Here is a 72,089-nt window from a genome sequence, read left to right as displayed (position 1 = left end):
TTGTGAATTTGCCTTTCTGACATGCTTCAAAGAGAGCGTCTGAAGCGAACTTCAGATTGGGTAAGCCCCTGACAAGGTTTAGCTTGCTCAGCTGAGAAATCTTTCTCATACTGGCATGCCCTAACCGTCTATGCCATACCCATTGCTCTTCATTAACAGACAGAAGGCACTTCACATTCTGAGCCTCCAACTCAGATAATCTGATCTTATAAATGTTGTTCTTCCTCTTGCTGTTAAACAGAACAGAGCCATCGATTTGACTTACAGCCCGGCAGGACTTTTGATTGAATATAACATCATAACCCTTGTCAGCTAATTGACTTATAGACAATAAGTTATGTGTTAAGCCGTCTACCAATAACACATTATCAATGCATGGACTACTATCTACACAAATAGTACCAGTACCAACAATTTTACCCTTTTCATTTCCTCCAAAGCCAACTTCGCCTCCAGGCTTAAGTTTCAGCTCTCGGAACATACGCCTTTCTCCCGTCATGTGACGCGAGCATCCACTGTCCAGATACCATGATTGGTGTTTCAGTGGAGCTATCAAGGATATCTGCAACATAGATAATCTTGTCCTTAGGTACCCACTTTCTGGGTCCTCTCTTGTTAGTTACCCCAGAGGTTCTGATCACCTTGGGCGTCACAACATGATATTTTAAAGGAATATTTGCATGATATTTAGTCATAGAGAAGGATCCCTTTTTAAGAGGGTTTTTAGCAACTTTAGCAGGTAAAGGATCAGGCAATATGGTACCAGAGGGAACAAAGCATTCATACAAGGATTTAGCTTTAGACACAGAGGGCTCATTTCTAATTGGTTTAGAATAGCCAATGCCATGCATTCCATTTCTGCTTACGCCATAGATCATTGAAGCCATTAAGCTTCTATCCACGCTTTTAGCTAGGAATCTTTGAAAAGACTTTTCATACTTAGACTCATTTCTACAATCAGAGGCATCACAGGCAACAATTTCTTCTAACTTAGCAATCTGGTTCTTAAGCACAGAGTTAGAATTGATCAAAGCATGATTATCATTTTTCAAATCAGAAATAATTTTCTCATGTTCAGAAGGAGTCTTGGAAATAGCAGATAAGTCCTTTTTCAGCTTCTTATGCTTAGACAATAAGGAGTTATATTTATCCATGATATCAGACAATGCATGTTTCAGTTCAGAGGTAGAGAAAGAAGCGAATACCTCATTTTCATCGTCTGAGTTAGGATCTCCTTCTGATTCTGAGTCAGAGTCAACAGCTCCCTTTGACTCTGCTTCCTTGTCTTTGACAATAGCCATGAGTCCTTGGACTTCACCATCAGAGTCAACATCCTCTGACTCTGATTCATCAAATGTCACCATCAGACTCTTCTTTGTCTTGAAGTGCTTCTTTGGCTTCTTGTCCTTCTTCAACTTTGGACAGTCACTTTTGTAGTGCCCTGATTCTTTGCACTCAAAGCATGTGACTTCCTTAAGTGAGGACTTCTTCTGACCTGAGGATTCAGACTTTCCTTCTGCCTTTCCAGAGCCTTTGTATTTGCTCTGCCTGTGCTTCCAGATGCGATTGAGTCTCTTGGAGATCAGTGTCAGCTCATCTTCATCAGAATCTTCTGATGCTTCTTCAGATTCCTCTTCTTCAGCTTGAAGAGCTTTTGACTTCTCAGCCTTAGCCTTTTCAGATTTAGATTTCAAGGCTATGGACTTTTTCCTCAGATCTTGCATCTCTGAGCGCTTCAGCTCATGGCATTTCAAAATGCTGATGAGTTCTTCTAAACTCATATTCTCAACATCTCTCGTGAGCTCTATTGAAGTCACTAAAGGCATCCAACTTTCAGGAAGACACCTGATGACCCTTATGACATGATCTTTTGTTGTGTAGCTCTTGTTGAGAGGTCGTATGCCAGCTACAAGCAACTGAAATCTGGAGAACATTTCTTCAATGGACTCATTTGGCTCCATGATGAAGGATTCATACTTTTGGATCAAAGACAATGCCTTTGATTCTTTGACTTTCTTGTTTCCTTCATGAGACATCTTCAGAGATTCGAAAATGTCTTTCGCAAACTCACGATCTGTAATCTTCTGGTACTCTTCATAGGAAATAGCACTTAGAAGAATTGCTCTTGCTTTGTGATGTTGTGAGTACAGCTTCTTTTGATCTGCAGTCATCTCTGACCTTGGGATCTTCTTGCCATCTGCATCAACTGGACGCTCGTAGCCATCCACAATAATATCCCAGAGATCTGCATCGAAACCCAGAAAGAAACTTTCCAGTCTATCTTTCCAATATTCGAACCTTTGACCGTCGAACATAGGAGGCTTTGCATTGTAACCATCTCTTTGAGTTTCACTGGTGGTGGCAGCCATTGTTTTTCACACCGGCCTGGATCACTGAACACCGTTAGGTGTGGTAATCAGAACTTGCGCTCTGATACCAATTGAAGGTATGAAAAACGGTAGAAAGGGGGGGGGGGTTTGAATAACGTTTTCAGTATAAAGCTTCCACCTTAAAGATTTTGACAAATCTTTCGAGAACTTAAGTGCTAAAGATATGAGATAGAAAAGCACACAAGGATTTTATCCTGGTTCACTTGATAAATCACTCAAGCTACTCCAGTCCACCCGTTAAGGTGATTTCTTCCTTCTTAGAATGAAGGCAATCCACTAATCAGGTAAGAGTTACAACTGCACTTGAAACCTACAAGTGACTAACAATTACACTGACTTAGCTCACACTAAGATTCACTCTCTTAGTCTTCTCTAGGATCCGATCAACCTTGATCTCCTAAAGGAACTAAACAAACTGTTTATCAAAGAATTGTTTACAAGAGATTTGCTTCTAAAAAGCTAATAGTAAACTCAATGAATTTCAGATGAAAGAAAGCTTAGAAGAATTTGAAATTGTCTTGCGCGTATATGAATGCTTCTAGCCGCTTCTTTCAATCTTCAGCCTCTTTATATACTCCAAGGATTAGGGTTGAGCGTTGCATGGAAAATGCTACCGTTGGAGGGCAGTTCTGGAAAATCCAGCTTCTGCTATGTCTGAGACTGTTAGGTAGGTCGTCAGGGAGGTACAGTTGCTTTTGTACTTGGATAGCGACTTGACCTTTAAACCTAGGAGACTTCTGATCAGGGGAATGCTTCATATTGGAACTTGTGAAGCCGGTTGATCAGAGTCAGAGGGAAAGCCCAGATCCTCTGACCATTGTTTCTTCTGATTCTGAACTCAGAGGGAAGTACATGGTCTTCAGAGTATCTTGCTTCTGGACATCAGAATTTCACTAATCAGCTTCTGGATCTTCAGAGTCTTCTACACCATCAGAATATCTGAGCCTTCAGTGTTTCTTGGTTATCAGACTTTCTGGATCTTCAGAACTTCTAGTGACTGAGTCCACATCAGAGTTTGTATAACTTCAGAACTTCTGAAGCTTTTCCACTGTTCATACTGAACATGGTGAATGCGAAAGCGTTGCTTGGGTCGCTCTTTATACACAGTGCTTCTGATTTGTGTGAGATTGAGTTGAGGTCAGAGCATGTAAATAGCACACTCAGAAAAACACGTTAGAGTACCACAATTGTTCATATCAAAAGGTTAACTTGTAATCATCAAAACATAGAGTTGTACTACTAGATCAAAACTTGATCTTACAATTGGGAGGGGGTGAGGGAGTGGTGGTGCGAGTGAGGAGAAGTTATTCTCTTTCTTCTTACTGAATTTAAGGGTTTGAGAGTTGGAGGATTTGGGGTTTCAGAGGATGAGAGAAGAAAAAGGAGATGAGTTTGGATTTTGATCAAGATGATTTCAGGGGAGGAAAGGAGTATTTTTTTTTTTGGGTCCCAAGCATGAAACAGAACGACGCGGAGATGATTTCAAATGTTGGGTTGTAATGACACAATGAAAATTATGCAGAGAAGGCGAATTTTGATCAATAATACTTCCTTTGATTGGCCTATTTTTCAAAAGAAAGAATGAAACCCAAACGAATGTACAACTTCGGGGACGAAAGTGAGGATTAACCCTTAAATGTTTTTTTTTACCACAATTTCAAATTTTGAAAAACAAAAATTACATAGACTCTTTCAATTAGGAATCAAATAATTCTCCTCTTGTAACTACAAATATTTAGGTATCTAAACAACATTTAAACATGATATCCACTATTTCAGTTAGATATATATAATAAAAGAACACACATTTTATGTGATAGTCATATGAAGTGGATGTCTTATTCATAGTCATGAGAATTTGCAAATAGAACAAACTTGATATATACGTGTTTTATTGATGCCATTTTGAAAATAAAGTGACTTAATTAATTTAAAAAAAAAACACGTAAAACAAATTAAATGATGCGTCCGGAACTAGAGGGATCAAAGACACTCAAACCTATTTTTGATATTTTTGGTTACAAACCTAATTTTAGTGTTATTTATATTTGTTTCAAGTTATAAAAAAAAGACTATGTTGCTAATTGATCTAATTTTTATTAATTTTTTTAATCTATATTAGTTTATTACTTAGTATAATATTTAAAAATGGGTATGTCAACCTAAGTACCCAATGATCACCGGTTCAATATATATACACCCTCTAGTCACTATTATAAAAAAAAAATAAGTTTTTAAATTTATTTAATATATCTAGCCTATAATAATGATTAGATATACTCTCTCCGTTCCATAAAGTTTGTAGTTTAAGGTTGTGACACAAAAAGTAAGAAATCAATTATTGATAGTGTAATTTGACTAGATTGCCCTTATTTAATTTTACTAGTATGTTGTGCAACTATTAAATTATACTTAGATAGAGAAGAATGTAATTAATAGAGAAAAGTTGAGGTTGTTTATATGAAAGGTGATAATTGAGAGAAAATGTATTAAATGAGGATATAGGTGGAAGAAAAAGGGGAAAAATGCACTGACATCCTAAAACAATAATCTATTTGGGATATTGAAATCATACCCAAAACTACAAACTTTTTGGAACGGAGAGAGTATCATTTATTCGATGAATCTAAAATGTTATTTTTTGTTTATAATAGTGATCGAAGGGTGAACATTCCAATAAAAGCATCATATCTCAATGTCCTGAATAAGATTTAGTTATAAAAGCATGATTAATTAGAGCTTTTATGTGAAACTAGCTTGTTGTATTGACAAAAAAAAAAAAGTCGTTGTACAAAGATTCATAGATATGTCTGAATGGCTCAAAATAAATGGTCTCATCATCTTCTAACAATACATAGGTTGTTAACTTGAGACTACTGAGCATTCGTTTATAGTTTGTTTTCTGTGCTTCTCACTAATAGGCCATACTATTACTATGTACCATTGTTATTTTATAATAGTATCTCACAAAAAGACAAAAGCTAGGTTGGTGGAGTGTTCATTTTCAGTTTTTGTAGCATGCTTCACACCCACCTTTGCTTGGTGGGCTCGCGAATTACAATTGATGGATGGTTGAGATAATTTTGTGAGTCCCATCAGTAGCTAAATTAAAGGAGGTCTTACCTAAATTTGGAGTGAGTTCATGGTTTAGTACATAATGAGAGTTGTGATTGATGAAAATTAAATGTGGTAAATAAAAAATGTAATATTAAATAAGGGTTTAGAAAGAAAAAAAGTGAGAAAAAATATATTGAAACACAAAACAACTTATATTACGGAAGGAAGAGTAATACGGACAATTTTGCTTTGTTTGAATCCCATGAAAACAACAGGAAGGGAAACTGATGAGTGATGATGACGAGAGTGGAAATGACATCAAAGCCCTATACGGCTATACTCCGATCCCTTGTTTGCTTCACCGTGGAAAACTTATAAAATAGAAAATTGATACCAAGAACTTTTCATCATAAGCAAGATATAGAAAACTAACACAAAACGTCAAAACTAACAAATAAATGAATTGGAATCCTCTCCAACTTACAGCAAGTGCAGCAGCCACGCAATCATTATTATGAATTAACTTAATTGTTTAAGTTATTTATCTATCTCAAATGATTCAAAAATTTGAAAATAAAAAACAATTATTAGAATTTAACTGCACACGGAGTTAGATGAAAGAAATGTTAGAGAAGAGCCAAATTCCTATCAAATTGCATGAACTTTTTTCCTCTTCCAAAACCTTGCACATTTGTTAGCTAAAACCTTAGATTTCTCTCACTTTTTTTTTTCTCTCAACTAAAAAACCAGTTTAGATATATTTTCTATTAGTTTTCTTTCCACGGTAATAAAATACATATACATACATGCTCAATACAAAGTCCGCTCAATATTCATACATGAAAGTCAGTTCAACTAAGGAGAAAAATCCACAAGTAAAATCTAGAAGAAGCAGATGACGTGGCATGAATTTGCATCTTCAATGGCATGTTTGTTTCTTTTGTAGAAGTGCTGCTATCTTCAGTTTAAGTTTTGAATTTAAATATATCTTATTAATAGGAGTTTTTTTGAGAATTTGAAATACAATTTACAAGTTCTAAATTTCTATATTCACCCTCGCTTTTTCTTCCAATATCTTAATTAGTTTCCCCCAATAATTTAATAAAATGACTACAGAGGATTCTGCTGATGATGTTATATACTTATATACACTAGTGTTTTTTACCCGTGCGTTGCACGGAGAATTTATTTATTGTATTTGAAACATCAATCGATATTTTAAATTATAAAAAAATTAAGATACTAATAATGTAAGATAAATCATAATAAAGATGTAGATATTTAAAGATCATAAATTCAGACACTCAATTCTAGTGCTTTGTAAGCATATACTGAATTAACTAATATAAAATGGTCTAAAAGATAAATTATCATTAAGACTTATTTTGGCTTCCAAATGTTGCATATAAATTATATCAAAATTTATTTCTCTATGCTCGTTTCCCTCGTATGAAGTTTTATTTCTTTAAACATAAATAAATATAAATTATATATGTACTAATATTTTCTAATCTCCGCACAAAAAACATTATCATCAAATTGAGAGTAGCCCAAAAATAAAAACATGATATTGTGTTGTATAGTATAGAAATTATATCAAAACTTATTTCTCTATTAAATTTTTCATACATGTTCCCCTTGTATGAACTTTTAATTCTTTAAACATAAATAAATATAAATTATATCTGTACTAATATTTTATAATCTCCGCACAAATATTTTTATCATCAAATTATCAAACAGTTAATTATATTTACATCTAAAGTTGGTTTTAAAAACTAAAAAAAGTACTGAAATGATATTAAAATTAATTTTTATGTTAGTTTTAACATGAAATTATTTGTATGCGAATATATTAATAGTTCTCTAGTCGTCGTACGACACATAATTTTAAATGTTACATTGAGATTAGTTTATGGAGCATAAGCCATAAATTACATACATGGAAGTGAAGAGAGATTTTCCATGATATAATTCACTTTCAAGCAGTGGCGGAGGCACAGGGGTGACTTGTCCATGCTTAGTCACTTGTGAATTTTAGAAATGTCTCAAGAAAAAAAATTGAAGCAGTGTGAGACTTGAGAAGGAGAGGAGGGAGGGGAAGGTTGAGCTTAGAGGAAGGGGTGAACTCTATGTTGTTTGCGTTTCTCTTTCAGATTCAATAGACATTCTTTTGAACCTCTGTGTTATCCACTAACAATTGAAACTGTGTTATCCACTAACAATTGAAATTAAAAATAGATATTAGGATTTTGTTACGTATGGGCATTTTTTATTAGACGTGAAAGCTACTAGGCTGCACTTTTTTTGACATTAAAGTTGCACTTCCAACATAGTAATAAAAAATATAAAAGAATAGTTTTAACTTATACGAAGCATTTGATAGCATTTTTTTGTGTTAATTTTTTTAAACAATCTTCTAAACTATTTGAAATCAATTTGAATCTGTGATATTTAAGGTAAATATAAATTTAATTTCTCAGTTAAAATTTGGTAATTATTTAATATCAATTTTTGTAATCTACTATATAATTTTTTTAAATGATATATTTAATTTATAGCGGCTATACCGGTCAGACCACAATTCAACTAACTACGATTGATCTAATGAACGGTGAACCAATTCCCTCACCGATTTGACCAACGGTCCAGTTTTAATAACCTTGTTAATCGGTCTGATTATATGAGATTAAATTTGTGGTTCTTGTGTTTTGCTTGTAAAAAAAAGTTATAAAAATTATGCACAACAACTGTTTGTAAAATGTCCCCTTTAAGTTTTGGCCTTCAACAAAGGAGTTTTTTCTTAGGTTGGGCTACTACTTCATTCTTGTTTTGTTTATGTTTTTTTTTTCACATTATTTAGTTGATAAAAATTGAAATTTTCTTACAAATTATGTTCCTTTATATCTTAATCCCCTTTCTGAAATTCATGCCTCTCGCCCCTGCTTTCAAGTCAAATAATATACACCATTAAGCTACCATTTAATAGTTAGATTGTCATAATATTATGATGCATCACCGACTAATAAACTTGGAAGAAAAGAGCAAAGTTATTCTAACACAAAAACACAGTTCACTGAAAATTTGTCTTTTAATCAAAAAACATGGATTAAATATAAAATATGATACAAAACCTTCTATATTCTACAACTAAAAGAAATTACTCACTACAAATACCATAACAACTTTTCTTTGGACTTTGAGATGGGATCAATCCCCCATACTCCCAAAACTTTCTTTCACCAGAAAAATAAAGTTCGCAGACCAAAGATCCAACCCAAGGACAATGATTATCTTACATTGCATTTAAAAATTATCACAATACTTGACCAGACTCAACTTCCTTAATGCAAAACAACCGCAATTGAGGAGACAGGCTCATAGAATGAAGCATAATTATCTCATAACAATGAAGAAAAACCTGATACACAAATGAAAAGAAAAACTTATAAGAAAATAAGCATAAACAATGACAGTTAAGTTCAACCTGTCAATGAAATTGAAATCTAGTGAAGAAAGGATTTGAATTTCATCATTTAAGCGTTCTCATCTTATCTCGACTAACAAATTAACTAAAAAGAGAAGGAACATCAATTAATTAACCTTCATGCATCAAAACCAACTTGAAAAGAAATATAATGAATGATTAAACATAAAAGAGATTTTTGATACCAAATATCTGAGTTGAAGCCCTAGGGAAAATCAACAAGCAGCTCCGAGCACCTGTAACTTGGGGTCTCCACAATCTAGCATGAATCTCACCAATGAAGTAATCACAATCTAGAGGGGGAAAAGCTTATAAAACATTCTCACATCGAACCTGAATCAGAAACTCACCACTCACGCGAACTTAGATTCTTCTTTCTTCTCTTGTCAATTATTGGGTTCATATAGTTTCTTCTCGTTAGGATTCTCTTCCTCCTACTCAGAAAAGAACAAAGAAATAAAATGAAAACAGAAAATAAGAACCCAAATAAATATTGATAATCCAAAGCAAGAAGAGAAACAGTAGAGAACTGAATACCTTGAAACGCGAGATGGGGATTTGACTCATACAGGAAGACACCGCAAGTTCCTTTTTTTCGAAAAAAAAAACCCAGGGCAGAAGATGAATTAATTTCAATTGCAAAATTCAAATAAGAGACATTGGAACAAATATATCAAAAGAGGATGAGGAAAATAATCTAATTACTCAACAACATTTATGTCAAACACTTACACAATTATTACATTACACAATTATCAGCACCACATGAAGCAAGTTGCATACTCGAGTGATCTTCCTAATTAACGTGAGAATGACACGTCACTAAATCAGTCTGATAGAAGTTCTTCTTTTCTAATATATATTGATATGCATAAGGACTGAGGTTATATATGTGACAAAAGATAATTGTAAGAATCAATGATTGAATATGTATATCTAGCAGCAAAAACTGTGAATCAAAGAACACAAATGGTTTAGCGCTCAACTATTGATAATTGATGATCTCTTGCCAAATTCAACGTTACAAGTCTTAAATCTGAAATTCTACGTTGTCGTGCCATCTATCATTTAATTACATTAAATAACTTTTTTTTTTTCAAAAAATAAAATTTTCTCTCTTCAATTATTTTTTGTTATTAAATAATTAAATATTTCATATTTTTAATTAATATAAATATATAAATTAGATTATATATGTTTTTGAAATAAGATTTAAATTAGATTAGATTTAGATTTAGTTTAGATTTAGATTAGATTAGATTTAGATTTATAGGTATTGTTATAAGTATTGTATTTTTTTATTTTGTTTTGGATAGGAAGTATTGAATATTGATAGGTTAGCTCTGCTACAGCTAGGGTCGAATGGCTGGTTTGGGAAAGATTGAAGAGGATGATGATGCTCGAAGGATACGGCTGAAAGAGGAGTGGCTTCTTCGAAGGGAACAAGAAGAATCGGAGGAAGAGGAATTTGAGGAGGTGGAGGAGGAGGAAGAGGAATTTGAGGAAGAAGAATCTCCGGTGGTGAAGGCTCCGGCTCCGGTGGCTGTGTTTGTTCCCAAGTCAGAGAGACATACCATTGCTGAGCGTGAGCGTCTTGAGGCAGAACAACGGGCCCTTGAGGAAGTAAGGATAAGGAGATTGGAAGAAAGGAGACTTGAGACAAAGCAGATGATTCTTGTTCAAGAAATCCACATTATTACTACTACGACGGATAATACTGATGAAGAAGAAGAAGAAGATGATGATGATGATGTCAATGAGGCAGAGGAGTATGAAGCCTGGAAAGTGCGAGAGATTGGTAGGATCAGGAGGGTTAGGGAGGATAGGGAGGCAATCTTGAAGGAGAAACAAGAGACTCAGAGGTTAAGGAACATGTCTGAGGAAGAGAGAATCAGAGAATGGCAAATTAGGAACAAGAATCCAAAGCAGAAGAAGAAGAACAACAACAAGTGGAGATTTATGCAGAGATACTACCATTCTGGTGCTTTCTTCCAGGACCAACTTGACACTATTATGTTGCACGATTTTTCTGCTCCAACTGGGCAAGATAAGATGGACAAGACTATATTACCTAGTGTTATGCAAGTCAAACGCTTCGGCCTTAGGGGAAGAAGTAAGTGGACTCATCTCATCAATGAGGACACTACTACTACTCATCACCCCACCTGGACTTGCAATCATCAAAGTATACCAAAACGCAGAAAATTGATGTCTGCCTATTCATACAAACCCCACCTTGATGCGCAATGAGAGACAAATCAGACGGTAAGCAAAACTTTTACTATCTGGAGTCCCTAGTATCTTCATGAATTGCAATGTTTATTAGGTTTATTAGTTTTCTCTTATTGTTGCACAGTCAAATATCTAATGCATTGTTACTGTGAACTAGTTTTGTTCTGTGGATTTTTGATACTGCGTTGGTTATATAAGGCTTCTATGAGTTTTTTTTTTGTTTTCCTTCTTAGAGTCTGCATATGAATTCCTCTTTTCTCCACCTAATGACTAATGAGACCTCCTCCTTCCATCAGTTTTGTAACTTACTCAATGATGAATCTGATACTAAGCCTATTGCAAGTTAATCAAAAAATTAAAAAGCATGATGCGAGTAAAATCTATTCTCATTGCATACTAATCCTTTATGATATTTTTATAGGACTACAAAAGCTGTATGTGTTTTTGTAGCAAGAAAGAAGCATGGTGAGGATTGCCAACAGTGATTTTTAGAAATTGGTAATTTTCTATTTCGGACTATATAGCTCTTTGTTTTATAAGGTACGTGCAGGGAAGTAAAGAGCCAAAGATCTTTAGTATGTCAGTGAAGACCCCTCTTTCTCTTTTACACTGTGACAATGTCTGATGTATTCCCTTTTAGCACCAAGTAGTCAAACTGATGGAGAGCAATTAAAGCTACAGTATCTCCAAAAGTTGAAGCACGTAAAGAAATCTCACTGATTGACTTCAGTTTTACTTTTATTTATTTTAATTTCATATCTTAGAGCTATTTTGATTTCATTAATTTCAAATCTCAGGGTTATTTTGGATTTTAGGATTTACTATTTAATTAGGATTTAGGATTTACTATTTAATTAGGATTTGCTATTTAAATTTAGGATTTACTATTTAAACGGTTGTTGTTTTGTTTTATGAGACAGTTTGAAGTTTTAGAATTTTTTGGAATTAATAGAAAAAATTTCTCTTTGTCTGTCATCCACCTTCGGTATTTTCTGGTATTCTCCGTGAAAATCAACGAATCTTGATCTCCAACCTTCGGTATTTTCCGGTATTCTCCGTGAAAATCAACGAATCTTGACCTTTGAATTCTCGGTATACTGCGGGTATCAACGAGAGTTTGAATTTATCCTTCTACCCCTACCCCACGCACGCTGCATCAGAGTGGTATCAGAGCGTGCTTGAGGTAGGAAGGATAAATTCAAACTCTCGTTGATACCCGCAGTATACCGAGAATTCAAAGGCCAAAATTCGTTGATTTTCACGGAGAATACCGGAAAATACTTTTCACGGAGAATAACAGACAAAGAGAAAACTTCTCTATTAATTCCAAAAATTCTAAAACTTCAAACTGTCTCATAAAAAAAAACAACAACGATTTAAAATAGTAAATTCTAATTAAATAGTAAATCCTAAATTTAAATAGAAAATCCTAATTAAATAGTAAATCCTAATTAAATCGTAAATCCTAAAATCCAAAATAGCCCTAAGATTTGAAATTAATAAAATCAAAATAGCTCTAAAATATGAAATTAAAATAAATAAACGTAAAACTGAAGTCAATTAGCAAGATTTCTTTGCGTGCTCCAACTGTTTGAGATACTGTAGCTCTAATTGATCTGCATCACAAACTGAATTAGGAAATGAGATAAAACTTTTTTTTTGTTATTTACATGATATAGTATCTCATGTCTTTCCAATATATTGAAGGTGCGAAAAACACTAGAAAGGGGGGTTTGAATAGAGTTTTTCTATCTCGGGTATACCTTTTAGCTTTTTCAAAACTCAAAGATAAAAACTAAGTGCTGAATAATAGGAAGTAAAGCACACGAGTATTTTATCCTGGTTCACTTGAGATAAAAGCTCAAGCTAATCCAGTCCACCTGTGAGGGTGATTTCTTCCTTCTTCTGATGAAGGCAATCCACTAAAATCAATGAGTGTTATAACTGCACTTTGCAACCTGCTAAGTGACTAACAGTACACTGATTTACTCACTAGTATCCTCTTAAGAAGCTGATCTACCGATCCTCTTAAGACTAGCTAAATACCGAATCAGTCTTGATTCAGTCCTCTCAAGATCCGACCAACCTTGGTCTCTTGATGAACTTTACAATATGATGTAAAAGGTTTCGGGTTTACAATGAGTGCTTCTAACAAGCGAATAGTAAACTCAGATGTTTAAGAACAGTGAAGAAATGATGCTAAGAGAATGGTTCGTTTGTGTTGAATATTTTCAGCAAAGTTTCTTCGCCTCTTTCTTCTTTCTTCAGCCTTTATATACTCCAAGACTTGTGATGTAGCCGTTGCTAGGGTTTTATCCGTTGGAGTGGCAATTCTGTAATATCAGACTGCTAGGCTGTACAAGGTAGGTGGCGGACAGACTGAGACTTGTACGACGTTGTACTGTGATAGCGACCTGTCCTTTCACCAGTTGACTTGTTATGAGGGAGCTTCAGATGAACGTTGATGAAGCTTCTGATCATCGTCAGATTGAAGCTTGGATTCTTCTGACCATGCAACTTCTGCTACTGAACGAGTTCCTCACAACTTCTGATCGTTAGAGCTAGAATAGCTTGGGTCTTCAGAACCAACTTCTTGTAAGTCCTCAGAACTTGAGTCTTCTGCTTCTGGACCGTTCCACTGGAACATCTGGTCTTCAGAACTTCTGACTTGAGTTCTTCAGAACTTCTTGAGAGCTTCCATCTTCAGAGCTTCTGAAGTATTTGCCACTGTTCAGAACGAACATGATAGATTAAATAGCTCTCTTTTTAGTAACCCTTGGTTCTTCTTCTTCTGAACGAATAGGCTTGGGTCAGATTCAGAACCTGTTTGTCACAACTCAAAAAGACAAACGTTAGGGTACCACAATTGTTCATCATCACAAACCTTAATTGTAATCATCAAAACATAGAGATGTAACCACTGATCAAACCTTGATCTTACAATCTCCCCCTTTTTGATGATGACAAAACAAGTATTTTGATGAACAATTTTTTCACAATAAACTGAATACACAAGAGAGAAAGGATCAGAGATTAAACTTATCCTTGTGTAACGGTTTGCAATGCTCTTTCTGAATCTGGGTTAAAACCTGATTCTGAGCAAGGGTCTCCCCCTGACTCCCCCTGAATCTATGACTAGATGAATTTGTGAAGATTCTAGATTCGGAGTCTGGTTATGTGATCAGAATTTACGCTTGAAGAGATGTATACTCATCAGAAGTGATGGTTTCAGAACTTAGCGTATCTCACATAATAACATAGAGTCTTGTCCAGATATAATTGGAATAAAGCGTTACAAGCAAGATTAGTTCAAAATGTATTCCTTATCTGAGACGCTTGACAATATCTATGTGCTATAAGTATTGATACTTATTCTCCTCTACTGGTTTTATGTAATATAAAAATTTATCATATCAAAACCAATTTAAGCCAACAGGTCAGAAGATGCTCAATCTTCTCAAGAGCTTGAGAGATCTGAGAGGAAGAAAGATTAACACTCCATGGAAAGACTTGGTCAAATACCAAAGTCTTGAGTTCAGAAATTAATTCGACAGAAGTCATTCTTGAACTAGGGAGAATGGAACAGAATGATAAGGAAGTGAATTGCGTTGTGATGGAGAAGAAGGATTGCGGAGATTATAAGGAGAAAAGGTAACAGAAAATCATGCATAAAACTTATCAAATCATAAAGGCATGTGAGTTACTAAATGGACGGTGCATTGAATCAGATAAGAATAATTAAGCATAGTCAGCATAAAATAAATGCAGTCATAACAATTAAATGTATGCATGATAGAGAGGAGGAATTCAAGGCTTGGAAGAGGAGGGAAGGTTGTCCATGAGGTACTTCATGATTGCTTCCATTTTGCCTGAGGACTCTTGAATTTGCTTGCTTTGCTCATTCTGAATACGTCCTTGTTCCTCAACCATCTGAAATAACCTCTGCTGATCATTCTGAATTCTGTCAATTCGGGCAGCAAGAACTTCAACTTCTGGAGCTGGAGCTGGATCAGATGTAGGAACTTCTGGAGCTTGAACATGAGGAGCAGCTTCAGCCTCTGATGACATTGCAATATCAACTTGAATTGGCCCTTGTTTCTGAACTTCATCAGCATCTGCATCTTCCAGAATGACTATGCCGTCAGAGCTTTCTTCTGCAGCCTCTTCTGAAGGCATCTCAACATCCTCTGAGGTTCATTCAGAGACAACACATGGTCTTTCAGCCATAGCTCTTCTCAAGGGTTCACAAACCTTGTGCAGCACTCTCTGCCTCTGCTCATAGGCCCTCTCAGATGCATCATGAACTCTTAGTCTTTTCTCCCTGCTAAGCTGCTTCTGAAGTTCATGACCTTTGCCTTCTGACCAACTCTCAAATGCAGACCATAGACTATCAACAAGAGAAGCATCAAACTGATTATCAGTTACCTGATACAGCCAATTCAGCCTTCTAATGGCCTCTGCAGAAAACTCCTGAATGAGTTGAGGAAGACTCTGAGGAAGGAAAGAGGTGGCCAGGGTTAGAACAGGATGAGGAGTTCTGGCAGCATTGGAGCTCGAAGCATTTGATTCTTCCATGTGCTCAGAAGGAGTGAAATCAATCTCATGGTCCTTCTCGAAGCCTGAGTGATCTGATTCAGCCATGTGCTCAGCTTCAGAGATAGTATCTGGCCTTGAATTGACAGTCTTCTCAGGTGAAGTGAAGCTCAGATCCTGTGAGTTGACTGCTGAATAATTGGACAAGGATACATAAGAGGTCTCAGCAGCATCTGGAATCCGATCTTCAAAATTGGAAGCAATTTGTTGAAGGGGCTTCACATTGAAAGGCGGCTCAAGGATCTGGACATCATCATCTTCCTTTTCTTTCTCAGCAGGGATCTCACCAGTCTGGGTTATGAGAAAGGTGTGTGGAATGGATGCAGGCTTGGGAGTGAATTGCTGAACTAAGGTTTTCAGAGTTGCCTCACTTTGAATAATGCCTTGAATGAAGGAATTGAAAGGAGGTACTGGTTCAGTTGGGATGGATGTGGAAGAGGTGTAAATTGGAGTGGAAGAGATGGCTGTGGTAGCTGTTTGGATGGAGGATGTAGGAGCTTGAGGTGCAGCTTGTGTTTGAGGTTGTGTTTCAGGGTGAGGTTCAGGTTGAAGAGGTTTGGTTTGGTTTGTGGTAGGCAGAAAGGTAGATATAGGCAGAGGTTGCTCAGGTATAACTACTAAAGCAGAATCAGAGTTAATGCTTTCAGTAATTACCTTACTGGGGCTTCTGATGGGTAAGGTTCTGCTGAGACTTGCAGCCCTTGCTAGATCAGAAGTGCGTTTAGATCTTCTTTCCCTCTGTACTTCTGAAGTTGGTTCAGATGCTTGTTCTGCCGCTGTTCCCTTCTGCTGAAGTGGTCCCCTCAGAGGAAGCTTCCTTCTCTTCACTAGGGGAATAGCATCAGAATCAGTGGATTCTTCAGCATCTGAAGCTTCCCTTATATCCTGAATCACATTCTGGATGATCTCATGGTCATCCTGCTCATCTTCCTCTTCCTCAAGAATAATTTTGCGTCTCTTAGCCAGAGGCATGTCTTCATCTTCAGTCTCCTCACTTGAGGAGTCTTCCCATGTGTCTTCTGAGCTTTCAGAATCAGACATTTGTTGTTGTTGAGTTGAGGTTCTCTTCAGAGGCCTTTCAGGAGATGGTTCCCTGATGATCACAGTCTTGGAAGCAGCCTTCTTCTTTGCAGGTTCCTCTATCAGAATCCCTTTGCCCTTAGGATCTGAGGGCTTGCTGCTTGTTGCTCTCCTGGATTTCCTGGTAGCCAGCTTAGGAGGACTTTCAGGAAGAGTGTTAACAAATTCTGTAAGGGTGATTGGATCACCTTGACTCCTGAGCATCCTGACATATTCCAGAATGCATGCTGGATTGTCCTTCTTGGACCAAATAGGAAAGTCATTAATGGGATAATCCTTCTGACGAACTTCATCAGAAGTGTCTTCTTTGGGAGCAACTTGAATTTTCTCAATGATCTGCATCTTCTTCAACTTTGTGCCATTGAGAGCATCACCAACTGTCATGGCCAGATCTTCGTGGAGTCCAAGATCTGATAGAGTCTTGACAAGTTTGTTTTGGACAAAGATGTCTGACAGCAGCCTTCCATACAGAATGTAGTAGATGAACCTCTTGTTCTCAGAACCAGTTGTGGTCCTTGATTTCTCAACACACTCCTTCAGATAATTGAAAAGTAGGAATGGCAGACATATAAGCTCACCAGTTGAAATGTAGTACATGATTACCTTCTGAGTTGCATTCAGGTAATCAGTTCCTCCAGTTCGGGGGTGAATGCAGTGCATGAAGATCTTCTGCCAAATCTTCATCTCAGACTTCAAGTGCTTAATGCTGTACTTGGTTTTCTCGTAGGACCAGTTATCATAGAGCGCCTTGTTGACCACGGTCCTCATCCCAGCAACATTTGCTTCAACATTTTTAATCCTTTTTCCCTCCTGGAACTTCATACCCAGCAGCTTTGCAATAGATTCTTCAGAGATCACAATTTTCTTGTCCAGTACATGGGAGACGACGTAGTAGTCGTTGCAGACTGCGTTCTTCCAGAACTCGACAACCAACTTGTGATAGATCGGACCACAGAGCCTGTTGAAGTACCCGGACCATCCTTGCAAATTGACTTGGTCCCTAATATCAAACCCATGTTTAGCAAGATTATCAAAATCAACTCTTGCTTCGCAGCACACACTCAGTTCTTCCACTTTCTTTGCACAGGTGACTACATTTGGTGCATTCAGAATCTTCTGTGCTTCCTCGAATCTTTGCTTCTCTTGATCTTTGGCAGTTTGTGTGGTAGAAGTAGAAACATTCGCCTTAGGTTTCCTCGATTTGCCCATGATTTTCAGAGAATGAGGTTTAGGGTTCAGAGAGAAAGGGGAAATGTTGGAGGGAGAAGTATGAATGAATGCAATGCACACAAATAGTTTTAAAACCGTAAGTGTAAGTGAGTGGGAGATCGTGTGACAGTGCATATAGTGGGTTTAATGGTAACCGTTGACAGTTTTTCTAAGACAGTAAAGGCAAAATCAACGGTTATAAAATATATAGTCTGAAAATAGCATAGTAGAGGAGAGTAGACATCATCATTATAGCAGATATACCACGCGACTCAAGGAACTATGTCACAAATGAAGTGACACGTGTATTATTGTCTACCACAGAAGTTTAACCGGTGGGTTAAGTGCTTCTGATCGAGTAGCTTCTGAAGGGGGTAACATCTGATGACTTCAGAGGTACCATGGTCAGAAGTTCTGAAGAAAACCTTACTCTGGACAAAAGTCCATGTTCAGGTTTTCAAGGATAAATAAAAACCTATCTTCTGCTAAGGGCTTAGTAAAAATATCTGCCCACTGATGGTCAGTATCAACATACTCTAATGATAGAGTGCCCTTCTGAACATGATCACGAATATAATGATACTTTACCTCTATATGCTTTGCTCTTGAGTGTAGAATGGGGTTCTTGCTGAGTGAGATAGCAGCTGTGTTGTCACAATAAATAGGAACCTTCTTCAGAGACAACCCATAATCTTCTAGATGATTCTTCATCCATATGGTTTGTGTACAGCATGTGGCAGCTGAGACATATTCTGCTTCAGCAGTTGATAGAGCAATTGTGTTCTGTCTTTTGCTTGACCACGTGACAAGATTAGATCCAAGGAAATGGCAGCTTCCAGAAGTGCTTTTCCTTTCCACTCTATCTCCAGCAAAGTCAGCATCACAAAAACCTGAAAGTGTATACTCTGATGTTTTTCTATACATCAAGCCAAGGTTAGTGGTTCCTTTCAGATATTTGAGGATCCTCTTAACAGCAGTTAAGTGAGTCTCTCTAGGATCTGATTGGAATCTAGCACAGAGATGCACACAAAACAATATATCAGGTCTAGAGGCAGTTAAGTAAAGAAGAGAGCCTATCATTCCACGATAGAGCTTCTGACAAACCTTAGAGGAAACTTCCTCTTTCTCAAGAATGCATGTTGGATGCATTGGAGTCTTTGAAATGTTGCAGTCACTTATGTTGAACTTCTTTAGAAGTTCCAAGGTGTATTTCTTCTGATGGATATAGGTGACTCCTGGTCGTTGATCTATTTGAATTCCCAGGAAGTATTTAAGTTCTCCCATCATGCTCATTTCAAATTCAGCCTGCATTAACTTAGAGAATTCCTTGCACAAGGAGGGATTAGCAGAACCAAAAATGATATCATCAACATAAATCTGAACTATAAGAATGTCATTCTTATAGGTTCTGCAGAAAAGAGTATTGTCACCTTTACCCCTTACAAACTCATTCTGTAGAAGAAAGGAGCTGAGCCTTTCATACCACGCTCTGGGAGCTTGTCTCAATCCATAGAGTGACTTCTTGAGCTTGTAGACATGCTCTGGATGTTCGTTGTCTTCAAAACCTGGAGGTTGCTTGACATACACTTCTTCTGAAATGTAGCCATTGAGGAAGGCACTTTTGACGTCCATCTGATGGAGAATGATGTTGTGATTTACTGAGAAGGAAATCAATAGCCTTATAGCTTCAAGCCTTGCTACTGGAGCAAAGGTCTCAGTGTAATCAATTCCCTCTTGTTGACTGTAGCCTTGAGCCACCAGTCTTGCCTTGTTTTTTGTTACTTCTCCTCTTTCATTTAGCTTGTTTCTGAACACCCACTTGGTTCCTATGACATGGAAACCTTTGGGTTTAGGCATTAAGGTCCATACATCATTCTTGGTGAACTGATCGAGCTCTTCTTGCATTGCTTGAGTCCAGCCTTTGTCTTCAAGAGCTTCATCAACTGATTTCGGCTCAATGAGAGACACAAATCCCTTCAGACTCAGAAGAGTCTCTTCCGAAGGTTTGAGCATAGACCTGGTTCTGACGGGAGCATCTTTGTTGACAATGATCAGTTCTTCTGGATGAGAAGCAACTATTCTTTTCTTCTTCTGAAGTTGATCAGAAGTTGTTGGAACATCTTCAGATGCTTCTGCCTCTGAAGCAACATCCTCTGGGCTTTTCATTGGTTGATTTGCTTCTGAACAATCAATGCTTAAATCTGCAAATCTTTCAAACAGCTTTGACTTTTCTGAGCCAAGCTTATCATCAAATCTAATTTGAATAGATTCCTCAACAGTTTGATGAATAATATTATAAATTCTAAAACCTTTAGATCTTTCAGAATAACCAAGAAAATAACATTTTAAAGCTTTAGAATCGAATTTACCCAAATGCTCCTTGGTGTTGAGCATGTAGCAACAGCTTCCAAAAGGATGGAAATAAGAGATATCAGGTTGTCTTCCTTTGCATAGCTCATAAGGCGTTTTCTCCAAGATTGGTCTAATGGAAATTCTGTTCTGGATGTAGCATGCAGTGTTGATTACTTCTGCCCAGAAGTGCTTGGCCATACTTGATTCTTGCATCATGGTTCGAGCCATCTCCTGAAGAGTTCTATTCTTTCTTTCAACTACTCCATTTTGTTGAGGAGTGCGAGGACAGGAGAAGTTGTGAGAGATTCCTTGAGAGTTGAATAATTCTTCAAAAGCTTTGTTCTCAAATTCTCCACCATGGTTACTTCTGACAGTAATCACAGAAGACTGAAACTCCTTCTGAACTTGGGTAATGAAGTTGGTAAACACAGTATGTGTTTCATCTTTGTGCTTTAGGAACTTTACCCATGTCCACCTGCTATAGTCATCTACAATAACTAACCCATACTTCTTTCCTCCAATGGATTCAGTTTTCACTGGTCCAAAAAGATCAATGTGAAGTAGCTCAAGGGGTCTTGCTGTAGATACCACATTCTTTGCTTTAAAAGGCTTCTTGGTGAATTTTCCCTTCTGACAAGCTTCACACAGAGCCTCTGATGAGTACTTCAGATGAGGCAATCCTCTGACGAGATTTAGCTTGCTAAGTTGAGAGATTTTTCTGAGACTTGCATGTCCTAGACGTCTGTGCCAGATCCATTGCTCATCATTAACTGACATGAGACACTTGACCTTCTGAGATAGCCGTTCAGAGGATCTGATTTTGTAAATATCATTTTTTCTCTTCCCAGAAAATAAAATGTAAGACCTGGATTTTCAGAACAAGTTAAGTTTCCGACTCACGCGTTGAATCAGTGTAAGCGTGACAGGAGTTTGGTATTTGAGAAAGATTAATGAAGAAGAAAGTTCAGGAATTGCTTGAGGAATGTTGCGTAGTTGTTTTCGGAGTTAGTGCGAGTCGTCTGCACACTTGCCTTAGGGCGAGCGTGTCCAGAATAGACTATTTCGCTCTTAAAGCAACGTTTTGAGTGAGATTTCAAACTCTCGGAAAATTTAAAGTTTCTCTTTATTTTTCCATCGACCAGCGTTTCATTTCGGAACTCTGGACTGTACGCACGATAGGTTTCACTTTTCGGATGTCCGCCGACGCTAATTTCTTTGCTTCGAAACCCTATTTTCGAGCAATGGATGAAGACTTTTTCTATTCGGGACTTCTAACGAAGATTCCGTTCGCGTTGCCAGATTTGTTTCGACGTTTCCAATCTTTCTTCAGAAGGAAGTTTTGTCGTCCGGCGATCACAGCAAAAAGTAGTTTTTCGGGACAGATTTAATTGACACCGCTTTTGAGATTTTCGATATCGTTTTTCCCATATCATAGATATTTGTTTTGAGTTCTGGAATTCTGACGCTAGAATCTCTCTTAGAATTCCTCGGTGAACGTGCTGCAAAAATCGGAATCGCGAAATTTTCATTTTCCCGCGATTTCGCCCGCCTATAAATAGGCGAAAAAGCAAAATATCTTCCATTTTTCCTCCATTTGTGGCTGATTTCGTGGAGAGCAAGGGGGGAGGGGATTTCCGCGAAAACTTGACCAATCTTCGTGCAGTTCGTCCCTACTTCTAGGTATCGAGGTAACTATCATGAATCCTGCCTCTGATTTCTGTTTCTGCGGAGTTTCTGAAGTCGTTTCTGTGCTCTAAGTTTTGAGCTTTTTCTAAAATTGTCCGATTTCTCTGATTTCTCGCTTGGGTTATGTTCCTTATGTTCCCCTGAGTCTAAAACCTCTGTCAGTAAACTCTGATTGCGATTCAGTTGTCCAGGATCTGAAAAATTGACTCAAAACTCTTTTTGTCTCACATTTCGAAACTTTATTGTCAAAAAGACTTAATCTGACTTCGTGCCTTTAGGATTTGTTGTCACGGATGTCATGAGGATCATTGCTGTCAAATTTGTTTTCAGAACTGATAACTTTGAAATTTTGAGCCTTTATTTTGGACCAAAATGCCCCTGCGTAGTCGTATTTCGGCCCGATTGTCCGAAAATTGTTCTGACAGTTTCTTTGCATTAGTTTTACCCTAAAACTACCTTGTGAATTGATTTGATCAAAGAAAAAGAGCCGAAGCCCTTTTTCCTTTGAGGCCGTGGACTATTTCCTTTAGGGGGGAGTTTTTCGGTTTCGAAAACTTGTCTTTTCGTACCTGATTGTCCTATTCTGAAGCTTTAATGCTTTGTCTATCGTTTATGTATTGTTTTGCGATCGAACTAATCGATTTTGTTTGGTTTCTGCTTTGTTTTTCTCCGAGGTTCAGTTGATGGAACTTTGGAAGACTCAGAGCAATTGTTTGAGGAGAACTTTGTTTGCGAAGCTGGAACAGCTCGAGGTTAGGGCAATTTGCTATATTTAGCTATGATTGCATGATAGGCGTCGATAAATTCGACTTATGCTTTATCTGATGTTGTTTATGATGATGATTTGTTGTTATGATTGTTTTCATAACTTATGATATTGATGATGTGTTGAATTGAGCGTTTCGACGCAACTTCGGAGTGGAGGTTCATTGATCTGGTGATCTTTGACATTTCGGGTTGGATGAACAACCCTAGGCAAGTCCGAATGTGGGGTTTGAGACTTAGCCATTTGTTGGGATTCGTTGGAATTCCTAGACTTTCCCCGGGAAATGTATTTTGGGTGGTTGATTTTTTGGAAACTTAGAATGATAGAGCTTTCGAAAAATAAAGACTTGGGAAACTTAGACTTTGAGAAATAAACTCATAATTTGACTAATTTGAATTGAAATCATTTTTATTAACGTTTAAGCATAGGAGAACTGAAGGGGAAAAATATCTATGAAAGGCGGGGAAAAGTCGACTTATGTTGTGGGTTTGGAGAGTTTGGAGTTGGGAAAGCCATCAAGGTGGGCTATGGTGATGATTGAAAGTCACCGAGTACTCTAGTACTCCTGGTAGTGTTGTTCGAATCGTGTTGTATTGACCGGCACAGACTCTGGGTTTTGTTTGGGCTGTGTTGTATTGACCGACACTAGACCCTCGTGTATTCTTGTTGGTGGAGTTGTGTTGTATTGACCGACACTAACTCTTGGGTTGTTTTGAGTTTGGGTCGGAGCAGTTTTTGACCATCGAGATTTGATGAGTCAGATGACTCAAGAAGTCATCAAGGGTGATCGCACTCCTTTCATAATTAATTATCTTTTGTCGCCGAATCGACATATACCTTCGGGTACAGTATATCTATATACCTTCGGGTACAGTATATACCTTCGGGTACAGTATATCTATATACCTTCGGGTACAGTATATCTATATACCTTCGGGTACAGTATATACCTTCGGAGCTTCACTGAAGCGTGAGACTTCGTGAAAGTGAGTAAGCTTCACTGAGGCGTGAGACTTCGTGAAAGCAGAAACTTCACTGAGGCGGGAGACCTCGTGGAGACGGGAACCTTCGCTGAAGCGGGAGACTTTGCGGAGGCGTGCAACTTCACTGAAGCGTGAGACTTCGTGAAGGCGCGAAACTTCACTGAAGCGTGAGACTTCGTGAATGTGTGAGATTTCACTGAAGCGTGAGACTTCGTGAAAGCGTAAGACCCCATTGAAGCGTGAGACTTCATGGAAGCGTGAGATTTCATCGTCGTTTACCCTAGGACAACGACAGGGAACATTGGTTTAGTTGGATACGTGTGTGTTGGGAGGACGATACATTGTTTGACTAACCTTATCACCTAACTTCATATGTTGAGATTATGATGATTTGATGTTGATGAACATCGTTAGGTATTAATGATTGAACTGTGTAGGAGATTCGAGAACATGCTATGTATATACCTTAGAGTAGGCAATACATAACTTATATGTATATATATACAACATATATATACAACATATGTATATATCCCCTTTATCACAAGTTGATTGTATATCTATTGTATTCTGTAAGTTGACCCTAGCGCCTTGGCTTTGTTTGTATGTTTGTGTTTGGGCGGTCGGCCTGCTGCCAGGCGTCTGTCAGCCGGTTCGTGATGATTCGTTGTGCGGGAAAGACCCGGAGCGGAACGACTATTACTGACGCTTTCGACGAGGACCCGGACTTCATGCCTGATCGAGGGAGGGTCGATGATAGTAGTGTGGGGTTTGGGTGGTTAGAGTCTTTTGGAGTTGGTTGTTACTGTAATAGCTCTGATTCGTTTTTCTTTTGGGACAGGGTAGGTTCCCGATGCATGGCTTTTGTGTGATTCTCTTACGGAGGGATCACAGTGAGTCAGTCGGACCATAGGGGTCTTTGCTTAGGCCATTTTGAGGCCGACTTTCTCCTAGTGGTTTGTAATTATAATTTTCTCACTTACACTTCTGGGTCTGTATATATTCGCCTACGAGCATGTTACCTTGGAGTCACTGCGTGTGCGCGTGACGGGATAGTGCAGCAGAGGCTGTACCTTTGTATATGTTGTATATCGGTTAGTTTAGTAGTCGGGTTTTGTCTTTACTTCCTTATCGTTTTGATTTAAAGGAAAGAAAACGAAAAAAAAATTACCTGTTTTCCGCGTAAAGATTATTTTTGGTTACTAAAGTGACACCTGGAAATCGGGGTGTTACATTGTGGTATCAGAGCTTAGTCGAGTCTTTTGGGAGTCTTTGGGGAATAGGTCTTCTGTGCTAGGTTGTGTGACTCTGCAAAGAGTGAAAATTGATTGTCTGCAGAGCGATTTTCGCTCTAATTGCTTGCGTTACTACTCAATCGGATTGAGTGGTTTGTCTAGTGCTACCGTATGGTTAGTACTAATCGGACGTTCGATGGGATAGAGGATGGTGGATCTTAACCGGATGGCGGAGGCTACACGTGAGCATCATCAACGACTGATGGCGACAGCAATGTATCAACAAAGAGGAATGAACCGAACTGGAGCTGGGGGACCAATGAGGTCAGGTTCCCAAGGCTACAACGGAAGGAAGAGCTACCATAAGTGGGGACCATATCAGCGTTCCGAGGGAAGAAATCTTATCTCAAGAGAGTACAAACCGACGACTGCTGATACTGGGGGGGAAGCCAGTTGGTGACAAAGGAGTGACATGTTTTCGTTGCAGAAAGTTTGGGCATTTTGCTAACAAATGCTCAGTGATTGGACGGAGATGCTTCAAGTGTAACCGAGAGGGGCATCTAGTTGTGAACTGCAAGACCAAAGAAAGTCTATGCTTCAATTGCAACCAGCCGGGACATTTCTCCCAAGATTGCAAGGCACTCAGGGGCGAATCATCAGGGAATGTTGGGAAAGGAAAACAACTTGCTCCAGAGGAAAGGATTCATGCCAAGGAGGGCAAGAGCTGAGGAGTTGAACGAGGAAGAACGTGGGAACGATGTAGGACCTTATTCGAAGTTGCTCGTGTTTTAACTATAGAAGTTACACGAGGTTGGGAATAGCACACTAAGTCTAGAAAGTAGTCTTCCACCGATGCGATTATGAGGAAGCTAGTAGTTGAAGAACGAATCTTAGGGAGATTCCGTATGGGTAGTATACGTGTCATGTTGAGGGTGTGTAGTTCCGTAGCGGGATCATTAAAGGATTTAGTATCAGGATATTTGTGACTACTGGAGGATAGGAACTCATTGACTGTTCCAGTGGGTTTTTCTAAATTTCCACCTTCGATGTATTAGGCCTGATCAACCTAATATTGAGGGGGTGATATTCGGAATCACAGCTGGTTATGGACTTTGATAGAAGGACGGGTAAGATGAATTTGAATTGAATGAGGATTAGTCGGATTTGGGAGGAAAGTTCGTGTTAAGCATTTGATTGTAAAAGATTAAGCTGTGGAAGTCGATGAGTGTCGTATAGACATTGGTTGGTTAGTTCGTGTGATTACTCCAAGTAGAGGTAGACCAAGTCAAGAGATTTAGTGCTGGAAAAGTATTAAGTAGTTTCTCGGAAGTTATGAAGTCATAGGTTATGTGATTGCTGAGGGGAGTTGTTAGAGACTAAATAAGTTGGATTTAATCATGTTTTAGATGATACCTTGATGGTAGCGAGATTGAGAAGAATTAGCTCTGAACTAGATTGTTATAGTCGAGTTCGAGCAATAAGTTTCGCTAAGCGTTTGATTAATATGTGGAGACATTATAGTCTTAAGAGATGAATTTTCATTTGAAAAGTGTTGAATTAATGATTAAGTTGGAGAAAGAAAGTTTTAGCATAAGTTGAATACTTGAGGTTGGTGATATGGATTCCAAGGAAATATGCTAAGATTACTAAGTGAGATTTACTAAGTTGGATTGAAATCTTAGGGTTAAGATTGAATCTTGAGAGTTGAGAATCACATACGAGTAGGAGATCTTATGGTTGTAGGTGTGACAATAGGAGTTGAATCTTAGAAGATGAAGACCTGAAGATGAGTTTCGGGTTAAGACCATTGAGGTATAATATAAGAGAGATCTTGAAGTAAAGGAATTCTGGGTTGTGTGGAGTGTTAAGGTTGGTGATCGATTGATGTTGATTATGAGGTTGCGGACATAATGACCATGTGATAAGATTTGAATGATGTTGGCATAATAAGTTGTGAATGTGAAAGCATGACGACACTGGTCAGGTCGTTTGGGTAAGTGAAGGAGTTATAGTTTTTAAGAAACAGATATTCATTTAAGAAGTATTGAAGGATTAAAGGTCACTAGAGGACCAAACTTGGTGAAGGTTTAGGTTTTAAATCTATGAATGTCTGTCTAAGGTGTGTAAGACTCGAAGGTTGTCAGAATTTGATTGAGAGATTAAGAAGTTGATTGACGAGATGGTGATTGAGTCACAAAAAGGAAGGTGTTAGTATTAAGATGAATACCTGAGGTTGTTATATTTTGACGAGTTTCGTAGAGTATAAGAGTCAATGGGACTTTGTTATGGATTTTGATGATGCATATTACGGGTAACAAGTGAATTTTACTAAAGTTGAATGAGAATCCTAGGGCTAAGGTTGACCTAGTGAGCTGAGATTCATGTACACATAAGAGATTTAGTGGTGTTAGCGGCTACGATAACAGTTAAATCTCAGAATGTTGAAGGATCGGATGATAAAATGGCTAGTTAAGTCCCTTGAGGTATAGTTATGATTTAATCTTCTAGAGGATAAGTCTCGATTTGTGCGAAGTGTTAGGAATTTCAGTAAGTGTAAATAGGTTTGAGTGAGGGAAGTTTTGAGGAAGAAGACGATAATAATGGATTGTTAGATATTAAGAGGAGGATTATCTTATAAGTTGTTGATAGATTGATGTTGAAGGGGGATAAGATTAGTGAAGGACAAGGAATAAGGACATAAGTCGAGTTTTAATTCGAATAGTGACTAAGTAGAAGTTTGATTACTTGGTGTTTGTAAAGATAGTTACGAAGTTGGAGGTGTTTTAATGGACTATTAGATTCCAACGCAATATTTCGTCTAGAAGTTATCGAACGAACAAGTGGAGTTTTGGACTGTAGATGAAGATCACGAGGACAAGTTGAGTATTTACCTTAAGATGACAGAGAGGCACCGAGTTTAAGAGGAATTTCGGACGACCGAAAGTAAAGAAGTAAGTGGCTAAGATTGAGCGACTGCACGGAGTGCCAACCGATATCATTTCAAGCAGAGATCCGACGCAAGTAATCGAGTCAGACGACATGAGGTTGAATGATGTTTTGTCTTTTGAGACGCCGACAGTTAGCAGTGGGGATAGAAGAGTGAAACAATTAAGGGGAGAACATATTGCTTAAGTAAAGGTTATGAGGAACAATGACACAGGCAATACTACATGGGAATTGGAAGATAAGATCAAGGAACTATACTCCGGACTTTTTGCTGAACTCTGAGTTTCGAGGACGAAACTTTCTTTTTGGAGGGGAGTATTGTAAGACCTGGATTTTCAGAACAAGTTAAGTTTCCGACTCACGCGTTGAATCAGTGTAAGCGTGACAGGAGTTTGGTATTTGAGAAAGATTAATGAAGAAGAAAGTTCAGGAATTGCTTGAGGAATGTTGCGTAGTTGTTTTCGGAGTTAGTGCGAGTCGTCTGCACACTTGCCTTAGGGCGAGCGTGTCCAGAATAGACTATTTCGCTCTTAAAGCAACGTTTTGAGTGAGATTTCAAACTCTCGGAAAATTTAAAGTTTCTCTTTATTTTTCCATCGACCAGCGTTTCATTTCGGAACTCTGGACTGTACGCACGATAGGTTTCACTTTTCGGATGTCCGCCGACGCTAATTTCTTTGCTTCGAAACCCTATTTTCGAGCAATGGATGAAGACTTTTTCTATTCGGGACTTCTAACGAAGATTCCGTTCGCGTTGCCAGATTTGTTTCGACGTTTCCAATCTTTTTTCAGAAGGAAGTTTTGTCGTCCGGCGATCACAGCAAAAAGTAGTTTTTCGGGACAGATTTAATTGACACCGCTTTTGAGATTTTCGATATCGTTTTTCCCATATCATAGATATTTGTTTTGAGTTCTGGAATTCTGACGCTAGAATCTCTCTTAGAATTCCTCGGTGAACGTGCTGCAAAAATCGGAATCGCGAAATTTTCATTTTCCCGCGATTTCGCCCGCCTATAAATAGGCGAAAAAGCAAAATATCTTCCATTTTTCCTCCATTTGTGGCTGATTTCGTGGAGAGCAAGGGGGGAGGGGATTTCCGCGAAAACTTGACCAATCTTCGTGCAGTTCGTCCCTACTTCTAGGTATCGAGGTAACTATCATGAATCCTGCCTCTGATTTCTGTTTCTGCGGAGTTTCTGAAGTCGTTTCTGTGCTCTAAGTTTTGAGCTTTTTCTAAAATTGTCCGATTTCTCTGATTTCTCGCTTGGGTTATGTTCCTTATGTTCCCCTGAGTCTAAAACCTCTGTCAGTAAACTCTGATTGCGATTCAGTTGTCCAGGATCTGAAAAATTGACTCAAAACTCTTTTTGTCTCACATTTCGAAACTTTATTGTCAAAAAGACTTAATCTGACTTCGTGCCTTTAGGATTTGTTGTCACGGATGTCATGAGGATCATTGCTGTCAAATTTGTTTTCAGAACTGATAACTTTGAAATTTTGAGCCTTTATTTTGGACCAAAATGCCCCTGCGTAGTCGTATTTCGGCCCGATTGTCCGAAAATTGTTCTGACAGTTTCTTTGCATTAGTTTTACCCTAAAACTACCTTGTGAATTGATTTGATCAAAGAAAAAGAGCCGAAGCCCTTTTTCCTTTGAGGCCGTGGACTATTTCCTTTAGGGGGGAGTTTTTCGGTTTCGAAAACTTGTCTTTTCGTACCTGATTGTCCTATTCTGAAGCTTTAATGCTTTGTCTATCGTTTATGTATTGTTTTGCGATCGAACTAATCGATTTTGTTTGGTTTCTGCTTTGTTTTTCTCCGAGGTTCAGTTGATGGAACTTTGGAAGACTCAGAGCAATTGTTTGAGGAGAACTTTGTTTGCGAAGCTGGAACAGCTCGAGGTTAGGGCAATTTGCTATATTTAGCTATGATTGCATGATAGGCGTCGATAAATTCGACTTATGCTTTATCTGATGTTGTTTATGATGATGATTTGTTGTTATGATTGTTTTCATAACTTATGATATTGATGATGTGTTGAATTGAGCGTTTCGACGCAACTTCGGAGTGGAGGTTCATTGATCTGGTGATCTTTGACATTTCGGGTTGGATGAACAACCCTAGGCAAGTCCGAATGTGGGGTTTGAGACTTAGCCATTTGTTGGGATTCGTTGGAATTCCTAGACTTTCCCCGGGAAATGTATTTTGGGTGGTTGATTTTTTGGAAACTTAGAATGATAGAGCTTTCGAAAAATAAAGACTTGGGAAACTTAGACTTTGAGAAATAAACTCATAATTTGACTAATTTGAATTGAAATCATTTTTATTAACGTTTAAGCATAGGAGAACTGAAGGGGAAAAATATCTATGAAAGGCGGGGAAAAGTCGACTTATGTTGTGGGTTTGGAGAGTTTGGAGTTGGGAAAGCCATCAAGGTGGGCTATGGTGATGATTGAAAGTCACCGAGTACTCTAGTACTCCTGGTAGTGTTGTTCGAATCGTGTTGTATTGACCGGCACAGACTCTGGGTTTTGTTTGGGCTGTGTTGTATTGACCGACACTAGACCCTCGTGTATTCTTGTTGGTGGAGTTGTGTTGTATTGACCGACACTAACTCTTGGGTTGTTTTGAGTTTGGGTCGGAGCAGTTTTTGACCATCGAGATTTGATGAGTCAGATGACTCAAGAAGTCATCAAGGGTGATCGCACTCCTTTCATAATTAATTATCTTTTGTCGCCGAATCGACATATACCTTCGGGTACAGTATATCTATATACCTTCGGGTACAGTATATACCTTCGGGTACAGTATATCTATATACCTTCGGGTACAGTATATCTATATACCTTCGGGTACAGTATATACCTTCGGAGCTTCACTGAAGCGTGAGACTTCGTGAAAGTGAGTAAGCTTCACTGAGGCGTGAGACTTCGTGAAAGCAGAAACTTCACTGAGGCGGGAGACCTCGTGGAGACGGGAACCTTCGCTGAAGCGGGAGACTTTGCGGAGGCGTGCAACTTCACTGAAGCGTGAGACTTCGTGAAGGCGCGAAACTTCACTGAAGCGTGAGACTTCGTGAATGTGTGAGATTTCACTGAAGCGTGAGACTTCGTGAAAGCGTAAGACCCCATTGAAGCGTGAGACTTCATGGAAGCGTGAGATTTCATCGTCGTTTACCCTAGGACAACGACAGGGAACATTGGTTTAGTTGGATACGTGTGTGTTGGGAGGACGATACATTGTTTGACTAACCTTATCACCTAACTTCATATGTTGAGATTATGATGATTTGATGTTGATGAACATCGTTAGGTATTAATGATTGAACTGTGTAGGAGATTCGAGAACATGCTATGTATATACCTTAGAGTAGGCAATACATAACTTATATGTATATATATACAACATATATATACAACATATGTATATATCCCCTTTATCACAAGTTGATTGTATATCTATTGTATTCTGTAAGTTGACCCTAGCGCCTTGGCTTTGTTTGTATGTTTGTGTTTGGGCGGTCGGCCTGCTGCCAGGCGTCTGTCAGCCGGTTCGTGATGATTCGTTGTGCGGGAAAGACCCGGAGCGGAACGACTATTACTGACGCTTTCGACGAGGACCCGGACTTCATGCCTGATCGAGGGAGGGTCGATGATAGTAGTGTGGGGTTTGGGTGGTTAGAGTCTTTTGGAGTTGGTTGTTACTGTAATAGCTCTGATTCGTTTTTCTTTTGGGACAGGGTAGGTTCCCGATGCATGGCTTTTGTGTGATTCTCTTACGGAGGGATCACAGTGAGTCAGTCGGACCATAGGGGTCTTTGCTTAGGCCATTTTGAGGCCGACTTTCTCCTAGTGGTTTGTAATTATAATTTTCTCACTTACACTTCTGGGTCTGTATATATTCGCCTACGAGCATGTTACCTTGGAGTCACTGCGTGTGCGCGTGACGGGATAGTGCAGCAGAGGCTGTACCTTTGTATATGTTGTATATCGGTTAGTTTAGTAGTCGGGTTTTGTCTTTACTTCCTTATCGTTTTGATTTAAAGGAAAGAAAACGAAAAAAAAATTACCTGTTTTCCGCGTAAAGATTATTTTTGGTTACTAAAGTGACACCTGGAAATCGGGGTGTTACATAAAACAGATCCATCTGTTTGACTAACAGCTTTGCATCCGGTTTGATTGAAGATCACATCATAACCTTTGTCAGCAATTTGGCTTATGGAGAGCAAGTTGTGAAATAATCCTTCCACCAGAAGTACATCATTGATAACTGGAATTTTTCCATCTCCTATGGAACCTTTTCCAATAATTTTTCCCTTCTGGTTTCCTCCAAAGTCAACGTCTCCTCCTGACTTAAGCGGTGTCAGTTCTTGGAATATAGACCTTGTGCCCGTCATGTGTCGCGAGCATCCACTGTCCAGGTACCATGACAGGTGTCTTAACTGAGCTGCATAAGATGTCTGCAACAGGAATAATTTTTGTTTTAGGTACCCATATCTTGGGTCCTTTCTTGTTAGTTTTCCTAGAAGTTCTTGGAACTTTGGGTGCAACAGGAGGATAATGCATAGGAACCTGAGTATAGTATCTAGACATGTCAAGTTTGAACTTTCCCTTTGGTTTCACCACCTTTGGTTTAACCTTCTCTGGAATGATCGTGCCAGTGGGAACGAAATGCTTATGCAATGGTTCGCGTTTGGGCTCAGATGACTTATCTTTCATGGATTGAAAGTAGTCAAGGCCACTGTTCCCATTTCTGCTCATGCCATAGATCATTGAAGCCATAAGACTTCTGTCTATGCCCTTTGCAAGGAACTTTTGAAACGCTTTCTCATATTTTGTCTCATACTTAACATCAGATGATGCAAGTTGATCTTCTAGCACATCATTTTTAGCACGAAGAACAACATTGTCATTAACAAGAATATAGTTTTCATCCATGAGTTCAGAGACTGACTTCTCATGAACTTCTATAGAACTGGTTTTAGCAGCATATTTCTTTTTGAGCTCTTTATGCTTATTTAGCAGAATATCATGTTTCTTCATTATTTCAGATAAAGCAGTTCTTAGCTCAGATAGAGAAAAGTTAGAGAATACCTCATCATCATTCTCAGAGTCTAAATCATCTTCTGAAGCTCCAGCACCTCTGCTAGTGGTAGCCATTAGAGCCTCCACAGCTTCATCTTCTTCTGACTCAGCTTCATCAGAATCAGTTGCATCAAAGGTTATGAGAGCTTTCTTCTTGAAGACTTTTCTTGGTCTCTTATCCTTCTTAAGCTTGGGACAGTCACTCTTGTAATGCCCAGATTCCTTGCACTCGAAGCAAGTGACTTCCTTTCCAGATGACTTCTTCTGACCAGATGAAGATTCATATCTTCCTGAACTTTTCTTTGGTCCTTTGCCTTTGCTATGTCTGTTCTTCCAGAGTTTGCTTAACCTCTTTGTGAAATGAGACAGCTCTTCATCATCAGACGCATCTGATAGCTCTTCAGATGAATTTTCTTCTTCTGCCTGATAGGCTTTTGCTTTGTCAGACTTTGACTTGAGAGCAATAGACTTGTCTTTCTTCTGAGGCTTGTCTCCTTTGAGTTCAATCTCATGGCTTCTGAGATGACTCACGAGCTCTTCTAACTTCAAAGAGTTCAAATTTCTGGAGAGTTTCAGGGCAGTGACAAAAGCTCTCCACTCCTTAGGCAAACTTCTGATAATCTTCTTGACATGATCACCAGTAGAGTAGCCCTTGTTTAGCACTCTGATTCCAGCAATCAGAGTTTGAAACCTTGAGTACATCTCCTCAATGGTTTCACCAGATTCCATCTTAAACTGCTCATATTGTTGTATGAGAGCAAGAGCCTTGGTTTCCTTGACCTCTTCATTTCCTTCATGCGTCATGACCAAGGAGTCAAAGATGGATTTAGCAGTTTCTTTGTCAGAGATCTTCTCATACTCAATGTATGATATTGAGCTGAATAGCATGGACTTCGCCTTGTGATGATCCTTGAAACGCTTCTTCTGAGCGTCAGTCATTTCAGAACGAGGGATCTTCACTCCTGAAGCATCTACTGGATCAGTATAGCCTTCAATGACCATATCCCAGAGATCTGGGTCAGTGCCAAGGAAATAACATTCTATTCTATCTTTCCAGTACTCAAACTTTTCACCATCAAAGATTGATGCTCTGAGTTGATTGTTGTCAGCGGAAGTATTGGCTTGGGCCATTGTTTGTTTTTCACACAAGGTTCTGGATCACTGAACACTGTTAGGTGTTGAAATCAGAACTGGAGCTCTGATACCAATTGAAGGTGCGAAAAACACTAGAAAGGGGGGTTTGAATAGAGTTTTTCTATCTCGGATATACTTTTTAGCTTTTTCAAAACTCAAAGATAAAAACTAAGTGCTGAATAATATGAAGTAAAGCACACGAGTATTTTATCCTGGTTCACTTGAGATAAAAGCTCAAGCTAATCCAGTCCACCTGTGAGGGTGATTTCTTCCTTCTTCTGATGAAGGCAATCCACTAAAATCAATGAGTGTTACAACTGCACTTTGCAACCTGCTAAGTGACTAACAGTACACTGATTTACTCACTAGTATCCTCTTAAGAAGCTGATCTACCGATCCTCTTAAGACTAGCTAAATACTGAATCAGCCTTGATTCAGTCCTCTCAAGATCCGACCAACCTTGGTCTCTTGATGAACTTTACAATATGATGTAAAAGGTTTCGGGTTTACAATGAGTGCTTCTAACAAGCGAATAGTAAACTCGGATGTTTAAGAACAGTGAAGAAATGATGCTAAGAGAATGGTTCGTTTGTGTTGAATATTTTCAGCAAAGTTTCTTCGCCTCTTTCTTCTTTCTTCAGCCTTTATATACTTTAAGACTTGTGATGTAGCCGTTGCTAGGGTTTTATTCGTTGGAGTGGCAATTCTGTAATATCAGACTGCTAGGCTGTACAAGGTAGGTGGCGGACAGACTGAGACTTGTACGACGTTGTACTGTGATAGCGACCTGTCCTTTCACCAGTTGACTTGTGATGAGGGAGCTTCAGATGAACGTTGATGAAGCTTCTGATTATCGTCAGATTGAAGCTTGGATTCTTCTGACCATGCAACTTCTGCTACTGAACTAGTTCCTCACAACTTCTGATCGTTAGAGCTAGAATAGCTTGGGTCTTCAGAACCAACTTCTTGTAAGTCCTCAGAACTTGAGTCTTCTGCTTCTGGACCGTTCCACTGGAACATCTGGTCTTCAGAACTTCTGACTTGAGTTCTTCAGAACTTCTTGAGAGCTTCCATCTTCAGAGCTTCTGAAGTATTTGCCACTGTTCAGAACGAACATGATAGATTAAATAGCTCTCTTTTTAGTAACCCTTGGTTCTTCTTCTTCTGAACGAATAGGCTTGGGTCAGATTCAGAACCTGTTTGTCACAACTCAAAAGGACAAACGTTAGGGTACCACAATTGTTCATCATCACAAACCTTAATTGTAATCATCAAAACATAGAGATGCAACCACTGATCAAACCTTGATCTTACATATATCTTTCCATGATATTTGTTATTTATTTCTCATTTAGCTCATTTGAAACTTAATTTCTATCATTGTAAGGCTTTTGAAGTTGTTCGGTGCAGGAAATTCATACCCACACACACAAAGAAAATGAAAATGGGGTGGAGTTTACTTATAAGATCTTCATATATTTTGATGATGATTGAAGTTGATAATTTGATTTTAAAATGTTCTATTGGTAACTGAAAGGTGTTATGATTTTTATTTTCCCCCTTGCAGCATGCTTTTATAGCTAGGTACTCTTTTTTTTTTTTTTGTAAATCTTTCTCATCAAAGATCATATACTCTTCGATGGTTTCAGTCATTCCAGCCTATTTGCTTTGAAGGATTTCTCACCATCATGCTTGAATGCATTTACATTTATCTGGAGGTTAGGTGTGATGCATTTAAACCTCTGCTTGCCTGTCCGCTTTACATGCTTTGAGATGCAAATGTCCATGGTATATCTTCCTGTGTAGTTGCATAAATTTGAATGTGTTGGTTTGCTCTAAACAAATCTACTGAGTTTGAATCTGCTTTAAATTTTCAAATGAGTTTATGTTTATTTGTTTCCTTTATTGAAAATCCAGTTATTGGGAAAAGAAAATAATAGTTAGCTATGCTCAAAACGTCCAACTGTTATGGGATAGGCTGAATTGAAAAGAAAAAAGAAAAGGTATGTAGAAGATGGTTTGGATGCAGCTTGTGCTGTGGAAACAGTTTTTTATGCTCACCATTTTTGCAGTTCTATACCCTTTATAAGTTTCTGTTTCTCTCTTTTGAGTTCGACAAGTCCATCATGCATTTTTTATTGACAATTAGTATCAGTTCTTCCGAACTAAGAATCCATTGCCTCTCAGATGCTAGTGTCAAAACCACTGGACAAAGCTTTTTTGTATGATAGAATTTTTGTGCCTTCTTATTTCTTATACTCTTGCAACCAAAATGTTAGCAAAATCTATAGCAAAATCGCAAAATCCTAAGATTTTACGATTTTGCAGCACTGTTTCGATTCAAAACGCATGCAAAATCTTTTTTTGGTGGAACCCCGTAGAATCTTAGATTTTAATCGTAAAATCCTATTGAATCTTACGATTCTAGTATTTTTTTAATTTTTGAAGCTGATTCCTAAAATTGGGGAAACTAGAGAGTTTTTTGACTTTGTGAAAAAAACAACCCACCGCCCAGCATTTAGGGGATTTCGAAATTGAAGCTCTAATTGATTGTAGTTGTCAAATTTGAATGGTTAATTTATAAGAATTAATAACTGATCGTATATTTCGAAAAATCAACCCATGTGACCCAACCTTCATGCCTCTAATTGCCTATTTAATTCACTCATAGTAGAGTGAATTGAATTACGCATTCATACTCTGTTTTCTGTAGTCTCTATCTAGGTCTCTTCCTCTTATGTTTTCTCTTCATTCTTCAACATCTTTGTTTTCCTTCATTCTTCAACGTCTCTGTTTCATCTTTTAATTTCATGTTCTAGTACTCTTATGAGTTTGGATTGAGATTATGACTTATATGGATGTTAATCTGATGAATTTTTATTCCAATTTTTGTTAAATGATGTGACTTACAAGATATCAATGCTATTTTTTTGTTTTTCTATTTATGGTAGAATCTTACGATTCAATTTACGATTATACGATTTTGAACCTCCTCTCCGATTCTACGTAGAATCTAGCTTTTCACAACATTGCCTGCAACTCATGATCCTATCTTTGAAAAATTGGTTGCATTGTTCATGATCTCATAATTTTAGGTCAAACTCTTCTTGTATCACATAGCCTACCAATATAGTGATATACCAAGACACTGTAATACTTGCAGTTATATGAGTCATTGGTTTACATATCTCAATTCTCACAGTCCATTCCCTTGCATCACAGATAAAAGATTTGTAAACTAGTCTCTCCAAGTTGCTAGTTCTCATGTGCAGAAAGCAGCATTGCCTTTCATCGAGTCTGTTGAGGTGATATCACATGCTGAATCTCTTTCTGCCTTTTTTTATTATTTTACATCTATATTTCTATTTAGCTAGACTGAATTTCTTATTTACCAACATGTTTGGATTCCTTGCTCATTCCACTACTTATTTATGAACTTTATGTGGAATGGGATAGGAACAAGAAGATATAGAATATGGATTTGGGATTATTAGGTATATGGAATAAATAACATGTTGGAAATTCACTTCAGAAATTTATTATTATTTTGGGGTTTGTTAAGAGATGTAAATTGTTCTTGTGTTTTCACCCAGCAGTTTAAGCTTTTGTAAAAGTTCATTTTTTATATGGCATCAGAGTCTCGATCAAATCGTCAGAGTCTGATCCTTATCGCCCCCATTCTTCCAAATAAGAGATTGATTTAAGCAAATGTTTATGGTCCATGCTTAAAGCTCAAATGAAATTTGCATGAGGAAACATGTTTAGAAATGTAATAGATACATTTATGTAACTTCAGTGAATTGCTTAAGCTTTTGGGAAATGGGATTCTTTATAAGGTTATTAGATATTTTAATTTAATTAGGGTTATTGGGGGGGGGGGGGTAATTTTTTACTGTTTGACGTACTGAGTTCAACTTGAAATTGGTTTAGAAATCAAAATGCTACTAAACTTCTGTTTTCCCCTTCTCCATCATTCTTCTGCCTGCCCCTTTATATTTCCTGCTTTCATTTTCTCCTTTTTGATTTCTTCTCTCCTTCCCGTTCTTGATACCTGCTTACTCTCTGAATATTCTAGTGCCTTTGTGTTTGCTAGAGTGAAATTCAGATGATAAATCCTGCTAGTTCCCTTTTAAGGGAGAGCAAGAATGGAGCTTTCTAGCTGTATGCATTAACCAATCTCATGTTTTGATGAAAAGAGATATAATAAGGGAAAGCTAGAAATTGACTAGCATATCTGTCCTTTTCTGCAGGTCTCCTTCACAGACAAGGAAAATTACAAAGCAGCTATTCTGAATAAACAACCATTTCAGCTTAAAAGGGGTTAGTATTTAAAATATATAGAAAATGTTTTTAGAAATAAACACTTGAAAAATGTGGCACTAGTTGGAAACGTGTAGTTCCAATGATATACAAGGCTAGCTAGTAGTAAATAGGCATGTAATGCAAAATTTAGAGGTGTGGAGAACACTAATCACCTCTCCACAATGTACTACTAGCTAGCCTTGTATACCATTGGAACTACACGTTTCCAACCAGTGCCACACTTTTCAAGTGTTTATTTCTAACATTGTGGAGAGGTGATTAGTGTTCTCCACACCTCTAAATTTTGCATTACATGCCTATTTATAGGCTTTGTTCCACCGACTTGTGAATGTCGGTTTCTATTACTTTAATTTTAGTACATTCTAGAGTTATACTGTACTACACATTTCTACACAGCTCTTGTACTTCTAGAAATCTTTAGTGGCATGTGGAAATTTGTAGCACACATTTTCAACACTCCTCCTTGATACAAATTTCCATGATTGTAAGCATCAGTTCGCAGCTCTTCCAATCTTGCTCTTGGCAATGTCTCTGTGGATTTATCTACTAGCTACTCTTCAGCCTTGTTGTAGTCGAACTTGCTCTTGGCAATGTGTCTGTGGATTTATCTACTAGCTACTCTTCAGCCTTGTTGTAGTCGAACTGAATCTCTTTAGTTGTCTTTGCTTTCATCGTTGATGGTGCAATTTTAGTTGGCTTCTCTTTTGAACCATTCTTCTTGCCTCCAACCCATCGAGGTAGAGCTTGTTGTTGCCGGCTATTTCATCACTCTCATCAAATCCAACTAGAGTCATTTTGTTGGATTTGGATTGCCTGGGCATGTACTCAAGTGGAACCTCAGAGGCCGTCATCATAGTCAGGCATGTGCTCCTTCTAGATGAACTTGAGTCTCAGAGGCCCTTAGCTATTTTTGTTTAGATGACAGATTTCACCAAAATGTAGAGATGGTGATAGATGAAGGTCGAGTGATATTAGCCATAGTTTAGAAAGTGTATAAAGGTGGGTTAAGAGTGCAAGGGTAGTTTTTAAAATAGTAGGTGAGTAGTATCACTACGCCCAGTGTATGACCGAACGCAGCTCTGATACCACTGTTAGTATTTAAAATATATAGAAATAGGCTTTGTTCCACCGACTTGTGAATGTCGGTTTCTATTACTTTAATTTTAGTACATTCTAGAGTTATACTGTACTACACATTTCTACACAGATCTTGTACTTATAGAAATCTTTAGTGGCATGTGAAAATTTGTAGCACACATTTTCAACAAAAGGTTTTCTCATGCTGTGTTTCTTTGTGCCTTAAATCAGTTTTTTCTGAGTTTATTAGTCCTTACATACTTGACGAGATTACTGATAAGTATAGACCTTTAATTAGGAAGGTCTATGTTAGGAGGAAGAGGGGAGTAGCAGGGAATAATAATCCTGTAACTGACTCCAACTGATCTAAGGGAAGGTTAGGATTCTGTTATTCTGATTAGCACTCTGTAACTGACAACTACCTACTATAAAGGTTAGTTAGCAGGGTAGTTAGAATCACTTTTGGGTTGTTAGGAATAGTGGAGAGTCTGGTCTCTCGAATAACCAGTGGGTTCCTTTGTAAGTTTGTGAGTTTCCTCTGTACCTTCTTAGATTCAGAGAGAGTTTTCAATACAATTCTACTCAGTTTTCTCTTGAGTTTATCATTGGTATCAGAGCTCCATCCAGGAGCTGTGGTATCGAACTTCTATGGTCAAGAGCAGAATGGAGGCAAGAATCGAGAATGTGGAGCGCAAGATGGAGCAGATCTTGGAGGTTCTGGATCGTTTGGATCGGGACCGCGAGGAAGATCGAAGGAATCGCGATGCAAACCGAGCAGGAGATGAAGAACGATTGAAGCAATTGGAGGTGCGGCTGGAAGGTTTGTCACGCAACCGCGAGGAAGTGGTGGTGACGCGAGCGACGCCGGAGACGGCGACGGCGTAGGACGCGGAGACGGCGGTGCAAGGTGCGAATCGCTGGCGCAAGATGGAAATTCCAGTCTGTGATGGAAGCGAAGATGCGTTTGGTTGGGTCAACAAACTGGAAAGGTATTTTCGCATCAAGGGAGCGATGGAGGAAGAGAAGCTACAAGCGGTGGTGGTGGCTTTGGATGGAAAAGCGTTAAGCTGGTTTCAATGGTGGGAACCTTGTCACCTGCAAGCGTCTTGGGAGCAATTCAAGCGTGCGATCTTGGAGAGGTTTCAGTCCTCTGTTTCGCAGAGTCCGTTTGCAGCGTTGCTAGCGTTGAAACAGGGTGGCAGCGTTGCGGAATTCGTGGATCAATTTGAAAGATTTTCTGGGATGATGAAAGGTGTGGAAGAAGATCACCTGAGAGAGGATTTCCTCAACGGATTGAAGGAGGAATTAACGGCAGAGGTGAAGCTGTATGAACCAAAGACTCTGACAGAGTTGGTTAAGAAATCGTTAATGGTGGAGCAGAAGAACAGTGCAGTTCAGAGAGCGGGAACTGGTGGTTGGGGGGGAAGAACATGCTCTAATTTTTGGGGTTTTCCTCCATCTAGATCGGTGGTGATGGACACGGGGCAGAGGAACCCGTTGCGACCTACAAATTCAACAGCTGCAGTGATCAATCCAGCACCTGCAGTTGGGACTAGTTCAGGGGACAAAGGTTTACCAAGGGTGAGACCTACTGGTTTTCGTAGGTTATCTGAGGCAGAGATGCAAGAGAAGATTAGGAAAGGGGAGTGTTTCAGATGTGAGGAAAAGTTTGGCCCAAACCATGTTTGCAAGAACAAGCAGCTACGAGTGATGTTGTTGGGAGAAGAGGAGGTAACGGATCCAGAACAGGAGGACAATCTTGAAACTGATACAGACCAAGTTGAGCCACAACTGTTCCAGTTATCTCTCAAGAGCATAGCTGGTTTTACTTCTAGAAGATCTTTGAAGGTTTGGGGACAGTTGGGGCAACATAAGGTCATTGTTTTGGTGGATTGTGGTGATACACACAATTTTATTTCACAGGATCTGGTCAATTCTTTGAAATTACCAGTGGCAGAAACTCCTCCCTACATGGTGGAGGTTGGTGATGGGCATAAGGTGAAATGCCAAGGCAAGTGCATAGATGTACAGCTGAGCATTCAGGGCATTCCAATTACACAGGAGCTTTTCCTCTTCAATTTGGGGGGTGTGGATGTGGTTTTAGGTCTGGAATGGTTGGCAAGTTTGGGGAACATAAGGGCCAATTTTGAGGAGTTAACTTTGAGGTTTAAAGTGGGGAGCAAGAAGGTGTTGCTGAAGGGTGAACCTGGACTCATTAGGAAAACTGCTTCTTTATCTTCCTTGGTCAAGGCTCTACAACAACAAGCTGAGGGGTTTTGGGTGGAGTTTCAGCAGCTGGCTGAAGTTCCAGATGAGTCAGTGGTTGTTCCAGTGCAGTTGCAGGGGTTGATGAAGAGTTACAACGAGTTATTCACTGCCATATAGGACTTACCCCCAGTAGAGTGCAAGATCATGCTATTCACTTGCAAGAGGGAGCTGCCATACCAAATATTCGCCCATACAGGTACCCCCACTACCAAAAGTCTGAAATAGAGAAATTAGTCAAGGAAATGCTAGTGGCTGGAATTATTAGGCCTAGCATTAGCCCATTTTCTAGTCCAGTTATTCTAGTCAAGAAAAAAGATGGGAGTTGGCGATTTTGCATTGATTACCGGGCTTTGAATAAGATTACCATCCCTAATAAATTTCCCATCCCCATTATTGATGAGTTATTAGATGAATTGGGGGAGGCTAAGGTTTTTTCTAAGCTAGACCTTCAATAGGGGTACCATCAAATTCGAATGAGGGCTTGTGACATAGAGAAGACAGCTTTTCGAACCCATGAGGGCCACTATGAGTTTTTAGTGATGCCTTTTGGGCTCACTAATGCTCCATCCACTTTCCAAGCCTTGATGAATGAGGTTTTAAAACCTTTGCTTCGGAAATTTGTTTTGGTGTTTTTTTATGATATCTTGGTCTATAGTTTGTCTATGGAAGACCACATCATTCATTTGGGACAAGTCTTTGAGCTGCTTTTTCAAAATGGGTTGAAATTAAATCAAAAAAAGTGCTTGTTTGGCCAAGAGAAATTAGAATACTTGGGTCATATTAGTTCTCAAGGGGCAGTGGCTGCAGATCCTAAGAAGCTTGAGGCTATGTGGTGTTGGCCTGTACCGAAAGATGTCAAGGGGTTGAGGGGGTTTTTGGGTCTCACAGGTTACTATAGAAGATTTGTGAGAGGTTATGGGAAAATTGCTAGACCCTTGACTTTGTTGCTCAAGAAGAATGGTTTTATGTGGAGTAAGGAGGCACAATTAGCTTTTGATCAGCTGAAACATGTCATGACTGACCTGCCAGCTTTAGCAGTCCCTGATTTTTCAAAGACCTTTGTTATTGAGACTGATGCTTCCGGTACAGGGCTAGGGGCAGTCCTTCTTCAAGAGGGAAGGCCTTTGGCATTTTGGAGCTCCACTTTGTCAGACCAAGGCCAGAGAAAATCTGTTTATGAGCGAGAATTGATGGCTGTGGTAAGGGCTGTACAGAGGTGGCGACACTACCTCTTGGGCAGTCATTTCATCATCAGAACAGACCAAAAGAGCCTTAAATTCCTCACTGACCAACGGTTATGGGCTGAGGAGCAGTTCAAATGGGTGTCCAAATTATTTGGTTATGATTTTGGGGTCCAATATAGGCCTGGCAAGGATAACTCAGCTGCTGATGCTTTGTCTAGAAGGGCTTCTTATTCAGCTATTTCAGTGGTGCATATCCAGGACCTAGAGGAATGGCAAGAAGAGGTGCAAAGGGATCCTAAGTTGCTGTCTATTATACAGGACTTGTTGCTTGACCCTAACTCTCATGAGGGTTTTCAACTTCTCAATCAGAAGTTGTATTACAAACAAAAGTTGGTGCTTCCTAAGCTCTCAGCTAGGATACCAATTCTACTCAAGGAATTCCATTCTTCCTTGGTGGGGGGTCACTCAGGGTTCTTTAGAACTTATAAGAGACTAGCAGCAGTGGTTTATTGGGAAGGAATGAGACTAGATATCCGGAATTTTGTGGCTGCTTGTGAGGTTTGTCAGCGTAACAAGTATGACACTTTGTCCCCTTCTGGATTATTGCAACCTCTACCTGTCCCTACTCAATTTTGGGCAGATATTTCAATGGATTTTTTGGGGGGGGCTGCCTAAATCTAAGGGGAAGGATACTATTTTTGTGGTGGTTGATCGGTTGACCAAGTATGCACACTTCATTCCCTTGAGCCACCCCAATTCTGCTAGTGATGTAGCTGTTGTTTTCATGCAGGAGATAGTCAGATTGCATGGTTTCCCTAGTTCCATAGTCTCGGATAGGGACTCTATTTTCCTTAGTAACTTTTGGAAGGCGTTGTTCAAAGCTGCAGGGACTCAGCTGAAGTATAGCTCTGCATACCACCCACAATATGATGGGCAAACAAAGGTTGTAAATAGGTGTCTCCAGGCATATTTGAGGTGTTTGACAGGTTCCAAGCCTAAGCAATGGGTTTCTTGTTTGCCCTGGGCTGAATATTGGTTCAATACCAATTACAACGTCTCCAGTAGAATGACCCCATACAAGGCTTTGTATGGGCAAGATCCCCTTTCTATTTTGCAGGGGTCTGCTATCCCTTCTAACTTGGAGGAAGTCCACCAACTTACCGTTGCCAGGGATGAGTTGTTGGCGGATCTGCGGGCAAATTTGCTGAAATCCCAGGATCTCATGCGCCAAGCAGCTAACAAGCATCGAAGGGAGGTGGTTTTTGAGGTTGGAGATCAGGTGTTTTTGAAGTTGCAGCGAAATCCTTGGCTCGTCGGGTGAATGAGAAGCTAAGTCCTCGCTTTTATGGGCCTTATCCAATTCTGGAGAGGATAGGCAAGGTAGCTTACAGGTTGGATTTGCCACCGCATAGTAAGATCCATCCTGTTTTTCATTCTTCTTTGCTTAAGAAGGTTGTTGGCCAAGGGTTTGTGCCTCAACCACTTCCTGAGACACTATCTGAGGAACAACAGCTCTTAGCTGTCCCGGAGGCTATCTTGGACATGCGGGAAGATGCTGCAGGCCAAGTTGAGGTGTTGATTCAGTGGGAAAACTTACCTGCTTATGAAACTAGCTGGGAATTGGCTGCCAAAATTCAGGAAGTCTTTCATGATTTCCACCTTGAGGACAAGGTGAAATTCATAGGGAGGGTATTGATAAGTATAGACCTTTAATTAGGAAGGTCTATGTTAGGAGGAAGAGGGGAGTAGCAGAGAATAATAACCCTGTAACTGACTCCAACTGATCTAAGGGGAGGTTAGGATTCTGTTATTCTGATTAGCACTCTGTAACTGACAACTACCTACTATAAAGGTTAGTTAGCAGGGTAGTTAGAATCACTTTTGGGTTGTTAGGAATAGTGGAGAGTCTGGTCTCTCGAATAACCAGTGGGTTCCTTTGTAAGTTTGTCTGTATCTTCTTGGATTCAGAGGGAGTTTTCAATACAATTCTACTCAGTTTTCTCTTGAGTTTATCAATTACAGTGAATTCCGAAGAATTGTGAAAATCTATATATGAAGTTTGGAAAAATCATAATTATTGTCTTTGCTGCTTAAATTTAGACACTCACTATAGATGTAATGCCCTGCACCTTCTTCCTTACATTTAAATGAATGATGTCACAGGAGAACAGCATATGACAAAGCATGTGAAATGGTTCTGAAACTCAATTTTGGTGATGGCTGTGGTTGCTCGTCTCTTGAAATCGATGTCCCAGTTGATTTTAAGGTGAGATAGTACTTAAATTTTTACCTATCTTCTGATACGATGCCTCACTTTCCATAAACCTCAATCTTCCTCATAAAGGACGGGCCCCCACAAGATTTAAGAATTCATTTGTAATACTCATTTTTAATAGTAGAAGATTGCCCCCATGTTATTTTCTTAACTTTTAAAGTGTTCCTACTACTCTAAAGATCCAACACTCTTAAAGCCTTTTGACAAAAGAAAAAAACACTCGAACCTCATCTACAATATAGAAAACACCATCCACTTTTTCAGTCCTGTGTAGTATTGGAAACTCGTTACTCATTATAAAACTAGTGTAAACGTGTCAGATTTTGATAATAAATTTTAAAAAAAAATGAATAGTATGGATAGTTAACCATACATTGATAGGTGTCAATAATATGGAAGGAAGGAGCCCATAGTAGTACATCAGTAGGACTACGAAATTTCCATCCGAACACAATAATGCCAAAATTTACCTCCAAACACAGCTAGGAACATGAAAATTGTAATTATATTCATTTTAACTTTTGCAATGGAAAATTTTCTTCAAATAAAATTAACAATAGATCAAACATCTTCTCTTGAATTAAGTAATGAATGGTTGAGTGACTGTTTACTTTATAGAGATTTTTAGTACCCAAAATAAAAATAAAAAATCATTCAAATGTTTTCAGAATATATTCATATTTTTAATGGAAGTGCATCATATATGCTTTTAGTGTTACAAATTAACACATGTAGTAATAATATATACACACCTTATTTTTAAAACACTTCATTTCCACCTCTTTTTGTTTTTATTTCTTTCATTTTACCATCTATCACATCTCATACTTTTTCTCTCTTACTTTTCATTTTCTTCCTATCTCTCTCATCATTCCACCTCTTTCACCTCAAAAGAGAGGTGTGTAAATAACATTACTCTTAACACATGTCACCAACAACTTAAAATTTCTTAGTTCGCCACTGTGTATATGTGTGTTTGGTTTTCCCCCACAACCTCAGATGTCTGGGTAAATAGGGTGTTGGGGGCAGAATCAGTATGCTCATTTCTTGTTTCTTTTGTGTCCAATCCTATTTTCTTCTTTTGTGTAATGAAAGATTTTGCACTATGCATCAAATTTGTTCCTGAAATTTTATGGTTACAGGTTTCTAATGACTGCATCAACTTTGACAAGGACGTCATATTCCAAAAACTGAGAGACAAGGCAATTCGCAAATCAAAATGCCGTCAGAATGCTGTTGTTGAGAGAAAGACAATCTTGACACCTAGAACTGATGTCACTACCTATGCCATTGTGACCAATGTTGTTCAGTACAATAAAACATGTAAAGAAGCTCTTGATTCTGTTAGCAATGGTGATGTTAAGAAAAGAAAAGCAAGCGTGACTGGTAAAAGATCTTCCAGGAAGCGTTCAAAAGGGTCCAAAGTGTAAATCAAGATCAGAGAAGGGTTAGAATTAGGTTTGTATGTATGATGCTGATATCAAACAGGAGAACTGACAGAATTGACAAAATGTAGAGACTGGGTGAATTTTGTTAGATGTTACACTCAGTCCCCTCTAAATGGTGTCCCAAATGCTGAAAACTTGACTGTAATTATTACTAAGCTTAGTGGGTTATTTTTTTGGTGTGGCTTTTGGGATGTTTTTTCTGAAAAATTATATGTACTTCTCTGGTTTTATTGATCTTTGTGAAGTCACTTGGATTCCATCACTAGAAACATGTATTTCTTTGCGTTAAATTTAATGGAAAAATTTATTATGCTCATCTAAAAACTTGTGTAAGGTTGCACATTGGTCTTTTGACCCACTATAGCAAGTTTAAAAAAAAAACAAAAAACATATTTTCTTAATTAAGCATTTATTTTTAATTAATTAAAAAAGAAAACATTTATCCTTAATCTTAATCTGTTCCTCTTCCTCTTTATCAAAAAAAAAATATGTTCCTCTTCTCTCTCCCTTCATCACCTCTTCTCTCTTTGTCTTCCCCACAGACCTTTCTCCTTCATCTCCTCTGTTATTCTCACCAACAACCCAAAAAAATTCATATCTGAAAAAAAAACCATCCAACCGCACCGACCTTCGCCGTTGGGGCTGCATCTCCGTGGGTGGCCTTCGCCGTTAAGTTGCATCTCCCTCTTGATCTGGATCTCGTTCAACAGCCGTGGGTCGAGAAAGAAGATCTGAGGGTGATATGGATTTTGGAGAGAAAAGGCGTGACGGCGGTGGCAGAGAGAAGAAGCCCATCGCACCCCATCCCACCCTCACCCCCAACCCCTCCCAGAAACTAAGCCCAAAAACCCAACCCAAAACCAAAGAGAAGATGAAGGAGCAAAAATCAGAGGTGCGAGAAGGAGAGCGATGGAGTGACTGCAGAAGATTCGTCGCACAGATCTGGTTCCCATCAGATGGAGCGATGGAGTAAGCCTTCTACTCTTCATCAAGATCTGGTTTTTTTTCTTCTGTTTTTAGCCCAGAAGAGACACACCCAAGTTCTGGGTTGTTTATGGGGTCGTAAAGTGGTGTTTGGAAGCCAAAAAATTGGGACTTTGGGGTCGTATGGACGTGTATGACGGTGTGATGGAGGTTACTTGAACTGAGGGCGGGAAAGCTGCGAGTGGTGGTGGTGGAGGCGTTGCGCAGTGCGGTGGAAGGCGTGGTGGTGCATTTGACTTCTCTCTGTCAAAGATGAAGAAATTTGGGAAGAAACTTAAAACTGTTGAAGATGTTGAAAGAGAGTGAGCGTGGGTTTTTCTTGGCTGAAAGGAAGAAGGAGGTTGGGATATGAAGGTGGTGTTGCATATCTGGGGAGTTGCGGTGGCTAGGAAAAAGAAGAGGAGGAAAGGGTTAGGGTTGGGAGATAGGGACTGGAGATGGGAGGAGTAAGGTGAGGATGATCTGGGGAGTTTTGCAGAAGAATTTTTTTTTTTGGGTTTTAATTACTGAGTTAATAATTAACCTAATCCTTCATTAATTAGTTTACTAATATATATGTTTTTTATTTTTTTAAAAAAAAACTACTAAACTTGCTATTGCAGGTTAAAAAGCAAATGTGCAACCATGCACAAGTTTTTAGAGGTGTATAATAAATTCCTCCAAATTTAATATAGAAACTTATGCTCTCCCAAACATAGAAGCCTACTGAGTTTCCGAACGCACTTGGTGTGGGTTGAAATCTTCTGAGGTCACTTACATGGTTTTATGGGGGCTGATATGGAAATCTTCTAGCATGTTTTCCTATTTTACCCTTAAGGGCCCGTTTGGTGCGACGTATAGTATAAGGCCTGATAGTATAAGACCTGATAGTATAAGGCCTGATAGTATAAGTCCTGATAACTTTCTTATACTATCCAGCGTTTGGTCATACTCTGTATAATTCACCATATCGTTTAAATTAATGCAATTTTATATTTAATGAAGTATTGAATAATGATATATAATAATGAAAATTAAATATGGAGGTGGTTATAACGGTGGTGGCGGTGGTGACGGAAGTGGTGGTAGGTTGGTGGTGGTGGTGGCAATGGTGGTAGGTTGGTGGTGGTGGCGGTGGTGGTGACAGTGGAGATAGGTTGGTGGTGGTGGTGGCAGCGATGGTGGTTGTGGTGGTGGCGATGATAGGGTGTGGCGGTGGCGGCTGCGCTAGGGTGGCGGCTACGGTGGAGGGTGGAGGCAATGGTGGTGGTGGTGGCGATAGGGTGGTGGTTGTGGTGTCGGTGGTGGCAATAGAGTGGTGAAGACGATTATGGTGGTGGTGGCGATAGGGTGGTGGTTATGGTGTCGGTGGTGGCGGCGGTGGTGGTAGTGGTGGCGACGGTGGCGGTAGGGCAGCGGTGGTGGTGATCGGGTGGTGGCAGCGATGGTGGTTGTGGTGTTGGCGACGATAGGGTGGTGGTGGTTAGGCGGTGGCGGCGACGGTGGAGGGTGGAGGCAATGGTGGTGTAAGTTGGCAGAAATGGAGGGTGGTGGTGATGGTGACTTATACGTCACAACCTTATCATGCCTTATCCATCACTCACATGATGGATTAAATAATACGTCATTTTAACGTATAAGAGGACTTTGATGGATAAGCTTATACAATACAATGTCATCACTAAACAATGGATAAACTCATAATGTATTGTATAAGCTTATACTATCATGCCTAATACGACGTGCCAAACTATCTTTTTTTTCCAATTTACCATGGGACAAGCTATGAAGTATTCTTAGGCTATAATCTGTTGGTAAAAATCACTTATTATATCTGTCACATGTGGATATTTCGGATTCACTTATCAACTAGTTAGTTAATATCATATCATGCACCCTATACAGTAAGGGAGACTTTTTCTATTATAGGAGCGTCTCCACTTTTTTAGGAGGGTTTTCTTTCTTTTTGTAAGAGACTTCCATTTTCTGGGTAGGATTCTTTTTCATATTTGGTTTTCTCCTTTGCTTTTCCTCTCCTCCTATCCTTGCCACCACAGCTGCAGCTGTGATTCTACTCCTCAACTCCTTCCCCTCATCCCTCTCGGACTCACCATCCTTATCACTTGTAGTCGGGGCTCCAAAGCTTTGATTTTGGACGAAATTACTCCGTCACTAAAACCCGAATAGCCCCCTTGAATCACCACGACCAGACCACCCCAGGAAAGCCCATAATATCAAATATGCAATTTGCCTCCCATGTCACACACAATACCATCTTCCCCCACTTCGACCATCACGAATTGCCTAATCGAGACACTTTGTAGCCTTGGTCGCATATTCAACCGCGAAGAACCAAAGAACCATCGTAGTTCTGTCCTCGAGCTCAACTAAACCCACATCCACATAGCTTCATCGCGGCCACCTCACACCACCACGACGAACCACTACCCACGACACCCCTCCTCTGTGAACACCCCACTAAGCACTTAAACACCCCACTAAGCACTAAGTGCTTTCACTAACATAATTACAATTGACAGATGACTCTTCAAAACATGTAACAAATTCTCACTATCATATCATACTCCACTAGGAATTAAATCAAGGCTTATTAGCACTTTTGGTCCCCCAGGTTTATATAGTGTGCAAACGGAGTCCCTAAAGTTTAAAAATAGCATTTCGCTACCCCGACGTTTGGCTCCGTCAACACTTTTGGTCCCCCAACAATTTTCCGTCCAAAAACTAACGGTGATGAGGGTAAATGTGTAATTAAACAAAAAAATAATTAAAAAATTAAAAAAATTTAAGAACCAAGAAAATTATCCCACCCTTCATCTCCCTGATCAGCGTTATCACTTTGCCTAGAAAACTCATAAAAAAATATTTTCCTCTCCTAAACATCTTCATCTTCTCCAATTTGAACAGAGCACTCTTTCAACCAAAAGAAATCACATTACCAACTTGCCCACAAATTCGAGATCCGAACTTTACAATTGGCCTCTTCAATTCTCCAAAATTAAATCAAAAAATTGAAAAAGGGAGAGGGGATGTCCTATTTTGTTTTTCATTCTATATGTATGAGAGGAAATTGCTTTCTTTTTTAGGCTAAAATGCAGAACTTGTGGAATTTACATTTGAAGAAGGGAGAACACAAAAAGAGCCTAAAATACAACACATCAGAATCGATTTTCTCCACTTCAACAGAAGAGTTTCATGGGTAAACTTCTTTCCATCTCTTCTTAGCCTCGAGCACCGGTCGCCGTGCGCGCCGATCTTAAAGTAGAAGGGGCAGTTCACCCTGATTTGGGTTGGGAGAAGCTGAGGTACGAGATTGAGGGATTCAAGGTTGTGGATTCAGAGAAAGGGATTCAGCGGTTGTGGGTCCAGACGACGGGATCCGACGGTGATATTGGTTCAGAGAGGAGACTCGGCGGTGGTGGAGGTTGGGATTTGAAGGGATTAGAATGGCAGAAGAAGAAAAGTGGAGATCTGGAAGAGAGAGAGCAGATGAAGATGAAGAAGATGTTTATTTGTAAACGTGAAGAAGATGATTTTTTTTTATTAATTTTATCAATTAAAATTTTATTAAATATTTCACGTTAGCAAAAAAACGTTAGTTTTTGAACAGAAAGTTGTTGGGGGACTAAAAGTGTTGACGAGGCCAAACGTCGGGGTAGCAAAATGCTATTTTTAAACTTTAGGAACTCCGTTTGCACATTTTACAAATCTGGGGGACCAAATGTGCTAATAAGCCTTAAATGAACGCATTACTCAAGATTAACCAAGATCTAAATCCCTCTGAGCATAAGAAAGTGCTGCCCCTGCCCCACCCAAATTGACATCCATCCACGGCAGTTGCAATCCCATTCCCGCTCACCCTTATTTAAAACACACCCACACCCACTCTCCCACCACCACTCACGACTAATCATTTGTTGACTCATTCTCTCTTTCTTTCTTCATTCACTTCCTCCAATCTCGTACAACACAAACAAACACACCAACCATGTCTCCAACAACAGCAACCATCATCACTATCACCACCACCTTCTTCTTCTTCTTCTTACCTCCAACCACACTATCCCAAACCACCACCTTCAACTTCCCCTCCTTCACCCTCCGCAACATCACCCTCCTCGGCGACTCCTTCCTCCACCACGGCGCCGTCGGCCTCACCCGCTCCACCCCCGTCCCCGCCTCCAGCTCCGGCACCCTCCTCTACAACAACCCCATCTCACCCAACACCACCTCCTTCTCCACCACCTTCTCCTTCTCCATCACCAACCCCACCACTCCCTCCTCAACCGCCCACAACCGCTTCTCCTTCTTCCTCAACTCCTCCCGCTTCCTCGCCGTCGATTTCAACACCAACCGCAACCAAGTCGCCGTCGAACTAGACAACACCTTCAATCCCATCCAAACCGCAGAACCAACCATCGATCTCAAAAGCGAGAAATTAATCACTTCTCGCATTGACTACCACAGCATCAACAAAAAGCTCACTGTTTACTTAGCATACTCGAATTCAACAAACCCTGAACCAAAACCCATCTTGAATGCTGATGTTGATCTTTCTGGGTATTTTAAGGAGAATCTCCATGTGGGGTTTTCTGGTTCTACTGAAGGAAGCACTGAGCTTCACCAAATCGTGAGTTGGAGCTTTGAGTCCTTTCAACTGGAGCCTCAGAATCAAAGCTTGCACAATGTTTCTTCTGGTAGCAGCCCTGTGAGTGTTGCAGTGGATGGTAATCCAGCTTCGAATTCGAACTCTACCAAGAACCGTAGTGGGAAACGATTTGCAATTGGTTTCTGTGTTGCCATTGTTGGTCCTGTTTTGTTCTGTTTAGTGCTTTCGGTTTTGGGGTATGTTTCGTTCCGGAAATGGAGTAACATGAGGAAGCAGAAGAAGAATTTTGGGGCTTGTCCTAAGGAATTTGGTTACAAGGAGTTGAAATCAGCTACAAAGGGGTTTCATTTTTCGAGGATACTCGGGAATGGATCGTTTGGTACGGTGTATAAGGCCGTGTTTGTGTCTTCAGGAACCGTTGCGGCGGTGAAGAGGTCTAGGCATTCCCATGAGGGGAAGACAGAGTTTCTTTCTGAGCTTTCTATTATAGCTGGTTTGAGGCATAAGAATTTGGTTCAGCTCCAAGGTTGGTGTGTTGACAAAGGTGAATTGTTGCTTGTGTATGAGTTTATGCCAAATGGGAGCTTAGATAAGATTCTCTACCAATCTGGGGGAAATAATAACAATTTGTTGAGTTGGTTTCAAAGACTTAACATTGTTGTTGGTTTAGCTTCTGTTCTTAGTTACCTGCACCAAGAATGTGAGCAGAGAGTGATCCACAGAGACATTAAAACTGGGAACATTTTACTAGATGGAAGCTTCAATCCCAGGTTGGGGGATTTTGGTTTAGCAAAGCTGATGGATCATGATAAGAGCCCTGTTTCCACTTTAACTGCTGGAACAATGGGGTATCTTGCACCTGAGTATCTTCAATATGGGAAGGCAACTGAGAAAACTGATGTGTTCAGCTATGGTGTGGTGGTGCTTGAAGTTGCTTGTGGGAGGAGGCCAATTGAAAAGGAGGGTGAAGAGATGGTGAATTTGGTTGATTGGGTTTGGGGGCTTCACTCTCAAGGAAAGATAATTGAAGCTGCTGATAAGAAGTTGAATGGGGAGTTTCAGGAGGAGGAGATGAAAAAGCTTTTGCTGTTGGGGTTGAGCTGTGCTAACCCTGATAGTGCAGAAAGGCCTTCCATGAGAAGAGTTTTGCAGATTCTTAACAATGAAGCAGTGCCAATTTTGGTGCCTAAAGTGAAACCAATTCTTACATTCTCATCTGGGTTGCCATTGACTCTTGATGAGATTGTCTCAGATGCTGAGAAAGAGTTTGGTTCTAGCCAGTATGTATGCCAGATAAAGATTAACTGAAGCTGCTAAGTTAGTTTATTCATTTGATTCTTTAGTTCTTTATGATGATTTTTTGTAGTAACATTGATGTTTGTAGCATGATAAATTGGGAAATTCATAGTTCAATAACTGGAGTTCAAGCTAATCCATTGAACTTCATGGAACTACCATGTACACAAGACATATAGAAGCTTGCTATATACGGATATCAACTTCATTTTTTTGTCATTTAAGGTTTTAAATTGCGGTCGTGGTAACATTCGTGTTAAATAATTAAACTTGTGTAGAGATTCTTAGAAGTTCCAGGAATTCAAAGGTGGACGAACTTTACTATTAAGGCTTAGAATAGTCAAAGTTTAGTAAGTTAGATAACTTATAACTATTGATAAGCTATACACGTTTAATAAATTGTTTAGGTGGTGACATCATCAAGTAATCGACCTATATACTAGTATAATAAACCGTGTAGAACTTATCAATAGTTGTAAGTTATTTATTTTACTTGCTAAGCCTTGAACTATTGTATGTGATTGCAAAATTTTGGGTGAAAAATATCTACTACATGTCTGCAGAAGTCTGATAAACAACATCTTCCCTTTGGCTTCAAACTTGGTCACCAAAGTATCCAGGTGGTGTTTGATTTCATGTTGGAATGATTCACCACCTACTACTATTTACGTCCACAAGCATGGTTGGATCCTCGTTTGGAATTGTTTAAAAAGTACATATCTTCATAGAAAATTATGCTGGGGGTCGGTATAACGTATAGTTTGAATTTAGAAACACTTGATGACTGGTTCAATCATAATTTTAATCTACATTATTTGGAGCATTGACTGAAAGCCAAATGCAATTGACTTTTGTAACGGCTAGATATATGAGGCAAACTCTGAAACCCACCACAATTGTAGACACAAAGGCCAAGGAATAAACAGAAATAGATTGTCTAATATTTAGGAGTATATATTTGCTAGGAACATTCTATGAATATAATAACCCAACATGTGAATCAGCATATGCATATGTAGCAACTGTGAAGGGCCCAGGCTTAAAAAAAAGAAAGAAACATAACATGTAGCAGAAAAAGATAAACTGTCATCATGCCATGTGACTTTGAAAAAAATGAGATAAGAGCGTCATATAAGAAGACTCAGCAACGGTCATGAGATTGTGATAAAGGAGCCCACTAAGCTTGGCCGGTTGGCCCTGCATCATTGTTGTGGAAAGGGATATTTTATATATGGTAATATGCAGAAAGATTATGTTGAACGAAAAAAGACATAAACGATAATAAACTCACCATTGCCAACTTTTTTTAGGGGAGTCACCATTCCTAACTTGGATGCACTGAATTAGGTCGGTTTGGAGGTTCAGTTTTCAAATATTAATTTTAAAATAAAATGAAGTTAATCTCATGTATTAAATAATTGATTTAATAATTAAAATGTGAAGAAAAAAATAATTAAATGTAAGATTGTATTATTTGATATTTAAGTGAAGATACGTTCAAAAAAAAAAGTAAAGATACATGACTTTTGAATAAAAAGACGTGACTCTTTGAATGAAAGATTATAATTATGGGAAGAAACATGACTATTGAATAAAGAAATGTGATTCTTTGTATGGAATGATGTGACTCTAGGAAGAGAGTCTATACATAATGTTTGATGGGAGCACTATAATGATGTTAAAGGAAACATTGTCGATATCTATACACATAGAGATTGTCTTTGTATAATTGTCATTACTAAAGAAAGAACATAGAAGGAAATAGAAGAGTTTCTCCATTGTTGAGGAACACAGAAGAGCCTCTACAATGCTGGAGAACTTTATACAAGAACACTTTTTCTAAGTTCATCCTCCCAAGGCTTCGTTTGGTTTTGAGGAAAAGCGAGTGAAGATCGGGAAAAGGAAAAAAAACATGGAAATCAATAGATTTTTCCTTTGTTTGATTGCTTAGCAAGAGAAGGGAACAAAAATAAAAAGTATGTGAACCTAGTAGAAATATTCCACTGCAATTGGGAAGAAAAGCAGGAATTTTCCGATGTATCGAAGAAAAAAAAAAAACAGGGAGAGTTAATTTTTAAATCAAAATCCTTTATACTCGGTCTCATAATTTTCTTAACTAATATTCTTTTTCGCTAATGTTCTAACGAATATTTTCTACATAAGCTTCTCGTTAAGTATATATTACAATAATATATTTATTAATATTTTATTTTAATTCACAGGGTTGCATACAGAAACTTTGGAGCCTCAGGCAAAAATATTAAAGTACTCTCTCCGTTCCAAAATTATAGTAGTTTTGAGGTTATGCACAAAGTTTAAGAGTTCATTAATTGATGTTATAATTTGACTGAAACACCCTTATTTAATATGAGTTATATAAAAGAGAGAATGAAAATCATTGGTAATCAAATTGGTGAGAATTGTGATTGATGGAAATAAGAGATGTTAGGTGAGAGATAGAATACTAAATGAGGGCATGAATGGAAGAGATCAATGAAATAAAATACTTTGGATTTATAAAACAACAATAGTTTTGAAAAAACACTCAAAAGCTAAAACAACAATAGTTTTGGAACAGAAAGTATCATTTTTTACCAACACTCGAGCGAAGAGATACTATAGAATATAAAGAGACTCAAGATGGGACTGATGCAGATTCTATTGAGAAGCAGCAGCCGCATAAGTTTTTTTTGGTAAGCCTAAGTGATACTAATAACGAGTATAATGGGTACTCCAAACCCATGATACAAAGAGATAAGAAGCAAAGAAACAGGAAAAAATAAGAAAAGAAAACGAAACAAGGAAAGTATATAAAAAGCCAAGCCACCCCACAGCAAAAAGGGCAACCAACAACAAAATCCCACCCTATTTAGTCTAGCCAATTTAACCCTTCTACCAGTACATCATACAACAGCAATTCGATCAAGAATCCCATTAAGGGCGAGGCAAAGGCCGAACACAGCAACAGAACAAGGACGCAGCAGCAAGATGAAACATTAATTTTCAATCCACTCAGGTAGTTTCAAGGCACACAGTTGAATTTGAGGTCCACTCATATAAAGAAAAATTGAACCCTTTTAATTTTGCCTTTAGCCAAATCCAGGACTTGTATTGAATCAGATCAGTCAAGGTACTAGTTTGACGTTTATTGGTCCAATTGAGGTTAAACTGGGGTTAAACCGGTAACAATTAAATCATATATTTTCAGAAAAACTATAAAATATATTAAAGAAATTACTAATAATTATATTATGTTACGAAAGTAATCCCTAATTGAATATAATGGTTGTTTTTCAAAAAAAGAGGATGCACTTGCAAAGAGCAAGTCCGTGCGATTTGTGAAACAAAAGTAATTTTTTTTGTCAGCAAAAGTTAAAAAAAAAAAAGGAGCATGGGTTGTGGTCCCTTTAATAACTTTTTAATGTGAAAATAAAACTTTGACAAAAAAACCCTAATATAATGGTTGCCTTTCTTCCTCATAGTACATGTTGAATTGAAGTCGCACACTGGGAATGGGTAATCTGAACAGAGGTTGCAGAAGTGCATGCTACAATAGTGGCCCTCATATGTTCTCCAGCAGTGCAAAGTGACAGAGAGGCTTGCATTCACTCTCAGATCTGCTCCTCCCACTCTCCCTTTCCATCTTCCACTCTTTCCTCCGCCACTCACCACCATTGTTTCCTTCCTCTCCACCTCTTTGGGTTGTTCACGCACAAAACGACGCCCGTCCCTTAACGTTTTAAATTAACCGGATTAAACCGGGAAACATTCCGCATAACACGTTATTCACTCTCTTTTTCAACTTTCTATTTGAACCGGTGACGGGCAACGAGCTAGGTTGGGAGGAGGGACAAATCCAACAATTTGATCATGTGAGGGCAATATATACATATAAATACGTAACAAAAAATATTAACATATGTTATTAAAAGTTTTAAAGCACATCATAATTGTTCCCTACGAGTTTTCACTGCATAATTTTTTCATTCTCAGCAATATCAAATACATCATTTAGCCATTCATCTCCCATAATTTCGCATCCGATTCTTGATGATCTTCATAGCGGAGAACGCTCTTTCAATTGTTGCGATTGCTACAGGTAGTATCAAAGTGAGCAAATATACCATCAGATATACAATATGCTTCCTACTATCCACAAGCTCTGTAGTAAGAGCACTAATTCCTCTCAATCCTGAAAGTGCATTATCAGAGCATACATCCATGAAGTCAAGGGCGGACCCACTTCAGATTGAGGGGGTTCAGATGAACTCCTTGAAAAAAAAAATTACACTTACCCTCCTATATAATTTTTTTTGAACCCCCTGAAATTTTAAATACAACTAGTATACCAAGTATTGCACCAAAGACCCACACTCACTTACTCCTCTCACTCTCTTTCTCTCTCTCATACACGCGCACTCTACTCTGCCACTCACCCTCTTTCTCTCTCGCTACCCTAGATCCCAAGCACGCACGCACCCACCACCACCAGGCCACGGCACCACTAGTCCACCACGCACCACCTGCGGCCTGTGCCACTCAGGCCCAGCCCAGCCACGCCTCTCTATCTCACGGCTTATCCTTCTCCCAAGGCCAAGACAGCAAGATCACGCCACGCACCAGTCACCACCCACACGCGCCTCTCTTTCTCTTTCAATGGGTTACTGCCACTGGGTAAGGTTGGTGTAGCTATTTTCCTAGTTCAATGTTTATTTTGTTTCCTAATTCTTTATTCTTGTGTGCAACTTGATTGATTTTCTAACTTTTCTTCTAATTGGGTGTGCATTTAAGCTGATTTATTTCCTGGTTGTGTGATTACCGCATAGGATTATGGGTTTCTTCTTGGTTTGATCTTCTATCATGCCGAAAAACTTGCTTTTAGATTTCAAAGTTTGACTTAAGATTTCAATTTGCTTAGGTAAAGTATTATGGGCCACCAAAATTCTACTTTTAGATTTCAACTGAAAGAGATTTCAATTTGCTTTTAGTGTTCAATTTGCACAGCCACAACAGAGAATTCAGGTATTCCCTCATGTATATGCTTAATATTATTTGTGCTACTAGCCTACTACTACTTTTATTACTATTTTTAATTTACTGATTCTTGTTTCTGTTGAGAGTTTTGTATTCTGTAATTTCATAAACCCCGAGTCATGGGGATAAATAAAGGACTGGGTAAGTTTGTCAATATCCATTTAGTGTGCACTAGTGCACCAAATGGCAATACGTGTAAACTTGTATAGGGCACATTGTAAAGAAGATAAATTTTATATTCTATTTCAATTGATTGATCTGTTTTTTCAATGTTCATTTTCAATTTCTATTTTCTCAATCCCCAATTTATTGATTTGGTGTTATTGTATTAGAAATTACAATTGTTTATTTTTTTGGAATAATGAAGTTGAGTCTGTTTTTAATTCTAGGAAAGTCATGAACAAATATTTAGTAAAGAGAGCAAGGTCATCAAGTGAACAATGTGGATCAAGCTCACAACAACAACAACAACCACCAAATGTTTAAGTTAATCTAAATGAGTTGCCATCGGATCCTAGATTGCGACCAAGAATTACGACATATCATCCTAATGATAAAGATAAGATACAAAGAGCATATTTGCATAGAGGGATGTTGAAAGGATTTTTGCCAGTCTACTTTCAAATCCCTTTCAAGATTCAATTGTAGTATAGTAAAGGGTTTTTATCGTCTTCAGGGAATTGGAAATACAACGTCGTTCTTTAGTAAAAATACTTAAGCAATGATTCAACAAGGGTTTCAGTTGATTGTTTTGAGATATATTGTGACATAAAAGAAAAGCAAAGATAAAACAGGTTGTGAACAAGTTGAGAAAATAGTTGGAATTTGATTTCGCCGATTAACTCTTCAGTATCCTTATGATTTCACATAATTACTTCATATGTTGTATTTCATCACATCATTTCTTATCCTTTTCATAGTTCCCTCAGAAAAATGATCATTCAACTCACTTTCTAACCATCAATCCCTTGAATAATTAAGAAAACAAGTTGAGTTAAGCTTAGATGTTACTTGACTAATGAAATTAATAACATTCCTAGAACTTAAAATCACTAGATGATCCTATCTATTTCAGATTCAAGTAACTAGTTTCCACAACTTAATCAAACCCAAAAACAAGTTTTAGTTGATCATTCTAAAACAAGCATTAAGAGCAAGATAGATCATTGAAATCAACACATAGAAACATGAATTTATACATGAGAATCAAGATGGATACATTTAAGATAAAAGACTACATCCAATCTCAACACAAAGAAAGTTAGATATCCATTTCCATGGATGCTTTGAAGCTTACAAAAAGAAACGGAGAAGAAGAAGATGATCTGTGACGTCGTCAGCGTGTTCCCAACTCGACGGAGGGTGCACGAACTTCCTTTCTTCGTGGGTTTCCTTTCTCTCAAGTTCTGGTTCTGTTTTTTTATGTTTTTTTTCTCTCTGTTAGTTGAAGATTTCTAAAAAGGGGGCTTAAATAGGAAAATTCGTCAGGAAGAGTGTCTGGCGGCCTCTGAGGAGCACCCGACACTCTGCTTTCTTCAAAGTGAAGTTTCCATGACCGCCAAGAGCGCTCGGCAGCCTCTAAGAAGCGCTCGACACTCAGGAACTTCAAATTTGTATTTCCTACTCAAAGCTTTGCATTTTCTTCCATCTTCAATCCTACAACACTTTTTGAGATTAGAATCAATGCTTGTGCATATTCTAACTAAATTTCACATATTAAGAAGTTCTAATCAAAAGAGGGTGAAGTTGTCAAATATAACTCATTAGGCTAAAAAGCATTTTTGGTCCCTAATGTTTCAAGTTTATGCAAATTCTGCCCCTACTCTATTTTTATCGACGTTTCTACCCTTCATGTTTTCAAACAGTGCACCGTCTACCCCTCCGTCAGTCATGCTTTCTCAGGAGAGGTTCCTGAGTGGATTGGAGAGATGAAGATGAGTATATGAAGTTGATGATGATCAAGGAAATGATATGAATTAAATTTGTTTGATGTATATATCAATTAAGTATGTAACTGAACTGGTTAAATGCATGTTTTTCTACTTACAGGTCTTGAGTTTGAATCTCTCATGCCCCTTTTTTCCAATTTCACTTGTAATTTTCACGTGATAGGTCCAAAAAATATTTAAAAAAAGTCAAATCAGCTCATTTCATTAGTTTTTTAACGTCTGACTGACGGAGAGGTAGACAATGCACTGTTTGAAAACATGAGGGGTAGAAACATCGACAAAAATAGAATAAGGGCAAAATTTGCACAAACTTGAAACATCAGGGACCAAAAGTGCTTTTTAGCCAACTCATTAATCACAAAGATAAGTGCCTAAATTGCACATCAAAACTAGGTAAATATGACACTTATCAAGGTAAATATGACACTTATCAAGGGCCATGTCAACCTAAGAATCACAACTTTCCGCAAAAAAATAACGGAACCTCAAAAAGAAGATTTTCTACGGCATGGTTCACTGAATTTGCAAGTTGGATAGAGTACATCATTGAAAAAGATGTTGCATATTGTTTGTGTTTCTATCTCTTTAGGCCCGATCATGGAAAGTAAGGTGGTGGTGAGACACTTTTCACTAAGGGATTCAACAGTTGAAACAAGAAAGAAAAGATCACATCTCATGTTGGAGGTCCTAATAGTGCTCATAACATTGCTTTAAGGGAATGTCAGGACTTAATGAAACAAGATCAACATATTGACACTGTGGTGTCTAGGCATTCTAACAGACTTCGAAACATCTACAGAATGCGCTTAAATGCAACAATTGATTGTATTTATTGGCTATTAAAGCAAGGCTTAGCTTTTCGTGGTCATGATGAGTCAAGGGGTTCTACCCATCAATGTAACTTCTTCTAGCTACTTAAATTTCTTGCCATGCACAATGATTTGATAAAAAGTGTTGTTTTGGATAATGCTCCTGAAAACCATCAATTAATTGCTCCAACAATCCAAAAAGATATTGCTCATGTTGATGCATCAGAAACTACTAATGTCATTATTGCTCGTGACATATCAGCTAAATAACAAATGAAAATTGCTCTGCGTTATGTTAATAAAACAGGAAGTATTGTTGAGCATTTTCTAGATATAGTTCATGTTAAGGATATCACTGCTTCATCATTGAATCAGTAATCGATGAACTATTTTGTAAACATGTGTTTAGTATATCAAGTATCATGTTGTTTATCCACAAGTTTATCTTCTTTTGAAATCGGTACTGATTTTGCTTGTTGCAACAGCAACTGTAGAAAAAGTTTTCTCTGCTATGAATATTGTGAAGAATAGGTTGCGTAACCGAATTGGAGATACATGAATGAACGATTGTTTAGTTACTTACATTGAGAGTGGTGTATTCAATAACATTGACTCTGAGCTTATTGTTCAACGATTTCAGAACATGAAATCGTGTAGAGGACAACTATGACATGTATAATTTCTTATGTATAAACAAATTATAGTTGTTTTTAATTATATTTTTGCCGATGTGTTTATTTGAAAAATTTGAACCCCCTAACCCCGAGTCTTGGATCCGCTACTGCATGAAGTAATTTTCAAGTTGATTATCAAGTGCCAAAAGTTTCACTGGAGAAAAATATGAAGGATAAATATGAGCCAAACAAATCAATTTTTCCTTATCAAATGAAGCAAATGCATCTCTTGGACTTAAGCATGCTACACAAAGAAGCAACTCTGTATTCACTTCAATAAATCAATTATTCAACTCTTGAACTTATCGATCAATCACTTGATAGAATAATTCAACTTGAAAATGATGCAAATTAAAAACTTTCTCCAAGTTGCGCCTTGACCTCCCTTGTGTTTGAAATGTATCAGTTATAGTAACAACATTGTGTCTTCCAAAAAATAATGAAACCTCATCAAGCAAAGAAAGAATGCCATCATCCCTCATAACTTGAAACCTTTGTTTTGACACAACAACTAACTTCATAGCATTTACAATATCTTGATCACTTTTTGGTAATGCTTGAGATAACTGATTAGTAATCCCTAAAATGTTCTTTATCAAGTGCAAGATATAAAAACTTGGGTTAAATACTATAACCGTCCATGAACTTTGAGCGAGTTTTGAAAATCGTCCCTCGCCGAAAAATGATCTGAGAACCATCCCGAGACTTTCAAAAACAAATTGAACTCGTCCCTCCGGCAGCCTCGAGTCCGGCCAGCGCTTACGTGTCTGTCCACGTCAAGTAATGAGTCCAAGGTGGCTTTTTTTAATAATAAATATATCATAATTATCTGAATTAACCCTAAATCCCCAAATTAACCCTAAATTAATAATAAACAACATCATCAATTTCAAATAAACATCTTCATCGTCAATTTAAAAGAAAAAACAACTTCATCAGCATCTTCAATATCTTTTTTTTAAGATTAAAAATGAAACAAATCTCATCCATATCAACCCCAATTATAGAATAATGATCTGAGAAGAAAAATCACATCTAATCTTAAACAGTAATTCATCTTTTTTTCACTGCTTCATCTTCTTCTCCTCTTCTTCTTCTTCAATTACCCATCATCAGGAGATCCACCATCGTTTTTCTTAATCTTCTTCTCCTCTGCTTGCTCACTGCTTCGTCTTCTTCTCCTCTTCTCTCATATTACCCATGTTTTTCTTTCAAGACCCACACGAGGCACTCTAGACCGGATCTGGGTTGAGGTTTTCAGGTTTTTTGAGGTTTGTTGGTGGTTGGAGGTAGTGGCTCGGCGTTGTGGTACTCTAGACCAGATCTTCTTATTCTTCTTCTCATATTACCCAGGTTTTTCTGGAAGGAGGAGGTTGAGGTTTGCAGATCTGATTTTTGGTTTGCCATTTCTTCTACCCTTTTTGTGCAGATCTGACTTTTGGTTTTACTTTTTCTTCTTCCCCTTCTGCTGAAATTTGGGATTTTTTGATTTATGTGAAATTTTTTGGTTAGGGATTGGGGTTGTTATCGGGGTAAAGATGTAGTTATGGTTGGGATATGGAGAATGAGGGGCGTTGATTGCGGTGTAGGTCGGGGTTGGGAGGTGATTTTTGGGTTGTTCCACTGCAGAGAAGATAATGGTTTCTGGGTTGAGATATTGAAAGTGTAGCATATTTTCTGGGTTTTGGGGTGTTTTGGGTTAAGATTGTTTCTAGGTCTTGTGATATTGGGTTGATGGCTTTTAATTTCTTGAAGTTATAAGGGATTGGGGCTGGAGTGAGGGAGAGCGTGGAAAATGGGGATGGTGGGAAGAAGAAGGAGAGGAAGAAAAAGATGATGATGATGATGAAGACGTTAATGAAGAAGAGATGAAAATGTTGTTTTTGTTTCTGGAAATTTTGTTGAACAATATGAAGATATTTTTTAACTAATATTTTTTTAATCATTTATTATTTTTTTTTTAAAATCCATGTCGGGCTGTCATTAATTGACGTGGACAGACACGTAAGCGCTGGCCGGACCTAAGGCTGCCGGAGGGATGAGTCCAAATTGTTTTTAATAGTTTGAGGATGGTTTTCAGATAATTTTCCGGCGAGGGACGGTTTTCAAAACTCGCTCAAAGTTCAGGGACGATTATAAATTTTAACCCAAAAAAATTGAAAAGAATGCATCAAATTCAAAAAAGCACATGCTTCACCTTTTTTGTCTAAACTTATGTCATCTTCCTCAACATATTCAACCACATCAATCATTGGAGAGAAAAAAGAAATTATGCTAAATAATATACTATAATGTGAGCCCCATCTCGTATCCCCGGGCTTCTTGATCATGATTTCTTGATTCAATGCACGACCACTAGAGATCTCTCCATTGTTCAATGCTTCTTTCACCTTCACTCTTTGACTTTCACGAATAATATCTCGACGCTTATATGAAACTCCAACAACATTGCACAAATTAGTAATTGTACTAAAAAACGATACAACTGTCAACATGTTTTTTTGCTACTGTAACGAGCTAATTGGAGTTGATGAGAAAAGCAATGAACATAGAATGCACAATTATTCTCTTTTAATATCAAGCTTTTGAGACCAAAAATTCACCTTGCATATCACTTGCTCCAATGTATCCTTCTCCACGTAATCTTGACCAGCTCAACACATATTTTGCCAATAATGACTCCAAAGTTGATTTTAGTGATAAAGCAGTAGTATTTGAAAAATGAACAAAACCAAGAAGACGATTTAATGGTCTCACTAGCAGCGACTGTAACAAGAAACCTTTATGAATTGCAGGAGCTATTAACTTGAGATTTCCACAAGCATTCTTCAAAACTTGATGAATAGTACTGTCATTATGGTTGGAAAGAAAGTCTCTAGAAGCTCAAGAAAATTTTCCTTATTGCTTGAAAGCATTGACTCATCATTGCCACAAAAAGCTAAATGAAATTCAACATACAATATGTTTTTTTAAGAACACACAATATGTGAAGCGCACAAAATAAGCAATTTGGAAGTTAAAATCCAACATTCAAACCATCCAAAATGTAAAGTCACTTAATTTTCTCGAGCATTCAACTCATTCAAAATGTAAAGTCTACATTATAAACAATCCAATATTTGTAAGGTATTGTTGAACTTTAACCTATATATACAAACGAGAACCTCACGGGGAAAAGACACTAATCCACATCTCCGGCCCATCCCCAAATTTTGTCTAGGAATTTTCATCTCTATCGTCATCTCCACAAAAAAAATTATCCGAGGTTAGAATATATCCCAAACAAGACAAAGTTAAATGAAATTCAACATACAATATGTTTTTTTTAAGAACACACAATATGTGAAGCGCACTTTACTATGAAGTAGAACTTTAAAAGCTCAACATAACTTTGTCTATTTTCACTCACGTCTATTGACATATAGTCATGTTGGCGCATTTATGGATAAATTTATTTTAGTACATTTTAACTTATTAACCTATAAGTTAATGACATATTTACAAATAGATTTGTTCATCTACTATAATTCTTATCATTGAACATACCTTTAAATAAGCAACTAGACCAAGCTTTCAAAATGACCAACCTTAAGCTAAGCTCAAAAAAAGCATATGTCAGGTAATTAACAGGTCAGACTCATGCCTTGAATATTTTAAGTAGACCAGTCTATTTCCACACCTAGCCACAGAAAAGGAAAGAGGCATAGATAAAACTAAGTGTATGTTTGTTTCAGTCTTTCAGATTCAAAAATATTTTTTAGTTATTTAAAAAAGGTTAACGCAGACTTAAGGGTGTTCAACGAGAGCTCGATTGGAATGCTTCGGAGTCCTTGGCTCGCCTTGAGAGGGAGCTTCAGAAGGAGTATGATGATATTTTACTCCAAGAGGAGCTTTTACGGTACCAGAAGTCAAGGGAGCAGTGGGTGATGTTCGGTGATCGAAACACTAAGTTCTTTCATCTTCAAACTGTCATACGCAGGAAGAGGAACAAAATTCATGGCTTGTTCATGCATAATGGAAGTTGGTGTACGGATCCCGTGTTGCTTCAGGAGGAGGCCCGAAGGTTTTTTATTAACTTGTTTTCTGTTGATGTACAGGTTACCAGAAACCGAATTATGGAGAACAGGACACCAACAATACCGGCGGCGGAGCGAGTGAAGCTGGTTGCACCTGTTAGTTTGGAGGAGGTTCGATGTGCTGTTATGGCCATGAACTCTTTCAAAGCGCTGGGGTCAGATGGGTTTCAGGCTTTTTTCTACAAACAATTTTGGAGCACTGTGGGTGGGGACCTTCACCAAATGGTGACCAAAGCGTTCCAGGAAGGTCGTTCTGATCCTGCACTGTTAGATACTCTGCTTGTCTTAATCCCAAAGGTGGATAATCCAACCCGCCTGAAGGATATGAGACCCATCAGTTTGTGTAACGTGGCGTACAAGGTTATTACCAAGGTGTTGGTGAACCGAGTCCGGCCGCTGCTTGCCGAGTTGGTTGGACCCCTCCAGGGAAGCTTCATACCTGGTCGAGGAACTAGGGACAACATTATCCTGGCTCAGGAAGTCATGCATACCATTCATACTCATAAGCGAGGGGGGGTTAGTTGCTTTCAAGATTGATCTTGAGAAGGCTTATGATCGGGTAAATTGGGATTTCCTTTGTGCAACCCTGTATGATTTTGGGTTCCCTCTACCTCTTGTGGCGTTGATCATGTGGGGTGTGCAAGCGTCTAATATCTCAGTTTTGTGGAATGGGTCCAAGCTGGACTCCTTCACCCCCCAGCGGGGTCTTCGACAAGGAGATCCCCTTTCTCCCTATCTTTTTGTTTTATGCATGGAGCGCCTTGCTATTCAAATCCAGAAACTAGTGGATGAGGGTGCTTGGCAACCAGTGCAGATTACAAAGGAATGGATAGGGATTTCTCATCTATTCTTTGCGGATGATGTGCTCTTGTTTTGTCAGGCTTCACGAGAACAGGTACAGGTGGTGACTGAGACACTAAATGAATTTTGTGAGGCCTCCGGGATGCGGGTAAATTTGGAGAAGTCCCGCATGTTCTGTTCTACAAATGTGGATCAAGGGAAGCAACAAGCTCTTTCCAGCATCTCTGGGATGAGACGGGCTAGTAACCTTGGCAAGTACTTGGGGATTCCGCTGCTCAAGGGAAGGGTCACAAGAGCTCAGTTTGCGCCTATCAATGAGAATGTGAACTCGAGATTGGCTTCATGGAAGGGTAAACTTCTCAACAAAGCGGGACGATTATGTTTGGCTAAATCAGTCTTGTCCTCGCTGCCGGTGTACACCATGCAAGCCCTTTGGCTTCCGGAATCGGTATGTGATCATGTGGATAAGATGGTTCGGCAATGCATTTGGGCTAAGGGGGATAACACGAGGAGTTGGAATCTATTTGCTTGTAATGATATTACTAAGCCTCGCGATCAGGGAGGTTTGGGTTTACGCCGTGCGAGACAAAACAATGAAGCTTTGTTGGGAAAAATGGTTCATACGATGATGCGTGACCATGATACTTTATGGGTCAAAGTGTTGGCGGAAAATATTTGAAGGGGAAATCCATCTTAATGGCGAACCACCAGCGTGGAGAATCTTATATGTGGCGGAGTATTGTGAAGGCTAAGGAGGTTGTGGCTCATGGATTCCGTCCTCGATTAGGTGCTGGTAACTCATCGGTTTGGTATTCTAATTGGTTGGGCACTAGACTTCTGGCTGAGCGTGTTCCGTTTGTGCATATTACGGATACAACGCTGCAGGTGGCTGATTTGTGGATTAATGGTGGATGGAACTTGGCCCGTTTATTTACTCAATTACCTGATGATGTGCGAGAGGATATATTGAGCGTGACAGTACCACAACAACTAGAGGGAGGTGATAAGATTCTTTGGCAAGGGGATAATGATGGGTTGTACACGGCGGCATCGGCGTACCGTTTGTTAACATCTAACAACTCACTGTCTTCAGGGATATGGAAGATGATTTGGAGGTGTACGGCTCCGGAGAAGGTCAGGTTTTTTCTCTGGTTAGCGGCGCGGGATGCCTTGCCCACGAATCAGCGGCGACAGCGCTGCAATCTTGCCCAGGATGCATCGTGCCAACATTGTGGTGCTCCGGTGGAGGACGCGGAACACATTCTACAGCTCTGTACCGTTGCTCAACAAGTTTGGAGCTATTTCCGTTCACTACTACCCCGGATGCCAGGTAACTTGCAGTTCCGTGAGTGGCTAGTTGGTCTGCTACAGCATGAGGATCATGCCCTTTCTTGTGCGGTTCTTTGGTTGCTTTGGACTTGGAGGAACAATAAGATTTTTGAACCACATCCTTGGCCGATAGAGGTGGTGTTTAGGAAGATTCAAGTGGCTGTCGTGGAGTTCCGGCGCTGGGGTCGGTTACGGCTTAAGCAGGGGAACGATAATGCTGCAGGGAAATTGGAAGCGGGAACGGTGGAGTTGTGCACTGATGGCAGCTTCGTTCCTAGTTCAGGTGTGATTGGAGGGGGTGGTGTTTTTAGGGACAATGACGGGCGATGGGTTGAGGGTTTTGCCGCGTTCTGGGGTGCATGGGATGTGCTTGCTGCGGAATTGCGAGCTCTTCATGTTGGGTTAACTCTGGTATGGGATCGTGGTTTTCGCAACGTCGTTTGTTACTCAGATTGTGCTGAACTGGTTGCGGTGGTTATGGGCACACAAGACGTGAGTCTTTATTGGCAACGAGATGACATTTGCAAGGTAAGAGAGCTGCTAGTCCGTGACTGGAAGGTGATGGTTAGTGGCATACCCCGGGAACGGAATATGGTCGCAGATGCTTTGGCAAAGTACGCTACTAGAGCTTGTTGTGGTTTGCAGCTCTGGCGATTACCCCCTGCTTTTGTGGTACCTCTGTTGTGCCAGGATGTGCTTCGTTAGTTAGTTTGTTGTTTCATCTTCCGATTGTAACAAAAAAAAAAGAATAATATGTTTTGTGTTTGACTACCCTAATTAAAATTACTTTTTTTATTCTCTCTCATCTATCTTAATATATTTCTCATACAAGCGAATCAAAGTATGTTTTCCTAAAAAGTTAGATTTTAGTTTTTTAAATAATTATTTTTTAAAAATTGAAATAAATATCTGAAAATTTTAAAATAACAATTTTCTTTTTAAATAAATAAGCTAAACCAAACTCGCTCCAAGTTCATTTGCAAAACACTTTATTGTTTTCAGTTTTTCTAACAATTTTAAATGAATTCATTAATTAAACTCATGAAATAAATAAATAATATCCACAAATTCTAATTATGGATAGAATTCCTACAAAAAAAAATTTAACTCATTATTTTTTTAAAATTAAACTCATTCTTAAATTAACTCATTTTGGAAATTAACTTGAGTTTTTTTTTTCTAGTAATGGTAAATGAATTCATAACTTTTTATAAGGACTAAAAAAATATTATTCACAGGCGGTTAAAATAGTTTCTCTGCAAATTAGGTTTACCACACAAAAAATACATTGTAAATAATATGCACTAATATTTCACCGTAAAATTGTCCGAATACCGTACAAAATATCGATCCATATTAAATCATTACATGGATAGATAAATTAAATGTATTTGAGTATTTTCAAGCTTTCATCATTTGTTGTTCGGGTGGGCCGGATGTAAACACCACTATCAAAATGTTGTGAATTAACTGCAAGAATAGTAAATTCTCAGCTATTTGGCTGAAAGTTTTCAGACAATTATCTTGTTGTCATTTTATTAAGTTACAAACTTTATTTTACATTGTTATTAATTATATGTTTACAAATAATAAACAGTGTGTGTTGTGATCGAGATACATGCACCACCCGATCATGTGATACACCTAGCCTTAATTAGAGTCTTGATATTGGCTGTGCCTATACGCAATCAACACAAGATCACATTTAAAAGATGATATCATTTGAATATCAAATTAAAACACGACATATTTAGCCAATCGACATGCAAGGTAGAAAAAGCATCACATTACCTTGATTAGTACATGAGAATGAGATATGTAGCTAGTGTTGCATAGCATGGAAGGCAAGTTGATTCATGTGATGATGACAGAAGAAGGGAGAGCACACTCCCAACAAAAGCAAAGACTCTCTTTCACCATTCCTGGGTTGTGCTCTCTCTCTTCTGTCAACATGCATGAAATGTCTCATCGCACTTCCCAACTTAACCAACCAATTAACCCCTTCATGCATCCCCTTCCTCCACGCTCTTTGTCACACCTTATCCATGTCCATCATTAATGAAAAACACAAAACCATTAATTGGACATGTTCATACTATCTCAACTGTTGTTCAAATCTTCTTCAATATTATGCAAGCAACTGAAGCAAGAGAGAATCAAATCTTGTCATTTAGGTTATTGACAGTGAAGGGAAAAAATTGCAAGCCAGCTAGCTAATTGTGCCTATTAACCTCTTGGATAGCACCGAAAACCTTATAAATTAAAATATTATTTTGTTCACACTTGAATTACACTTATATAAGGAGAGAGATAGAAAGAGACAGAGAAATGAGAAATATAAATATATATGATAGAAAAAAATGTGACTGAAAAAATGAAATGAAAGAGAAATTAAAGTCTAAATGAACTCCTTCAAATTAACGCATATTGGTTTTCATGTTGTTTGAGAAATCTCCTTCTTCACATATCCAAAATATAGATCCATAAATATAGACATCACTAGTAAATAAACTTCTTTATAAATGAAATGTTATATTGGTTCCAATATTTGATCATGTTTACAAAAACCTGAGATCCAATTCTCTCTTCTCCCAGTGAAGAAAACTATCACTACAAAACTCATAACTCATGAATATACAAATATAAAGTATGGTAAATGTTCTGCTCTTAAAGCAAAAATTAATAATTAACCACAAACTCACCTGCATATATACTCATTTCTTTCCTTTCAAATTAAAACAGCCAACCTCTCATCTCTTTTTCTCTCTTATTGTAGTCATGTATTCATGGTTCAAGTAAAGAACGTACAATATGAAAAGATCTGGTTGAAGAGAATGAACCATGATGATAGGGTCTATATAGTGGGGGGGGGGGGAGTAGCTAGCACAAACTTTTTTCCAAAGAAGAGAAGAAATAGATGGGTGAAGGGAGAAAAAAGATAAAAGCAATTTGAAAGAAAGAGAGAGGAGAGAAAAACGTATAAACTAAAAACTCTATCTAAATGGAATTAATGGATCATACTCACTAGAAAGCGGTTCATATACACACATCAAGGTCATTGAATGGCTCACCGGCTGAGGTTGTTATAAAGTGGTCCTCTATGCTGAATTAATTTGGTCAGTGACCGTCACAATATCTTTTTGGCAGTTTCTATATTATATGTTTTTCCCGTTTTGAATGGCAACTCTTTGGATGTTATACTAACAAGGATATATAGTTGCAGGGATGAGGATATTGAGTTTCATTTTTAATTAATTGGAACATTAAAGAGGTGTTTATCTTATCCTAACATCATTCTAAACTGAACAACCATATTTAAGATAAATAGGTCAGCAATTACACTCATTTTTTTACTTAGTAATGCATCTAGTATGAGGATTTACTCATGAATACACTCATTGTGCCTTAATGCATCTTACAGCTGAAACATAAAGTACATGCAGAAGTAATTTCTATAGTTGTTCCACCCTTTACTATTTTATGGTTCCATGAATTACTCTTTTTTTGACTTTTTATATATCTATCTCTCCTCCTTCACGTTTCCTCCCATGCCGAGATGATGCTTTGTTTTTGTTTGGTTTGTGCGACTTTCTCTTCGCTGCACTTCGATCCCCGATAAATTTCGCTTCTCGTTGGTCATTTGATGCTTGATCAGGGTGTTAGTCCTTGTGGGTGTTGCTTGGGTTTTGTCCTGCTCTTGATTATGCTTTTTGAGACAGCTAA

The 72,089-nt window shown here is 38.6% G+C and overlaps 3 protein-coding genes and 2 long non-coding RNA genes across 5 annotated transcripts; 4 read left to right on the top strand and 1 right to left on the bottom strand.

Moving 5' to 3' along the window:
• Positions 1 to 10,285: 10,285 nt before the first annotated feature.
• On the top strand, positions 10,286 to 11,297 carry LOC130726163 (uncharacterized). Its single transcript, XM_057577393.1, has one exon. It carries the CDS (start codon positions 10,297 to 10,299, stop codon positions 11,182 to 11,184), a length of 888 nt encoding a protein of 295 aa, XP_057433376.1. The 5' UTR covers positions 10,286 to 10,296; the 3' UTR covers positions 11,185 to 11,297.
• Positions 11,298 to 38,199: 26,902 nt separating this feature from the next.
• Positions 38,200 to 47,612, top strand: LOC130724099 (NAD-dependent protein deacetylase SRT1-like). Its single transcript, XM_057575274.1, has 3 exons — positions 38,200 to 38,553; positions 45,249 to 45,351; positions 46,503 to 47,612. The coding sequence occupies exons 2-3, from the start codon at positions 45,277 to 45,279 to the stop codon at positions 46,788 to 46,790; spliced, it is 363 nt and encodes a 120-aa protein (XP_057431257.1). The 5' UTR covers positions 38,200 to 38,553; positions 45,249 to 45,276; the 3' UTR covers positions 46,791 to 47,612.
• Positions 47,613 to 51,485: 3,873 nt separating this feature from the next.
• Positions 51,486 to 53,913, top strand: LOC130726615 (probable L-type lectin-domain containing receptor kinase S.7). The gene has a single exon (XM_057577919.1). The coding sequence runs from the start codon at positions 51,778 to 51,780 to the stop codon at positions 53,704 to 53,706; it is 1,929 nt and encodes a 642-aa protein (XP_057433902.1). The 5' UTR covers positions 51,486 to 51,777; the 3' UTR covers positions 53,707 to 53,913.
• Positions 53,914 to 57,700: 3,787 nt separating this feature from the next.
• On the top strand, positions 57,701 to 58,985 carry LOC130721938 (uncharacterized). The gene is made up of 2 exons (XR_009013723.1): positions 57,701 to 58,373; positions 58,613 to 58,985. It is a non-coding gene; the product is annotated as an uncharacterized LOC130721938 (long non-coding RNA).
• Positions 58,986 to 69,842: 10,857 nt separating this feature from the next.
• Positions 69,843 to 71,338, bottom strand: LOC130726359 (uncharacterized). Its single transcript, XR_009014799.1, has 3 exons — positions 71,069 to 71,338; positions 70,158 to 70,404; positions 69,843 to 70,044 (listed from the first exon to the last, which is right to left on the bottom strand). It is a non-coding gene; the product is annotated as an uncharacterized LOC130726359 (long non-coding RNA).
• Positions 71,339 to 72,089: the final 751 nt, after the last annotated feature.

The sequence above is a fragment of the Lotus japonicus genome, chromosome 6 (assembly GCF_012489685.1).
Source record: "Lotus japonicus ecotype B-129 chromosome 6, LjGifu_v1.2".
Classification (NCBI taxonomy): Eukaryota; Viridiplantae; Streptophyta; class Magnoliopsida; order Fabales; family Fabaceae; genus Lotus; species Lotus japonicus.
Note: the sequence above shows the minus strand (reverse complement) of the source record. Positions and strands in the feature narration are given on the sequence as shown.

Bases quoted from the DNA above. Each gene is read 5' to 3' on its own strand.
- LOC130724099 (XM_057575274.1), top strand. From the start codon at position 45,277: ATGGTTCTGAAACTCAATTTTGGTGATGGCTGTGGTTGCTCGTCTCTT. The intron at 45,352-46,502 runs GTGAGATAGTAC...TTATGGTTACAG, and splicing joins ATGTCCCAGTTGATTTTAAG to GTTTCTAATGACTGCATCAA.
- LOC130726163 (XM_057577393.1), top strand. From the start codon at position 10,297: ATGGCTGGTTTGGGAAAGATTGAAGAGGATGATGATGCTCGAAGGATA.
- LOC130726615 (XM_057577919.1), top strand. From the start codon at position 51,778: ATGTCTCCAACAACAGCAACCATCATCACTATCACCACCACCTTCTTC.